General features: G+C 43.0%; 1 protein-coding gene across 6 annotated transcripts; it reads left to right on the top strand.

Moving 5' to 3' along the window:
• Positions 1-16,081: 16,081 nt before the first annotated feature.
• On the top strand, positions 16,082-54,930 carry LOC147609911 (Methyltransferase MT-A70 family protein). Of its 6 annotated transcripts, none has more exons than XM_086786832.1 (9): positions 16,082-16,462; positions 45,401-45,653; positions 46,949-47,088; positions 47,326-47,359; positions 52,829-52,907; positions 53,026-53,203; positions 53,458-53,568; positions 54,135-54,219; positions 54,337-54,930. In XM_086786832.1, the coding sequence occupies exons 1-9, from the start codon at positions 16,163-16,165 to the stop codon at positions 54,474-54,476; spliced, it is 1,320 nt and encodes a 439-aa protein (XP_086642958.1). In that variant the 5' UTR covers positions 16,082-16,162; the 3' UTR covers positions 54,477-54,930. The 6 variants fall into 6 exon arrangements, with proteins under 6 accessions (XP_086642958.1, XP_086642959.1, XP_086642963.1 ...); XM_086786833.1 differs by having other exon boundaries at positions 54,138-54,219; XM_086786837.1 differs by having other exon boundaries at positions 45,596-45,653.
• The last annotated feature ends 6,018 nt before the right edge of the window (positions 54,931-60,948 follow it).

Genomic DNA, 60,948 nt, shown 5'->3' on the forward strand with positions numbered 1-60,948 from the left:
CTAGCCGTAGGTTAAAGTAACATTTTAATGATATCTTCACTAACAAGCTGTTTATATTATTCGTACTTCATGAGGATTTAGAAAACAACATTATTCACAAGAATTTGACTAAAGTCTAAAAATTTCTCTTGAGGTAAATTCTAAAAATCTGTAGAAGAAATCCAAACTAACTATATGTGCATGGGATCCTTTTCCATAAAATATGATGGGAATAGTCAAAAAAAATATTTTCTTTTGTAAAACATTTTACTGATCTCATTTGTAAAGCTTTAAGCTTATTTGAAAGCTTATTTGAAAGCTTTTAAAGCTTAGTCAAAAGCGTAAATATATATATATTAAATCTATAAAGCTTTTATGCTGATTAATAAGCTTAATAAAGCTTTTAGCTAATATAAGTTTTGTAATAACAAAGCTTTTAAGCCTCAATAAGCGCAATTAAAAAAATCGGGTTTGAAAGTTCCTCCCCCCTCTGAATTCGCAGCGCTTGGCGTCGCCGGCCGGATGGAGACAGGAGCGCGCTGCCGCCCGGGTATGGAGAGAGAGAGAGAGAGAGAGAGAGAGAGAGAGAGAGAGAGAGAGAGAATAATTGGAAATTATATATATATATATATATATATATATATATATATATATATATATATATGGCTTTTACTCATTTCTCACAGACTGTGCTTTTACTAATTGAGAGAAATTAAGAAACATCCATCACCTCCCACCCTTGATTATAGAATTCAGACAGCCTTATTGGTTTAGCAATCATGCTATGACCCTCCATGCTTCTCTCCTTGCTCTTTCAATCTGTACGGACAGATTAAGAAGATGATTAGTGAAGAGGAAGGTGGTTTTATGGTTTTGGGAAACCCACTAATGGTTTTCCACCTAGTTTTACCCTTTGGGCAATAGATTGATGGAGATTGATTACCCAATGGTTAAAAACAAGCTTTATTTCATCCATACATAAACAAAAATCCCTAAACGTCTTCTTCTTTAATTTAAATTCAAGAAAATTACCAAAATCACCTCTGTTTTTGTCTCTTTCACCTCTTTTGACCTCCTTCAAGAAAATTAAATTACACCAAAGCTCTGATACCACTATCACGGGACCCTTTAATCTTCTTGAAGAGAATAATCAAAAACTCATAAATTATATCAAATATTAAAATAACTACTTGAATTAAATTGAAAATTAAAGCATAAAACAAAACATAAGGCAAGAGAAAGAAAAACATCACCATCAACACAATCAACACAGGGCTGGGTGCAATCTTCCCCCCCTTGTGCGCGTGGCCTTCCCCCACACAAGAGTATTTTTATTAGCTTTCTCTCAAAAATAGACCATAGCCCCCAAAAATATACAAAGTGTGCTTTTAGAGAGCACGACACTCTTCCACAATAAAAATAGAGTGTCCCAAAAATTGGGGCTAGGGTAAAGCCTTTAGGCTTTAATAAATTCAACATTATAAATGTATTTTTTCCAATGTATCAAAATGGAAAAATCAACTACTAAGGTTACAAGCTACGCTTGTAAAAATAAATATGATGCGCATAAGAAACATTCTCCTCAACATTATTTATCAATCCTCGTAATCTTCTTGACCTGAAAATATAAGCCCAATTAATAATTAAATTAATCCCACAAATATTAAACAGGCACAAACCATAACCAACTCATGACTACCAAGCGTAAGTATCCCAGGAATCACCCTGCCATACAAACCTAACTGAAATAATCATAGACGGCCCCAAGCATACGTCATATACCGCACGTATTAATATTTATAGTGGTGTCACCCATGATATTAACCTAGCCGGCATGACGCAAGAGTAACCTAGGCATCCCCAAATTACTCAAAAGGGGAAAATAATATTCTTAAAGAGGACTTAAAATATATTCTCATGACAGCCCAACACATAAGCGTTGCTACTCAAGCGTACAATGACAGCTGCAGTGTGCTCAAAACATCACAAGTATTACTACGGTGGTGCTATTGCGGCCACACATAAGCACTGTTACACTCGCATATGCCCAGCACGCAAGATCTACCGTCATGTACCTGCTCGTTATCTAGCCAACCTCCTATGACTGGTGGCTGCGAGCTGGGCTGCCTGGCTGAGTTGGTGTGAATACAACAGGGTTGCCAAGCCTTGCCTATGTCTCCATGAGCTAATCGTTCTACAGCTCCCCACCGCCTGCAAGCTTCAAAAATTAGTGTTTTTAAACACTAATAGTGTTCTTAAACACTAATGGTGTATTTAATCACCAATGCAAGTGTCACTTGACACTTTTTTTTTAGGTGCTCTTAAGCACTAATAGTGTTTCTTAAACACTAATGGTGAGATCATAATCACCAAAGAAAGTGTTCTTTGACACTAATGAAGCACTAATTCATAAATTTTGAGGATGGGCACACACCATAAGGGCCACACCATAAGCTTCACCAACATAATCACTTTCTATGCAACATCCTTGGCTTGATTAAGAGTTGTTACACTCTTATAAGCCATTCTCTTTCTACTTAAGCCAAAACATCACAAATTTTCTAGTTTTCTTCTTCATAAATCAACCCATTAACACTCTTGTAATCTCCCTTCAATACCCAATGTCAAAGGAAAACACCCAAATTAAGAAGTTCTCATCAGGAGAGGGCTTCCACACTTGTTGGGAAATTCTTGTCAAGTATAAGATGATGTCCAAAGGTTTTTGGCCATTCATTTCCGGCACTAAGGTTATTGATCGAACTAAGGCTGAAGATATTGAAGATGATGAGAGGGAACAAGCCATCATCATGCTCCATCTTGATAAGGCATTCATCATGTGGACCAGCTTTTGAGTGTAAAGGAGAAATGGGATGAGCTTGACAAGCTCTATGGAGCTCGTGGTAAGAGTTCCAAGATCTCACTTAAAATTGAATTTTTCAGCTTGGAGCTCAAAGAGGGAGAGGGCATTAGAGCCTTTATCTCTCATTTGAAGGGCCTTATGGCTCAACTTGCATCAGTGAATGCGAGAATGGATGAAGATGATGCAGTGGGGCTGTTTTGTTAAAAGCAGTCAAGAAGGTGTACCCCACCTTAGTCACCACCCTGAAGAACATACCTAGGAGTCATTCAATCTTGTCTTGAAGAAAAGAGGCCAAAGGGAGAATCTAAATCTTCAAGTGCAACGGGAGGAGCTGAATCTTCAAGTGCAACCACTTCATTGAATATCGAACAAGCTTTGTCACATCAAGTGATCAAAGTAAGGTGTGTCCATTACAAAAAGGTGGGTCATTTGGCAAATAATTGTTGGATCAAGTATCCCAACAAGATGAAATGTAACAAGTGTAAACAAACGGGACATATCACTTCTAAATGTCCTAACAAAGAGTCAGAGGCTAACTTTTCATCAGCCTCTAACTCCACTGAGCACTTGTTTTAAATCTCAATGTAGCAACACCTATATTCCTAACCTTGTACGCCTAATGTTATAAAGGCAACCTATGTCCAATACCACCTATTCTAATTTTTTCATAGTTGGTATTGAGGGGGGTATTAAAAGACTAAGGTCATGTAAAAGGGTAGAAGAAGGCTGTGTGTGTGTGAATGGACTTATGGTCCACTAGCTCACCTATTTAAAGGCAAAGCTAGAAGGCATTTGTAGTGGTGTAAAGGCCAAGTTGTATGCATAAGCAACTTAATAAGCAAGATATCCTTTCTTGTATACGTGAGCTTGTCTCCTAGTGCCTTTTTTGTGTGGTTATGAGCTTTCATCTCCCTATCTTCTTTTACACCACTCGACCTTTCAATAGGGTGTAAGGGGTGTCATTAAAAGGTTGACTTTTTTTATTCCCACTTACTTTTTTGGAAAATGCCCATACCCTTTTCATTTTAAATTCAAAAATATTCTCCCAAAAAAATCGTATTTCCCACTAGACTCCAAAAAAAAAACAAAAATCCAGCGTGTGAAAGCTAGAGCGTGAAAGTTCAGGCCATGAAAAGGTCCGTCTCATGAAAGTTCAGACGTGAAAAAAAAACAAATTTAATATTTCGTGGAGTCCAGTTCACGGCGTAAAAACCTAAGGTTTCACACGAAAAAAAAAACAAATTTAATATTTCGTGGAGTCCGATTCACGGCATGAAAAGGTATCGTTTTCACGACGTGAAAACTTAAGGTTTCACGTAGAAAAAAAATGAAATTTAATATTTTGTGGAGTCTGATTCATGGTGTGAAAAGGTAACACTTTCACGGCATAAAAACCTAAGATTTCATGCAAAAAAAATTAATTTAATATTTCGTGGAGTCCGGTTCATGGCATGAAAAGGTAACGTTTTCACGGCATGAAAACCTAAGATTTCACGTGAAAAAAAATCAAATTTAATATTTCGTGGAGTCCGGTTCTCGGTGTGAAAACTTAAGGTTTCACGTGAAAAAAAAATCCATGGAGTCCGGTTCACAGCGTGAAAGACTCTAGAAAACACCCCTATTTGGAGGCCCGTATCTCCTAAACCGTATATCCGATGAGGGCACTCTAGGGCTCATCAAAAAGCTAACATCGAGCTCTTCGACTTTTGAATTGGTCATCCAAAGTCAAAATCGACCATTTTGGCCTTCGACCAGCAGCCTCAAAATTCGACCCGAGTCAAGGCAAAAAACAGCCCAAAAACCACGAAAAATCACAAAAAACAATGCGAAAACGACAACGAGCCATATTCGGGCTACTTTTTTAGGGTCTAAACGACATAATCACGGATGACTCAAGAAAACAAAGTTGTGGTACTCCAAAAATACTACAACTCCCTCATACACAGTTTTTCAAAATTCCTTTTGGGAGACACCCTTAAAAACATGCTGCGAAACAGGGGAAAAAATTCTCAGAAAATTTTTTCGTCTTGAGACAATGATGGAAAATAGGTTTTAGGACCTCCTCTTCCATTTCAGAAGCTCCTAGCATACGCTTTTTCCAGAAAAATATCTCTAAGGTAGTTCACGTGTGCGTATAGTGCCTAAGCTAATTAGGGCAAACGAACAGCCGTTTGATCCAACGAAGAGTACGCCAAACCTCTTGAGGCTGTAAAACGGGCTGTGGGAAAGTATAAAAAAGAAAAAAAAACTATGATTGCTCATTAAGGAGCAATTAGGCACTCTCACATGGCCACGATAAAAGGATTGCCAGGGATCACACACAAGGACTAAACCTAATGGCTGACATCTTCGAGCCATTGAGATCTATGCTGCAAATTCACCTCCCAATACCATTGGCCATGCCTATAACAAGCGTGTCATCGGGTTTTACACCCCCTATCGCTTCGATTCCAACGGGCTTTGGCCTTTTGCCTAGCATTCCCACAAATCTTATAAGTACCAACCCTTTCCTGGATGCCCACACCTTGGACATACTCACTAGTCTAGGAAGGGGGGTGGCCCAAAGACACTGAGTCTCTTCCAATAAGAGCACTCACATACGGCCTCAGTGTTTCATACCAAAAAACAGTCGCACAAATTTCTAAAATTATGGGCAAATATGACGGAACAACAGACCCTGTTCAATTCATTCAAATATTTGACCAGAGATATGAAGCCTTTGGAAATCCCAACTGCCCCACTAAGATACATGCGTTGAACTTATGCTTAGAGGGAAAAGCTAGTCGATGGTTCATCGCTTGATGTCGGCGATCAAGACCAACTTCAAAACCTTGAAATCAGCCTTTATACATGGCTTTTCTAGACAAGGTGATCGATGAAGTGCAGTAACAGAACTCTATTCAATTGAGCGTCAACCAAATGAATCCATTAGAGATTTTATCCTTAGAATAAAACTTTTGGACTCATGTTGTGAGTCATGGGAAAAATTAAACGATGTTCAATTAACGAGATGTTTCATGATGGGCTTGAAGAATAACAGCTTACACAACTTGATCATTGTATCCAATCCAGAAACATTTGATCAATGTTGCAAAGAAGCAATACGTTTGGATGACAACATGCTAGAAGATGATCATGCTACGAGGTGTTCCTCATCTAAACCAAGTGAAGCAATGGCAAAAGAAAGATCAATCTTGGAATTGACATTCCTCGAATTTTATGCAGCCTTGCTTAAAACATTACAGTCAATATCTCTAAGAGAGGATGAAAACCTTCAAAACCAGACATCCTTAATGCCTCTAAAAGTGAGAAACGAAATGCCTTGTGTTAAGCGCAATCACTTCTACGACCATCCCAATCCTCATTGTGCATTCAAGGCACCTGTTCTTCTATACTGCATATATTGTAAAACCTTTGACCATGATACTAAAAAGTGTCTCGCTTCATCCACAATGGACTCAAAACCTTCATCTCCCGTGCACCAAACAGAAACAGTCCAAAGGGTAAAAATTGCTCAAAAAGCAGTTAATTGGACACTTCAGTGTTTCTATTATCGTGGACCTCACAAGGTGGAAGACTGCACAGTTTGTCAACACTGACACCTTGCGACCCATGTGTGAACGATGTGGCATTGATCACATGTTCCAAGATTGCCCAAGACGAGTTGCTTCAATGCAACGTGTCTCACAAAATACAACTCTTAACATCTTAAGTGTACAAAATGGGCAACTGGCCACGGTGCCCTTGAATGTGCTTACACGCTTACAAGCCAAGGCACGAGCAACAGTCAAAAGGAATATAAAAGATAATACCTCAATATAGGTAGAATAACATGCTTTAAAACAGAACCCAAAAGAAGGACCAAAACCTTCTAAAACCAATAAAAATAAAGGACAACAAACTGTCGAAACCAAGGTCGAATTAAAAGAACAAGCTACTACCAACATCGACTTAGAGAAGGGTTTCCTCATAAAACAGAAGGGCATGAATAAAGGGAAAACTATTGAGTGTATCCTATAAGAAGCTAGGGCACACAGAAAGAAAGTTGCTTCAAAAAAATGGCAAATAAACAAGAGAAGAATCATGCCAACGTGGCAGCTAAAAATGAAGATGAAGATTTTGATGATACTCCAAAGAAGCCAGAAACATCTACTTCAGATCTTGAAAAATGCTTCATTGCCACATTCTATAATCTATCTCTTTCAGAGACTAATTGGGCTTTTAGTGAAGCATTTTTTAGGTCTTGAAAAATGCTTCACTGCCACATTCTGTGATCTATAGATATTGATTTGGGCTTTTTAAATGCTAAAGAGTGTCAATAAGACCTCTCTACTTGGGATGTCCCCCAAAACATGATTAAAGAGTGTCAATAAGACCTCTCTGCTTGGGATGTCCCTCAAAACATGCTTATATGTGTTTATAATTTCCTTGTATTATAAAAGGCTCCAGTACTTCAATTTATCCATGTTTTAAGTCGTGGGGGTAGGATGGCTAACAGATATCATGTGTGGTCAAGCTCCTTATCACGCTTGGCATGAGAGTTGAGGTGTTGCCTATTATCTAAGATATGAGAAAACTAAATAAAGTAAGTAAATATATATACACAAACACACACACACACACACACACACACACACACACACATATGTATATATTAAGAGCATCATGTTGGGATTCATAGTCTTGTATGTGTAGATGCGTCCTTGTGTGTGTGTACCCCTATGGGAACATCCCCTAAAAAGGCTATTGTTCTTTTATGTGTGTGTGAACCCACTCTTAGAGTGGTTAGAGTAATATCTAGACATTGACATAAGCTATGATGTCACTTAAAGGATCCTCTAAGGCTATAAACTTGTGACTATCAAGTCATCCACATAAATAATAATCACCACCATACCATTCTATGCTTCTTCACATATAAGAATATGAATTTTCCACATGGAATCCAATGCTTACAAGATACCTACTAATCTTGTCAATCCATACTCATGTTGCTTGGTTCAGCCCATATAATGCTTTCTTTAATCTACATACATGTGTGGAAAAATCTGGGTGTACATAACCATCTGGTTGTTTCATAAACATTTCTTCTTGTTGCAACTCTCCATTCAATAATGCATTCTTAACATCATTTGATGAAATTTCCAACCTTTAGACGTAGCCAATGAGATCACAGACCTTATTGTAGCCATTTTATCCACTGAGCTAAATGTCTCATCTCATAATGAAGCTCATGTGTTTTGTGTATAACCTTTAGCAACCAGCCTTGTCCTTATACCTTTCCACGAATCCATCGGACTTGCATTTTGACTTTCTAAACCCATTTATATCCAATCACATTCTTTCCTTTTGGTAACTCAACCAAATCCCATGTATCATTATGTGCCAAAGCATCCATCTCTTCATCCATAGCTTTGTCCCATGCTTCTTTTGCTAATAGCCTTATTAAAATATGAAGGCTCCACATGCTTAACCATAGATGTCATATATGCATAATGCATAGCATGCCCACTATAAACGAATCTCTATATTGGATATCTCACTCTTTGTGACCTCCTCAATGGCTGTGGGTCACTCCTTGAGCTCTAGCATGCGGTGGTACATACCTGTCATTTCTTACAGCTAGAGTTCTTACCGTTGGAATTCCCAACTCATCACCAAGACTCTTTGAACTAGATGAGTCATGACTTGCATTCCCAATGCTAATGCCTTCAACCTTCTTTTTTCTTGTGTCCAATGCACTACTCTTAATGCTTACCCCATGTCTCAATCTCCCTAACCATGGACTCACATTGTTACTACTAGATGTCTCATGTGGGCCAGACATACTAGTAGACTCCTCCAATGGTAAGTGTGCATCCTCATTGGCATCAATGTCATCAATCATGACACTCTCACTTTGCATATACCAACTAGCCATTTCATCGAATATCACATCTCTACTTATGAGAACCTACTTTGTCACTGGGTTGTAACATTTGTATGCTTTCCTATCTTGTGCATATCCAATGAACACACACTTTTCAACTTTTGGATCCAACTGCGTCCTCTTCTCATCTGGAACATGTACATAAGCATTACATTTAAAAGCTATGAAATGTCCAATGTCGGGCCTAAAATTGACATCCTCATCTCAAGAGTACTCTCATGTATGGCCATAGGTGTCTTATTTAAGATCTACACCACTGTAGCACATGCTTCTACCCAATAATACAATGGCATACTCTTCTCATTTATCAATGCTCTTGCCACTTCACCTATCACTCTATTATTTCTCTTAGCAATGCCATTTTGCTGAGGGGTATACTTGCATATAAGCTGCCATCTAATACCATGTTCTCTCAAGAACCCATCAAATGCATGTGAGGTATACTCACCACCACCATCTATTCTCAAATATTTAATCTAGTGACCATAGTGCTTTTCCACACAAGTGCTTTGAACTCTTTAAACTTGCCAAATGCTTCACTCTTCTCTTTCAAGAAGTAAATCCATGTCATCTTGCTGAAATCATCAATAAATATAATGTATTACCTACTCCCATTTATTGATTGTTTGAGTAGGATCCCAAATATATGCATAATCTCAAGTGGTCTCCTACTCATTTAACCTTCTTTGGGAAATGATAACCTTGCTTGTTTCCCAAATTGACATGCATCACATACATGTGTGCTCCCATTATACTTAAATCTTGGCAGATCACCAACAATACCCTTTGTCTGCATATATTTCAGCTTTTATAAGTTCACATGTCCAATCCTCTTGTGCCAAATATTAATGTCTGGAACTATCCCATGACAGTGAGAAAACATGGTTGATTTCAGCTTTGGTATGCTTACATCTAGCTTAAACATGTTGGATATGATAACTAAGCTATAAAGATTGATCAAAACATACTTAAGGTGGATCAAAAATTATACAAGACATCATAAATATGAGGGACAAAAATCGGGTATATGCAGAAAATTGATATGAGATTAACACAAGAAGACTCTAATTGTAATTAGACATGAACCAAACTTACATAATCACTTGATCACGACTTGTACCTTATTTAGAGACTCCTCTACCCTATTTTTAGTTGCATGAGTTGCATGAACAAACATGCACCAACCATTTGTAGGCTTTACACCCCAACCACTGATCACTAGCCTATCAACCACATATTAAATTGGACTAAGGAGTTGGGATTACATTTATCCAACAATCCCCCCTTAAGACCAACTTCTTACAAAACATGAATCAAGTCTAACAAACCTCCTTAACACAATGAGTAAGAGTCCCCCCTTAATAACAACATAGGGTAGTGTACTCTCCTCTACAACTTGTCAAGTTGGAACAACATAAGTCTTGACTCAACCACATACATGACATAATCTAAAAAGCATACTCCTCATCTACATCTTTTATACTAAGACTAGAACAAAGATTTGTTTCTTCCTGTTGGTTGACTTCTTCAACCACATGTGCCTTTGCTTGCTTTTGATCTTTTTGGTAGCACTTTGACGATGGATGATTCGTCTTTCCACAATACTCACAAGGATGTTTGGAGAAACAATCCTTAGTAAGATGATTTGTACGACCACAAATAGTACACTTCTTCTTTGCCAATGTCGTAGTAACAGTATATGCATAAGGATCTATCACATCCTTTGTAATCTTCTTGTCTTCTTCCTGCAAAGAATTTATGATACTTTCCAAAGAAGGGGCTGGCTCCTTCTCTTTAAGTACCGTCACAATTTGTCTAAAGCTTGAAGGTAAGCTTTTAAGCAGGATAGCAATAGCATCTTCTTTAGGAACAGGAGATTTAACATAAACCAACTGTGTCATTAAGCTCTTCAACCTGTTAATCAAAGCTGCTAAATTTTCATTACTCTCCATGGTTAGATCAAAGAGTTGCATCTTCAAACTGATCTTGGAATGCTTTGCCTTTGCACCAAAAGTACGTTCTAATAATTCCCAAGCTTCCATAGTAGCTGACTTAACATCATCAATATAATGAATAAAATCATCTTCTAGAGCAGTAATGATAATACCAAGTGCTTGTTCATCTTTTGCTTGAAGTGAAGCCATTGTAGCTCTTGTAACTGCAGCAGGAATACCTGCTTCATCTTCAGTAAGTGGCTTGACCATACTCCACAGAATTTTTCTTCATGAGGTAGCCCTTCACCTTGATTTGCCAGGTATGGAACCCAGTTCCGTTGAATTTGTCGGGAAATTTGGAACTCATGATGATGAAATATGATGGTTAATGTTGAATACTTGCTCACATAGATGATTTAAGCCCAAATAGTAAAAATATCATCAATATAAATCAAAATTGGTATCACCATGTTGGAGGAGCAAAAATTGTAGAAAAGGGGCGACTAGAAATTAGCTTCGTACAGTAGCTACAGTGCACCAAATATCACAAGATTTGATATGCTCAATCTTCACTTGATAGGCTTGCAACACCTCAAAGGAATTGGCGCAATTCGTACGGACGGCGACGAATGGCTGCGGTGAACAGAAATTGGCCTGCGCTGGTAGCGATTACAAATTCGTCTAGCTCCGTCAAAATTAGGCCATGATCTTGGAGTTGTAGTATGCATGGGAGCTAAGCTAAGAGCCTATATCAAAATCTTGGGGTATGATCAACTCAGGTGCCCACATAGAATCAAACTACAGCATGTGGTTAAAACTGAGAAAAACTGGCTATGGTGATTAAGAAATTGATTAGGGTTTTTGCTAATAAACTAAACCTAATTGAGTCAAGCTCTGATACCAAATGTTGGATATGATAACTAAGCTATGAAGATTGATCAAAACATACTTAAGGTGGATAAAAAATTGTACAAGACATCATAAATATGAGGGACAAAAATCTGGTATATGCAGAAAATTGATATGAGATTAACACAAGAAGACTCTAATTGTAATTAGACATGAACCAAACTTACATAATCACTTGATCACAACTTGTACCTAATTTAGAGACTTCTCTACCCTATTTTTAGTTGCATGAGCTGCATGAACAACATGCACCAACCATTTGTAGGCTTTACACACCAACCACTGACCACTAGCCTATCAACCACATATTAAATTGGACTAAGGAGTTGGGATTACATTTATCCAACAAAACAATCTCCCTTCTTTTTGACCTTTGGCAATTTATAGCCATGCTTAACGTCCTCAACAAAGCATCCTTGCTCATTGAATCTCACCTGTAATCCTTGTTCTACCATTTTTCCAATAGATGCCAAACTCTTTATGATAGATGGCACATACAATAGAGTTGCAAGATGTATGAAAGAAATGCAGAGTAAAGTGAGTAGAAATTTTACTCATAATATGTAGAGATCGATGTAATTGAAGTGTAGCTCGTAGACAAGATCTGGTGTAGTGTGTGTCTAATGATGCTTTCTCATATATCTGCACACCCATCTGTAGTAGATATGACAATACTACTCTAGAATTCAATGAAGAATAGTGCAAATGTGGTCCCTGAAGGTGTATGTAGAAAATCGAAAACCGCACGAACGACCCCAAAAACCTGTCTGAAAACAAAAATTTGATTTCAAAACCGTAGTACAAAGTATTGACACTTCCAGGTCATCTTTCTTCTCCCATAAGGGCTCCTTGATCCAATTCAAGAAGACAACAGTGCAACTTGGGATGAAGGGTAGGCAAAAAAACAAGGGCGAGGAGCGTATGCTTTGATATCAAATGTTGAAAACAGGGTTGCAGGAATACACGCGCGTGCACGCACGCACACACACACGCACACAAAGTGGAGAAGCTCAAGGGCGAGGAGCGTATGCTTTGATATCAAATGTTGAAAACAGGGTTGCAGGAATACACGCGCACACACACGCGCACACACACACACACACACACAAAGTGGAGAAGCTCAAAGGACCACACAATGAGATGATAGATAGATAGATAATGAATGTATGTTGTTCAAAAATGATAAGTATAACCCAAGATGGGTGTATACTAGCACGGGGGAAAAAAGCTCCTAAAGAAGGAAAAAGTGCCCCGACTAGTCCTAGTGTGGTAACACACATCACTACCAAATATGGCTACATTCTCCTATTCTCCTCTTCCTTTCCCATGTAACAAAATGCATAGTATACTTTTAAGTTTTTTGTTTGAGTATACTTAATATATTAATTACTACTTTGATTTATTTTGGTTTGATTTTGTAGGCTCTTCTTCTACATCTTCAAGTCAATGCTCACAAGTCTCTTGAGGTAGAAACTCATGCCTTTCTCTTATGCTTTCAGGGTTTTGGTATACCTTTGATTTTTGTATATTTTTCATGCAAAGAGCTTCAATGCATGAAGCTCTTTTTTCATAATAGATTTATGCATACAGCTTCTATGCATGAAAGCTCTTTGATTTTTGTATATTTTTCATGCAAAGAGCTTCAATGCATGGAGCTCTTTTTTCATAATAGATTTATGCATAAAGCTTCTATGCATGAAGCTCTAATATAGAGCTTGGATGGAAAGCTCTCTATTAGGGTTTCTATTAGAGGGACTTCTCCTCTTAATGTTGTACATACTCACTTTTTTTCATCTTGGTTTCAGTTTTCAGGGTTTCCTTTTACATCTTCAAGTGAAGACTTACAAGTCTCATAAGATAAGAGATCTCTCTCGTTTATCTTATGTTTTTTTTTTGTTTTTTGCTTTTAAGCTTTTTATACATTTTAGGATTTTTAGGGCTTATACATGAGGCTCATGTACTAACCTAATGCAAGCTTATGTGGCTTAGACTTACACATTATGCATTAGGCATGAGAGTCATGCATGCATGAGGCTAATGCTTGCATAAGACTCATGCATAAGTCTAATGCATGAGGCTTCTACATGATGCTTATGCATTATATGCCTCATGTATTATGCATATGGCCTCATGCATTATACATGAGCCTAATGCATGAGGCTACTACATAAGCCTCATGCATAAGCCTTATGCTTAGGCTAACACATGTATATGAGGCTTATGCATTAGGCTGTAGTGAGTTCTTACTTTACTCTCAAGTGACGATGTTTTGGCTAGTCAACTGACTTTGTAGAGATTGATCACTTTATGTCAAGGATGTATTGTAAGGTTGATATGCACTGTGATCCTTTTTAGGAGTAATATGTCCTCTATCTCTTTCTTACATGGGCTGTAATGCATGTCTACTTGCTAATCCTTATCATTTTGGCTATATAAACAAAATATCTCAGCTTGTTGAAACCCCTACGTATAAGCTAAGAAGGTAAGGCCACAATGCATATGAGTTAAGAACAACAAGTATGTTTATTAAAAAAAAATATGTTTTGTAGGTTAAGTTTCCTAAGTGGTCTTCTCAACACACTAGCCTAGAGGAGCCCTGTTCTTAGTCCACATACAGGTTGATGCTTCTTTCCCTTTTCCTTTAACTTTTATTCTTCTATTTATACAGTGCCCTTGAGTGTCTTGGTATATATAGCACCATAAAGTGCTTGGGAGTTTGTCTTGCGACGGTATAAGGAGCCATAGGGCTTAATACTTAAGCATATGGTATAGGCCAACAAAGGTTCTCCTTCAATGTGTCGATAGCCCGGAGGTTCTGCTTATATGTAGGTTCTATTTTTTATTTTTTCATTTGTGGGTATGCATGCAAGCTCTTTATTCATAACTTCTCATGCATAAGAGCTTAAGTAAGCTCTTATGCTTAATATCTTTATGCATAAGCTCTCCTGCAAGAGAGCTTAAAGATGTGATGCTTTATGCATAAAAGCTCGAAGCTCTTGAGTACTCTCTTTATTAAAAAAAAAGCTAGGACAAGCTAGGAAAGTTGGGGTAGACTGGGGAGTTCTGTGAAAACTCCCTAGTTTGACCTAGTTTTGTTTTTTTAGGTTTCTTGTTGTTGCTCACATCACTGTTTCTAGTAGCGAAATATCCCTATCTGACAATGAAATGTTGCTGTCTGGTGATATTTCTCTGCTGCTAGAAATGTTACTATAGAGTAGTGCTCCTGTTGTGCAGCGAAGGTAGTAGCATTGCTAGCAGCGAAATGATCTTGACATTTACCAAGGCTTGTAGCTATAAAAACGATGCTATACTGTCTCAAATGTGCCTCCTCGCTCGCCAGCCTCCAATACCCTCGCAGTATCTGGCAAATAGTGACGAATGACATGCCGCGAGAACTGCACCCCATGATCACGTCGTAATGTGGCACTCTCCTGAAGATGTAAAGAGGCCATGTAGCGTCGTAGCATGTACAAGTAGAAGGCATCCATCTGTCGCACAATAATGACAAAAAATAGAGACATGTCACAAACTAATCAAGAACAACAAAGCACCAAAAAAACTAAGTGTATAATAACCATGTCAAATACCTCTACGGCAATACCCTCAATCGTAACCTCATCCATGAAGGCTAAGTCCTTAACTATGAATCTACGCACAATCTCCAGCTCACACTGCGGGGCATATTTCTCCACCCATGAGGGAGAGTCCCATGACAGAAAGAAATACATTTTAAACATTGACAATTACCTAACAATCTTATTCACAAGTACCTAACAATCCTATTTACATATTTCTGACTCAAAGAATCACCTAAAATGGAGGCAAGACAAACAACCCATCCTGAGTCCGCCAAACAAGCTGCTGCCACTCCAAGTCCATGCCGAATATGATCCTTCGACACCTTGTTCCACAATGGAACACCATCTCGTCCATGCGTAGAGTCCATGGGAAGATCCAAGAGCACAAAGTCAGCAGCCCATGCCACCGTCTTTTTCTTTTTCTTATACTCCACCCCCAATTTATTGTTTTCAGAAAAAAATGTATGGATCTTTGCATAATCTGCATTGTCTTTAGAGAGAGAGAGAGAGAGAGAGAGAGAGAGAGAGAGAGAGAGAGAAGCTTTTACAAAGGAAGGCGAGCTCTCTACCCACACAATACCTTCATTAGGGTAGAATCGAGCCCGTTATATAGAGAGGCACATGCGCTACCATCCACTAGGGTAGAATCGAGCCCGTTATATAGAGAGGCACATGCGCTACCATCCACTAGGGTAGAATCGAGCCCAATAATACCTCCTTATAGAGAGGCACATGCGCTACCATCCATCTCAAGATCCATAAGAGACATCAATGGGATTCAACGGTGTGAGATTCATGGAGCTTGCTTGGTATCTTGTAATGTCTTTTTAGAGAGAGAAAGAGAGAGTGTTAGAAAGCAACCTTGACCTAGGCGAGCTCTCTATACACACAATATAGAGTGTTAGAAAGCCCTTTTATGAAGGCAGGCGAGCTCTCTATAGACTATAGAGAGTGTTAGAGAAAGAAGGTGGCTATGTCTGGGACTTGCTTGTGGAATGACATTGCTCCCGATGGTATCTTCCCAATTCCTGGTGGTAACGCCGTTTTTCTGGAACCATGCCGCCTGATCAGCTCCTCTTACGCCCACAACTTCCTTCTTCCATCTCTCTATTATTGCCGCTCTTACTTCCTCTCCTCTCCCGACGGCCGCATATGCTCAGAGCAAACCGACGCCGGCGCAGATGCCCACGAGAAGAAGAAGAAGAGGAAGAGGAGGAAGCGAAACACTCACTCCTTGAACCCCAAGGAGCAGCTTGCCCAACAGCGCCATCAGGTAATCTCAACGACATGCTTTTTATCGTTTTTAGGGCTAGTTGAGACCCTCTCACACTCTCTCTTTTGCATGCTCATTTGGGCACCATCCATTTTGGGGCTAGTTGGATTACACTCTCCTTTATGCATTTCCCCTCTCTCTATCCCCATACCTCTTTGGTTGGTCATACCATTGTATCTGTTTGCATTTCGCCTCTCTTGAACCTTCTTGGGCTGGCCATACTATTGCCATCTATTTTCAGTTCCACAGATGAGTTGTTACACACTTCTTTATGTACTATGGATACCGGCTTCTCCTTCTAACAGAGGAATGTGGTGTTGACGCGTGAGCATCCTAGGTAGTGTAACTCAGGACCATCAAGCTGAGGTAGGCTGTCATCGAGAAAGGGTTCAAAGGTGGATTCAGATCAAAGGATGGAGTTTGAGGAGAGACTCCGACATCAAAAGCTTGCCATTGCAAGTTCTCAATCCCATTTGTTGGACGAGGAGCTGTTGCTAACCTCATTGAGAATGTTTGCAATCCAACCTTTTGTAACCCATTGACAAGTTTGAAAAACTTTGGTTGGCAAGTTTGGAAAGCCCCCATTGATTAGATTGCCGCATTACATTAAGCTTTTTCTAAAGAAAATAATGCCCAACCCTGAGTCAAGGAAGAGATCCGGAGCATTGCCTTTACACACAGCTGTGCCATTGCCATTGTGGTGTGCCTTCAACTAACTTCTCCTTATGCTATGCCTTGTGTATTTATCAACTTGATCCTGTGCATGAATGTCACGTGCATCCCGCACTTGGATGCCACGTAGACATGTGTGTACAGAAGGCGCAAGACCTGGGGTGGAAAACTGGTCCCATGTGAGCCCAGTTTGGGATGAGTCGGCCAGACTCCAGTCGTCCGAGTTCAAGTGTGCATTGCCCTACACATGCGTCCAAGGTCAGGTGTGCATTGTCCTGCACATGAAACAGTGCTAGTCTGCGCTGTGAGTCTCCCTCTGGAATGATGTCAGTGGTTCTATGTATCAGGTATGACACATAATAAACAGACAGGTGGGGTTTGCATATAGAAATGGGGCCAGCCCATAGGGGCGCCCCAAGAATAGTTATGTGGGGGGGAGGTGTAGAACCACCCCCAAAGGGGCCAGGAGGACCTTGGCTGTGCCCACCAGCCATGGGATGGGCTGGAAGGGCTGTAGGCCAGCCCTAGGGCCTCTGGACAGGCAGCCGACAAGCCGACAGGGCATCCAGCCCTTAGAGGCCCGTCGGCCAGGTGTGGGGCAGCCCACACAGGCTGCCCAGCAGCCAAAGGCCATGCGCATAGGTGGCTAGCCCTCTATTGGTGTGAAGCGTAGGATTTAATAGCATTAAATGCTATTTTTAATGCAGTCGTGAGGCTTTTAAATCAGCCACCTGGATTTATACCAGCTGACCAGCACACACTGAAGGGGTATAAATACCCATAGCATAAATTCAGTTCATTTATCTCATAATTCACAAAGTGCTGGAGCTAACTCAAGGGCCAGTACAGCCAAGGAGAAGCTAACGCAAAGGGTGAAGGGTTGAAGGTCAAGGGCAGAGGGTTCTCCTCAGCCAAGAAGGTTCAGGTTCAGTCGTTTATTTTCAGATTTGCATCATTCTAATAAAAGCAAATACACCATCCGTGATGGGTCCTCCAGAGGGTATTCGGGACCCAATACTGTGTCCTCTTCTCCCTCTCTCTCTCTCTCTCTCTCTCTCTTATTTGCACATCTATATTCAGTTTTGTGCATTATTTTTCGTCGTGAAAAGTGTGCTGATTTTTGAGCATTGAAGTTACTGATCTCCCCTGAAGCTTCTGCATGTTTCAATGAAAGGCAACTAACTCAACAAGCGTTCATGGCATGATGACATGGGTTTTTGAAACATTTTGGGAGTTGCTGATCTCATTCCGTTAGGATGTTTTGACAACCATGCCTTGCATTTTTTCCAATATGCAACCCACTTTAAACAATGCTTTTCCTTCTCCTATAAGGGAAGTGGTGTCTTCAAGATTTTGTAACTTCCATGTTGAAGGCTGGGGCTCTAATTGCCTGCTCACATACTAGATTCACTCAGCCGCGATCAACTCGTAACTCTCTTCTCTAGTACTCATAGACATCAGTTGCTTACTTTTTCATACTTAATAGGTATCCATTTTCTTGGGAAGAAACAACCCTTATGTATATGAAAATTTATTGAAGCATGAAATATCATACATGATATTTGGCGTTGTAGAATACATTGCTACATATTAGTAATCACAACCAGGAGCTGTCTCCACACTCGATAGATACTTGCCTTTGAATTGCAGCCTTGAAGATGCTGAAAGCATTGCAACCAATCTGTTAGAGGGAGAGAACTTGCGAGAGAGGTTTGGGTTTACATGTTTCAATTTGTGAACAGTTGTACAACAAATTGTACTTTTTTTAAATAGAGTACTTATGTCTAGGAGTTAGGTATTTGCTGTGTACCGAGTAAGTTTGTGGAAACCTTCCACTACTGTCCTCAAAACAAAAATGCAAATAGACTCCCTTTCTAGGATTCTCGTACCCCATCTTTTTCTTGGTAAGTCGAATTGACTGGGGAGTCCTAAAATCTGTCAACACACCACATACTTCCTTGTGGCAAATCAGCCCCAAAATCACTTCCATGGACTATATTAGCTGTTGGTATCGACACAACAATAGTTTGTATCGCTACATTCATTGTCCTTACGGTGGTCATGTACCACCTATACAAACGCAGTGCTCCCAGATTGTATAATTCTTACAACCCCATAGAATCTCCTAAACACGAAACACGAGTGATTAGTTCAAACTCCATAAGAGAGGTGCAGGCTAGCTCACCTCCCAACCGTAGGTTCTAAGCTTCAAACTACCCCTGAACCAAAGGCTAAGGTCTAACTCTCACAGATCCATGCCAATCCTTTGGCATGCCGATCTATGCTCTGCCACACACGTAGCCGGAGTCTTTGTCGAACTTTGACCAATTATGACAACAATAACCCATGTTTCACTTATTATAGTGTTCACTGCTGTTATAAATAACCAAACTTTTGTAAATAGCCAATACACATGGATTTATTAATAATAACCTTAGCCGCCCTTATTAGCTTGCTTTCTCCTAATCCTAGGGCTCCCCTAACCTCGATAGATTAGGCCACTAATTGTGAGGATTAGCACTACGTACGGAACAACTATGCTGAAATTGGATTAATGCATGCTACTGACTTGGCCATACAGTTGTTAGCTGTTGTGGCACTGTCAATACAGTTCCGTACACATGCAACGAAGAGGTCTGTATGTATAGTCACACTAATGTGCAGCCAGCTGTTCGTATAGATGCACTACCTGGTTTAGGTTGTACACTAGATGCCATACAATAGTACAGGTGTGTGTTGATGTCTGGGGCGATCTCATTGATGCTGTTACTTGCAGGGAGTGTGTGTGAATTATGGGGACTTGGTGTCTTTTCTTTTAAATGTGAAAAATGGATGAAAAGTGTGAAAAGGAGAAAGGTTTTAATTATAAATTTTACTGACTTTATCTTGCAAAAAATATTAGTTTTCACACATTATTTTTTATAAATGCGAGCCACCTAGGATGACCAATCCTAGGTAGCCACCTTTGCAAAAAATATTAGTTATGAAACACATTATTATTTATAAATGCCGACTACCTAGGATGACCAGTCCCTTTCTCCCGTTTTCATAAATAATGCATAGGCAATTAAATCCACACAATGTTTACGTATAGGCAATTAAATCCATGCAATGTGCGCCAATGAGGTGATAGCTCAAGTGGTGAAGGTGTTTGACTAGGACCAAGAGGTCTTGGGTTCAAAACCCCCCTTGGTGCTTCCTCGGCGGCATTGCCTATGGGCGGATAATCAAGCGCCTATGGGCGGGCACCTACGGGCGGTGAATAATCGGTAACTACTGAGAGGATATATTTTTTTTCCCCTACTGGCCTTTTGCCCAAGATTCTCCCGTAGTTACTGTTAAAAGATCGGTAGAGGGGGAGGAGACACACACACAGGAGCAAACCCTAATGTATATTGCAAACCCTAACCATAGAGGGAAGCCATGTCCACTCTCACACAAAGCATAATGCACTAATCCATAATCCACACAACACACAATGAGTTGTGTCCACACTCTACTAACCCTAGCTAATGTCCACACACTATGACCAGCTGGACACGCGGTCATTTATGTCTCACACATGTTCCTACCTAATCTGCCAGCACATAGCATAGCTGGCTCACACTGACATCGAGCTTGAATATCTCAACAGCCCCTCTCAAGCTCATGATGTACTGCCGATGAAGATGTAGATGAGCTTGGGATATCAAGACTCTCAACACTCCCCCTCAAGCTCATCCCATGTACTCCCAACATAGTCCGGAAGTACTCAAACTTCTCCCTGCTAAGTGGCTTCGTAAAGATATCAGCCACCTGCTCATCAGTCTTCACATACTGAAGATCAACTGAACCATCCAGCACCTTCTCTCTGACAAAGTGATAATGGACCTCTATGTGTTTGGTCCTCGCATGAAATACTGGATTCTTTGCCAACTGCATACTGCTCATGTTGTCACAATGAATGACAACTTTCCCATCAAGAGGCTCACATAAATCTGCCAAGAGACTCTTTAACCATATAGCCTCGCAAGTAGCAATGGCTGCTCCTCTGTACTCAGCCTCTGTACTGGATAAAGCAACTGTAGGTTACTTTTTGCTACTCCAACTCACCACAGCACTGCCAAGTGTAAAAGCATATCCACTAGTAGACCTCCTGTCATATGCGCTACCTGCCCAATCAGCATCTGTGTAGCCATGTATGTCCAAGCTTTTACCACTCTCATAGAATAAACCATAATGTGCTGTGGTTTTCACATATCTCATGATGCGTCTCACTGCATCCAAATGTGGTTTCCTGGGGCTCTGCATAAACTGGCTAACTAGCCCCACTGCATAACTCAAATCCGGGCGTGTGATAGTCATATATATGAGACTACCAACCATCTTCCTGTACATAGAAGGATCATCCAATTCCTCGCCATAATCAGCCCGCAACTTCACATTTTGCTCCAATGGTGTACTCATAGGCTTACACCTTGTCATGCCATACTTTGCCAACATATCCAATGCATATTGGCGCTGTACTAACTAAGTACCTGCATGATCTTTCACCACTTCAATTCCAAGGAAGTATCTCAACTCACCAAGATCTTTCATGTCAAATTGCCCACTCAAAGCTTTCTTGACATGCATCACATCTGCACTATGATCACCTGTAATAATCAAGTCATCCACATAGATGACTAGTAAAACAATCCCATGCTGTGTCTTTGAAACCGGCCTCTGATAGGAAACCAGAGTGCGGTAGGAGCAATCACCCGTCCACTTGTAGTCTAGATGATAAACAAAACACAGATTGGGGCTAGAGTGCCCAAATCTGAAAACACAACGACACCTGTTGGCCCCAAAGCTTGGCGCCCCTTGCGGTATTTCTTTATTCAATTAAAATAATATGTATGGCTGAGTACAACACAAAGACCAGCCAAGAGTTTACACCTGTAAGTCCAATCTGACTGCCCACAAATCCTTCTCAGCACAGAGGATCTATGCACACAGATCTGTGTCCTCAAGCAACACACTGTGCCTCCCTCTGATCAGCCAAGTTCACAAAGCAGGCCAGCCATGGGCATACATCTGGCATAACTCAAGAGCATGATACATCTTCTCAGCTCAAACATACATATGCTGTTCAATCCCTGTCTTAATCCCTTGTCAATCTGCCATACTCCTCCTCTCACAAGGAGCCAGATAGTACATACCTGTAGCAGACATCAAGCAATAGAAAGAGAGATAGATGAACAGAGTCAAGGCTTACCAAGTTCAGCTCGTGAAACAACACTGGAGGAAGCAACAGCACCAATCTGTGCCTGCAGGCACTTGAATCCACAACCCTGCTTCACACGTGTGCTTGCACTTGCCTGTATCTTCCTCCTGATGCTCACTCCTATGCTGTCCTTGTAAAGTACAGATCTGAAAATCAGCACAGTACCCGTCTGTACCGCCTCGAGATACGTGCCAGGCGTTGTACTTGCATAAACAACCTGCTGTCCACTTCTGTACTAGCCTGAATCAGCATACACAGGTCTGCACAGGTCTGTCCAGCACCCAGAAAAGCGCCGCCTGCACCTGTACTTGCTGTACCTGACTGCCCGTACACTGTACGGCAGTCGTACAATAGGGTTTGGGCTGGAAAACAGGCTGTACAGCCTGTACAGAGCTTCTGCGCAGAGTTTCCAGCAGCAGCTCTGTGCGCCGCCAGCAACAGAGGAGAAAGAGAGAGAAAGAGAGTGTCCAGTACTGGCCGTACAGTGCTGTACGGCTGGTTCCACTCAGAAAAACAGCAGCCAAGCTGGTCTTCAGCAGTCGCCTCCTCTTCCTGTGCTTTTCCACGCTAGTTCTTCATGCGCATGAGGGGAGTTCTCCTTTTGCTACACGATTCCCCAAAAAGGGAAGAGAGAGAGAGAAGAGAGAGAAAACCCCTTCCCAATTTAATCCCTAGGGTCCCAACTTAATAAGTTCCTAGGGCCACTAAGGCCTAGGGGCAAACTTCAATAAACATTCAAACTTAATGTTTTAATGTTCCCCCTTCACACCTAGGGATGTCCACACATCTTAAACACTGTCCAGGCACCCCCCATGTGAATCATAAAATATTCTGACTCTGCCACCACCATGCCCACACTTGTCCTGCTCCATTTTCACAGGGTCATGACATACCCCCCTCTTGAAAGATGGCAAGCGTCCTCGATTGCATTCTGGTGATGCATCAAAATATCCAAAGTGAAATACAATATGGCAAGATCAGCGTCCCAATCTCTCTGAGCCATACACATGTATCAACATTCACTGCAAACCAATGGCATAGTAATAGTCCAAGTTGTATACCACTGTGAACCATACATATGCACAAAAATCTCCATGTGACTAGTACACATATATCATAGAAGTCCCATAAACAGATGTACTGTCAGCCTCAGTACCTTCGGATGAGATAAAATCTGCACCAAGCGACCTCTAGATGTCATCTGAGCCTGTCTGTATCAAGGGAGTGGAGGTGCTACCCCCCTCTTGAGCATCAGGTAATGCTCCAGACCCATGCTCTGCTGAACCTGAATGAGCCACAATAAGAGTCGGCTCTAACTCAAAGGCATCGAGATAAAGCTGCAAAACCTGAGGTGAATCTGTTAAGTCACCTTCCTCCATCCACTTCGCATCCATCGGTGAATAGTTCTTGAACTTCACAAGATAGCGACGGGAAACTTTACCTCGTACCTTCCTTTCTTTATGTGCCAGTATCTGCTCTGGAATCAGAACCTCATCAAGTTCCTCAACTTCCGGCTGAGCCTCATCTGATACATCCTCAGGCACATCCCCACGGAAAGGTCTAAGAAGACTCACGTGAAAAGCATTGTGAATCCTCCAGTGATCTGGTAACTTCAAACGATAGGTTACCTCACCAATCTTTTCCAAAACCTGAAAAGGCCCATAATATCGCATACTCAACTTAGGGAATAAGCGCTCTTTACCCTTCATCTTCTTGAGTCTAGCCTTTTCAAAACGCAAAAGAACCCAATCACCCAATGCAAACTGTAAATCACGTCTGTGACGGTCTGCGGCTTTCTTTTGCTTCTGCTGAGTTTTCTGGAGGGCTAACTTAACTCTCCGATAAGCTTCATCCAAGCTCTCCACATACTGATCAGCCTCAAAGATCTTATCCTTTGTATGCAAAATGGGTGGTACCTTCTTCCCTCCTTCTACAATCTCAAAAGGCGCCTTGCCTGTCGAGCTATGTACAGTGTTGTTATATGCAAACTCCACTAAAGGAAGATACTTTTCCCATTGTTGCTTATGCTCTGACACATAACACTTGAGAAGATCCAACACTGTAGAGTTAGCCTCTTCTGACTGACCATCTGTCTGTGGATGAAATGACGATGAAAACTTGAGAGTTGTACCCATGTTGTCAAACAACCCTCTCCAAAACAAACTCGTCATCCGTGGATCACGGTCACTAATGATAGACGTAGGCAAGCCATGATACTTGAAGATGTTCGCCATGAACAACTTCACCATATGATCCACTTTAATGTCTTCCTCACGGGAATGAAATGAGCCTGCTTACTGAACCTGCATATGATAGTCCAGATGCCATCATTTCCCGTTTGTGGCCGTGGAAGATCAAATACAAAATCCATGGCAATGCTCTCCCAAGGTCTATCCGGAATAGGTAAAGGCTGTAATAACCCTGGTGTCTTCTGACGGTCAAACTTTACCTTCTGACATACGATGCATTGCCTCACAAAGGCATCAACATCTCTTCTCAAGGTTGGCCAATAAAAGAAAGTCTCCACTGCTTTGACCGTGGCGTCAATACCTCTATGACCTGCATACGGTGGAGCATGACTTTCAATCATAACCTTGAGTCGCAATGGCCTGGTAACACACAGTCTGCCATGCATCAATAAAAACCCATCTCTGAGAGTGTAATGCTCATGCCGCTGACCCTCAAACATCTGATCATACAACCTTTCAAAATCCTCATCATGGGCTGTCACGTGCATCCCGCACTTGGATGCCACGTAGACATTCTGTACAGAAGGTGCAGGACCTGGGATGGTGAACTGGTCCCATGTGAGCCCAGTCCGGGACGAGTCAGCCAGGGATCCATCTCAGTCGTCCGAGGTCAGGTGTGCATTGTCCTGCACATGAGTCCAAGGTCAGGTGTGCATCGTCCTGCACATGAAGCAGTGCCAGTCCGCGCTGTGAGTCTCCCTCTGGAATGATGTCAGATGTGCTGTGTATCTGGTTTGCAACTGGATGCCAGGCCTCTGTAGGCATGTAGGTTGCATGTAGAGATGGGGCCAGCCCATAGGGCTACCCCAGTGTAGGTGTTTGCATTGGCATAATTAGTATGGGCATGGGGGAGGCATAGAACCACCCCCAAGGGGCCAGGAGGGCCCAAGACTATGCCCACCAGCCAAGGCAAGGGCTGGAGGGGCAGTCGGCCAGCTCCAGACCCTCTGGACAGGCAGCCGACAGAGGGTATAAGCCCTGGACAGAAGGCGGCCAGGTGTGGGGGGCAGTCCCACACCTATGCGTTGAATGCCCAGCAGCCAGGAGGCTGTCCAGGGGTCATGCGCAGGCTGGACAGGCTCCAAACAGGTGTGAAAAACACTTTATTAAAGTGTGAACACATTTAATTGCAAGACTCAGTCGTGGGTCTTCAGTAAACCAGCCGACTGCATGTTTTGGGAAGTATAAAAGCCCAGCCCATAGTTTCATTAGAAGCATCTCATAATTCACCAAGAGCCTCAAGCATACAAGGGCCAGGACAGCCAAGGGTTTGCTAAAGCTAAGGGGTGAAGGACTGAAGGTCAAGGGCAGGTTTTCCAGCCAAGAAAAGGTCAAGTACTTTGTATTTGTTTTCAGATTTACATCATTCTAATAAAGCAAATACACCATCCGTGGTGGGGGCCCTACAGAGGGTAATTGGGACCCAATACTGTGTCCTTCTCCATCTCCCCCCTTCTCTCTATTTTTCTGCACATAGTCTTTCAGTTTGTGCGTTAATTCCGTCGCGAAAAGAGTGCTGATTTCTGAGTTTTGAAGTACCGATCCTTCTCCGAAGCTTCCGCATATTACAGTGGTATCAGAGCCTACTTCAAGGACGAAGATTCAGCAAAGAAAACCAGAAAATTTTTCGCTCGTGTGGTTGGTTTTTAGACGCCGGTGGACTACCCCTTTCGGAGTGACTCCTGTCCCTCGAAGGACGGTTGGTTTTTAGCCTCCGGAAGCCTCCGGAAGTCTCCCACACAGACAGTGGATGGTCAGATTGCGTTCCGGAAAGGAATTGCAGATTCCCGCTATGGCGAGCTTTGGCGACGAGAGAGAACCAGAACCATGGGACCAGAGTGCACCAGGCAGCCCAGCTAGGGCACCCGGCTTGAGTGTACAAGACATGTTCCAGCAGATGATGCGAGCAATCGCAGACCAGACAACCAAGTTGGACGAGCAGAAGGCGCGGATTTTGGCTCTGGAGGAGCGTTCTCGCTCTCCAGTGTCGCGTTTTCCATCTCCTCCTCCCTCTCCTTCCGTACCCCAGATACCAGATCCTCGTCACAGGGACCCTCTCGAGGGGTCACAGCCGCAGTCAAGCTCCTTGCTTGAGAGGCAGATACGGGCATTGGAGATTCGACAACGAGAAGACGAAGCCATGCGACGAGTGGAACACGAGCGTTACCTCCAAGCTTTGGACGCCAGATTGACACCGGCGGCGCCCTCGAATCATTTTCCCGAGAAAATGAACTTCAGTAAGTATAATGGTAAACTCGATCCCACTACTCTGTATTCATGGTTACATCAATTTGAAGCTTACTTTGCCGCAGTTAGGAAATCAGATATTGACAAAGTGATCTTAGCCAGTTGGTATTTGGAAGGTGAGGCCATTCCTTGGTGGACTCAGTGGGCTCATGCCCACACCAGATCAGGTATGGCAGCTTATGGGTGGGACGAGTTCGTCCGTGACCTTAAGCAGCGGTTTTTACCGCCCCACTACCTTGAGCGACTCGAAGACGAGTTCAGGGGAGCGCGTCAGAACGCGCAACCAGTCCTTCAGTTTGCCAATAGAATTTCGACCTTGTGTCTACAATTAGGCTTATCTGATGCGGACAAGAAAGGGCAGTTTTTGTATGGCCTGGACACGCAAATCCAATGGGAGGTGCGTATGTTTAGACCAGCCACCTTTGAGGACGCACTCTCGCTTGCGCAGAGTGCAGAAATGAAACACAATGGTGGCAAGCCCAAGACTTCCCAGCCGGCTTCTCCCAAGGCTAACGCCTCGGGGGGCAAAAGCCAGAACCAGACGGGGTCTTCCCCAGGACAGAGCCCGGGAGCCTCTGGCTCCAAGAACTCGAACAATGCGTCTAAGCTTACTCCAGACCAGAAAGCGGAGGCAGGCAAGACAGGTGGCAAGTTGAGTGCTGAGGAGCTTGCTCAGTACAGGAAGGAGGGTAGATGTTACTTTTGTCACACAAAAGGACATACTTCTCGGGATTGTCCGAAGAAGCCTCCAAAGCCCGCCGCCGCCTCCACAGCTTCCGTGGTGAGCACAGCTCCCACACAGACCCCAGCGGCGACCCCTAGTTCTTCAAACCCCGGTGCTTCAGTAGGAGCAATTATTAGCCGGGAGCTCGAAGATAAGCAGAAGGGCGCCCATGACCAGGAGTATGAGCGCAACGAATTGCTCAAGTCCTTTGGCTACATAGGTGGCCAGAGAGTCGTTGTCTTGTTTGACAGCGGCAGCACGGAGGATGTGATCACGGAAGAGGCCGCTAGGCGTGCCCGCTTCGAGCTCACTCCGGTGGACAAACAAGTTGAGGGTTTTAGCACAGGTATGACTACGAGCGTCAAGTATGAAGCTCTAGGTGCTAAATTAGTCATTCAGGGCATAGAGTTTGTGCGTGACTTTATGGTTGCCCCTCTTGTAGGAGCAGACATAATTTTGGGTATCCAGTGGTTTCACAAGTTCCTTCCTGATGTCAAGTGGGACAAGCACACGTTCCAGATTGATCGGAATGTGTCAAACACCCCTGTGACCATTAAGTGTGAGCCAGGTATTCCAAACTTTCCGCTCATAAGCCACTTGCAGGCTAAGCGAGCAGTCAGGAAAGGCGCACAGTGTGCGATGATTTACATCCAGACCGCCCAGACGGTGGCCAGTGCTTCCGAGAAGTACTCGGCTCTCCACGAAAAGTTCCAGAAGATTTTTCTTCGGGACAGTCTCCCTCCCCAGCTTCCCCCGTCCAGACCGGAGGATCACAAGATTGACCTCCTCCCAGGCTCGGAACCCCCGAGCAAGTTTCCGTATCGCCTTTCTAAGGCAATGGAATCGGAGTTGGACCGCCAACTCCAAGAATTGTTGCAAGCTGGCTTCATCCGCCCCAGCGTGTCGCCGTTTGCAGCACCGATCTTATTTGTCAAGAAGAAAGATGGGTCTTCTCGGTTGTGTGTCGATTATCGTGCACTCAACAAGCTGACTATCAAGAGCAGATTCCCGATGCCTCGAATTGACTATATTCTGGAGAGGCTGAATGGAGCTAAGGTGTTCTCTAAATTGGATTTAAAGAGTGGGTACCACCAGGTTCGGATTGTTGAGGGGGACATCCCCAAGACAGCTTTCCGTACAGAACGGGCCCACTATGAATTTGTGGTTATGCCATTTGGATTGACGAACGCCCCAGCTACATTTAACCGCATGATGATGCGTATTTTCCGGGAGTTGATTGGAGTGTGTGTGTTCATCTTTTTGGACGACATACTCATATTTTCAGCTACAGTTGAGCAGCATGACATTGATGTGGAGAAAGTCCTTAAGTTGCTGGAAAGCAACGAGCTCTATATCAATGAAAAGAAGTCAGAATTTTATCTGTTCCAGGTACATTACTTGGGATATATAATCAGTGCCGAAGGCATTCGACTTGATCCGGCTAAAGTGGCCGAGATTGTGAACTGGGAAGTACCTCAGACTGCTTATGACATTAGATCATTTGTGGGTATATGCCAGGCATATTCCACCCACATTGATAAGTTTTCTGATCTCTCGGCAGACCTCACCGATCTGCTAAAGGGAGTGAAAACAAGGAGGCAAAAGATTCGAATGACTCCACGAGCGTTGGAGGCATTCCAGAACCTCAAGGTGGCTTTGTCAGAAGCGCCTTGTTTAGCCCTTGCCTCGTGGGACGAACCATTTCAGGTGATCACCGATGCGAGTAACATCGCAATTGGCGGTGTATTGCAACAGAATGGTCATCCAGTAGCTTACATGTCTCGTAAGTTACTGCCCGCCGAAAAGAATTACTCAGTCTACGATCGTGAACTCCTAGCAGTCATTCAGGCCTTGAAACATTGGAAACATTTCTTGTATGGCCGTGACTTCGAGGTTCGCACTGACCATCAGGCATTGCGCTGGATTCAGACGATGCCCAGTGCACAGTGGAGTGATCGACAGCACCGCTGGAGTCGGATATTCCAGCAGTTTGGTGGCATGATTGAGTACCTTCCAGGAAAGGCCAATCCAGTGGCCGATGCTTTGAGCAGGAAGGGACAAGTATCTGCGATTCAGACCACTAGACTGGACCTTGTTGGTACAGGACTAGAAGACATGAAGCACACGTACGCGGATTCCGAGGAATTCGGTACACAGTGGGAACAGGCATTGGATGCCACAGGACCATGCCATTTTCTGATACGCGATGGTTGGCTTTACTACAAAGGCCGACTGTGCGTCATGAAATCATTCCGGGCAGCTCTTCTCCATGATGCCCATGACGCCATTACAGGTGGTCATAGGGGCATGAATTCGACTCTGGAGAAGTTAGAACGGCAATACTATTGGCCAAAGATGAGGCGTGATGTGTTTACTTATGTACAACGCTGTGACATTTGTCAAAAGGTGAAAGCTCCTCGTGGAAAGAAGATAGGGTTGTTACAGCCTTTGCCAATTCCTGAGGGTCCTTTCCAAGACATTTCGATGGACTTTGTCACAAATCTGCCTCCCAGTCCGAGTAAGCGTAATACACAGTGTTTGACTATTGTTGACAGGTTCAGCAAATTTGTGATGCTTATTCCTTGCAGGGCCAATGTGACCGCCGAAGATGTTGCCCAGCTTTTTATTCGGCATTGGTACCCGATTGGTGGGATTCCTAGGACCATAGTGTCAGACCGAGATGCCAAGTTTACCAGTCATTTTTGGAGGGCATTGTTTGATAATTTTGGTACTAAGTTGAATTTTTCCAGTGCATTCCACCCACAGACAGATGGCCAGACAGAGATATACAACCAGTTGGCCTTTGATGTGCTGAAGTGTTATGTCCACGATCAGCAAGGTAAGTGGGAATCGTTTTTGCCTTTAGTTCAAGCTGTTCTGAATGACTCTTTTTCTTCAGCTATTGGCAGGACTCCATATGAGGCAGCGTTTGGAAGGCCTTTCCAGTCGTTGTTAACCAGGACCTCGTCTTCAGTACCGGAGGCGAACAGAGTGACGGAGTCTTACCAGGAGATACTAGAGTCCGTTAAAGACAGATTGGCTAAAGCGCAAGAGGCCTACACTCGACAGGCCAATAAAGACCGAAGGGACATGAAGTTTTCGGAAGGAGATTGGGTATATCTTCGGATTATGAAGCAAAGATTAAAGCAGGTGGGCAAGCGATGCCCAAAGTTGTCTTTCAGGAGCTTCGGACCATTCCCCATCCGGAAAAAGATTAATGAGGTGTCTATGCAGTTAAAGCTACCTCCGAGTTGGACTATGCACGATGTATTTCATGTCAGTTGGTTAAAGCCATATGCAGGTCCACCCCCTTCAGAGGTCAAAGACGAAGCGGAACCAGACATCATTGATGAAGCCGAAGTAATGGTTCCAGAACAGATCCTTCTGCACCGTTTCAAGCATGGCTCAGGCCGAAGACTACGACAGTTCCTCACGAAGTTTCAGGACCGAGGAACTCATGAAGCGGTATGGCTCGACAAAGAATTCTTCGAGGACTATCCGGCTTTATTGACGGATTATTTGGAGGCTATGCAGCTTCCGTCAAGTTAAGCAGAAGGGGATGTCACGTGCATCCCGCACTTGGATGCCACGTAGACATTCTGTACAGAAGGTGCAGGACCTGGGATGGTGAACTGGTCCCATGTGAGCCCAGTCCGGGACGAGTCAGCCAGGGATCCATCTCAGTCGTCCGAGGTCAGGTGTGCATTGTCCTGCACATGAGTCCAAGGTCAGGTGTGCATCGTCCTGCACATGAAGCAGTGCCAGTCCGCGCTGTGAGTCTCCCTCTGGAATGATGTCAGATGTGCTGTGTATCTGGTTTGCAACTGGATGCCAGGCCTCTGTAGGCATGTAGGTTGCATGTAGAGATGGGGCCAGCCCATAGGGCTACCCCAGTGTAGGTGTTTGCATTGGCATAATTAGTATGGGCATGGGGGAGGCATAGAACCACCCCCAAGGGGCCAGGAGGGCCCAAGACTATGCCCACCAGCCAAGGCAAGGGCTGGAGGGGCAGTCGGCCAGCTCCAGACCCTCTGGACAGGCAGCCGACAGAGGGTATAAGCCCTGGACAGAAGGCGGCCAGGTGTGGGGGGCAGTCCCACACCTATGCGTTGAATGCCCAGCAGCCAGGAGGCTGTCCAGGGGTCATGCGCAGGCTGGACAGGCTCCAAACAGGTGTGAAAAACACTTTATTAAAGTGTGAACACATTTAATTGCAAGACTCAGTCGTGGGTCTTCAGTAAACCAGCCGACTGCATGTTTTGGGAAGTATAAAAGCCCAGCCCATAGTTTCATTAGAAGCATCTCATAATTCACCAAGAGCCTCAAGCATACAAGGGCCAGGACAGCCAAGGGTTTGCTAAAGCTAAGGGGTGAAGGACTGAAGGTCAAGGGCAGGTTTTCCAGCCAAGAAAAGGTCAAGTACTTTGTATTTGTTTTCAGATTTACATCATTCTAATAAAGCAAATACACCATCCGTGGTGGGGGCCCTACAGAGGGTAATTGGGACCCAATACTGTGTCCTTCTCCATCTCCCCCCTTCTCTCTATTTTTCTGCACATAGTCTTTCAGTTTGTGCGTTAATTCCGTCGCGAAAAGAGTGCTGATTTCTGAGTTTTGAAGTACCGATCCTTCTCCGAAGCTTCCGCATATTACAGTGGTATCAGAGCCTGATGCTCTGATACCAATGTAACGCGCGGAAGCTCTGGGTAGTCATCTTTCAGCCCTAAACACTCTTGAAGACCTTCTGATGCAAAAACGCACCATGATGCAAAAACGCAGGTAGAGAGAGAGTAGAGAGAGAGAGTGAGAAGTGCTGGAATTTCAGTATATACTATGTACAAAAAAGGTACAATTCTGTACAGCACTTGGCTGCCCTCTTAAAAAGGTGATAAACCCTAATTCTGGCCCCTATGGGACCCTCCTACTGACTCACACCCCTAGTGGGTGGAATGAGTAAACAAGGAGCAAAGGGGGCTATTTATAGCCCCTTGGAGTACAAGGGAAACTGGCCGACTGCTGGTCGGCCAGTTCATGATTCATTAATTCCAATAAATGCAGCCGACTGTGGTATCTTGGATGCGCCTGCTGCCAGCCCCTTCTGTCCTGCAGCCGACAGCCCCTTGGGTACTGCTGATGTCATCCTCCATGCAGCCGACAGCCTTCTGATCCCTGCTTGGCTCCAAGTTCTGCTCCATGTCCATCTTCTGCTGGTTCATAGTCTTTTTCTGCTTGCCTCTTCTGGATCTAGCCCTAGAAATGTCCATGGCATCTGTGATGCACATGACATCCCCCTCTGCTAAACTTGATGACGGGAATCCAACCTGCTCTTGGATGACTGTCATCATCCCAATCCTTTTCCCGAAGTCCCTCTGTCATCATCCATCCCTGGCAAACCTTTTTCTCTGAAAATCCGGTCTGTTCTCCTAACCACTCTGTCTCTGATGAAGATCTATGCATCTGGTCTTCCTCTAGTCCACAATCCATTCCTGCCCTGATTCTGAACACCGTCTTGGTCTTCGTTCCTGGAACTGAGTCTGGCACTCTCACATCACCCTTGGAGGATCAACCTCCCTTGGGACCGTTCCCTTAGAACCCATCTGGCTCACGGAACTGACATCCCCATCTGGCACTGTGGAACACCACCAACAAACCTCCTGGGAGTTCTTCCCGATCTGTGTTCTTGTCTTGGGCTTCGAATCCGTGTACTTTCCTGTACCTTGGACCTGTACACCATCATCTGGGACTGAATCAGTGTTTAGCTTTGCTGAGCCTGATGCTCTGATACCAATGTAACGCGCGGAAGCTCTGGGTAGTCATCTTTCAGCCCTAAACACTCTTGAAGACCTTCTGATGCAAAAACGCACCATGATGCAAAAACGCAGGTAGAGAGAGAGTAGAGAGAGAGAGTGAGAAGTGCTGGAATTTCAGTATATACTATGTACAAAAAAGGTACAATTCTGTACAGCACTTGGCTGCCCTCTTAAAAAGGTGATAAACCCTAATTCTGGCCCCTATGGGACCCTCCTACTGACTCACACCCCTAGTGGGTGGAATGAGTAAACAAGGAGCAAAGGGGGCTATTTATAGCCCCTTGGAGTACAAGGGAAACTGGCCGACTGCTGGTCGGCCAGTTCATGATTCATTAATTCCAATAAATGCAGCCGACTGTGGTATCTTGGATGCGCCTGCTGCCAGCCCCTTCTGTCCTGCAGCCGACAGCCCCTTGGGTACTGCTGATGTCATCCTCCATGCAGCCGACAGCCTTCTGATCCCTGCTTGGCTCCAAGTTCTGCTCCATGTCCATCTTCTGCTGGTTCATAGTCTTTTTCTGCTTGCCTCTTCTGGATCTAGCCCTAGAAATGTCCATGGCATCTGTGATGCACATGACATGGGCATACTGCTCTTTCATTTCATCAAGCTCATGATGATAAGCAAGTGAAACTGCAGAGACCTGTGGCTTGCGTGACAAAGCATCTGCCACTACATTCTTTTTGCCTTCCACATGCACAATCTGGAAGTGAAACATTGACAAAAAGTTTGCCCAACGCATATGCTTCTCTGAAAGCTTAGTCTGCGTGAGGAAATATCGCAAGGTCTGATGATATGTCTGCACAGTGAAATCAGCCCCAAGCAAGTAGTGTTTCCATGTAGAAAGAGCGTGAATTACAGCCAACATCTCTTTCTCATACACCTGTAAATGCTTCTCGGCATCTTGCAAAACTCTACTCTCATAGGCTATAACATGTCCCTCTTGCATGAGAACTGCACCAATGCTACTTCCACATGCATCACACTGGACAACAAAAGCCTTTCGGAGGTCCGGTAACACCAATACTGGGTCCGAAGTAAGCTTTTCTTTGAGCTTTTTGAATGCTGTAATTTCCCGATCAGCCCATCTAAACGGAGTTGCTTTCTTCGTCAAAGCATGAAGAGGCGAAGCAATTTCAGCAAAGTGCCGTATGTAACGCCTGTAATAGGAACACAATCCTAAAAAGCTGCGTACATCATGCACGGTCCTCAAAGCTGGCCAATTAAGTATTGCTTCCACCTTTGCTGGATCCATACGGACTCCATGACCAGACACAATATGCCCCAAGAAATGTATCTCCTGCAAGAAAAACTCACTCTTCTTGCCATTAACCACCAACCTATGGTTTCTGAGTTCTGCAAACATGATGGCCAAATGCCTTCTATGCTCTTCCTCATTTTGTGAATGCACAATCATATCATCAAAGAATGTGCCCACAAACTCTCTATGAGGCCTGAAAATCCTGTCCATCATTCTGTTAAATGTGGCAGGCGCATTCGTCAAACCAAAGGGCATAACCAAGAACTCATACAACCCAAATGTGGTTCGGAATGCTGTCTTATGCACATCCTCGGGTCTAATGCGTATCTGATGATACCCACTTTTCAAGTCAATACGACTAAAAACTGTGGAGCCCTGTAAGCGGTCCAAGATGTCATCGATCCTCGGTATGGGGAATCGATTCTTGATGGTGTTCTTATTCAGCGCCCTGTAATCTATACACATGCGCCAAGAACCATCCTTCTTCTGCACTAAGAGCACAGGTGAGCAAAAGGGTGATGAGCTAGGCTGAATCAACCCCTTATTCAATAGCTCCTGCACCTGACTCATAATCTCTTCCTGTTGGGCTGCACTAACACGATACGGCGGTCTATTCGGTGGAGTACTACCAGGAATCAGATCTATGGCATGATCTTCTGGCCTCTCAGGAGGTAATTCTCCTGGCAATGACTTGGAAAAACAGTCTTGAAACCCACTTAAGAAATCAGTCCTGTCCTTATCTAACATTGACAAATTAGACTTAGACTCATCATCCTGTGCATCCTTTACATAAATCAAGTACGCGGAAAGATGCTTTTTCATTACTGATGAAATCCTGTGGCACCATGGCATCCCCAACAAAACATCACAGCCATCCAAAGGCATGATGAAGAACTCCTCGCTGTCCACATAACCCTGCAAATGAAGCCGAAGCTTCCCAATGATAGGAGTAACGGGTTCTGCATACCCTGGACAAGCCATATTTGCCTCATGTAACGGCCCCATCTCCTCTGCGCGAATCCCCAATCGGCCAGCCAAATCTGGTGAAATAAAGTTGGCTCTAGCACCTGTGTCAAAGAAGATCAAAGCATTCTGATCTCTCACTTTGCCCCATGCCCTGCACAACTCTGTAGCTTCACCACTTAGCTGCTCCCCCACAAGATCAGGAACTAAGCCTGCAGAAGGCTTTGGTTTCTTTGGCTTGGGCTCTCCTTTATTGTCAGGGTCCTTCTTGGACGTTCTCTTGGGACAATTGAATGACATATGCCCCTCTTCAGTACAGTAAAAACACTTTTGAGCATCTCTCAAAGCCCGTCTTTCCTCAGAAGTCCTTTTGGGCATTGGCAACTTCTTATACTTTGTCTCTGTAGACCCTTTAGCATCACGAGAAGCATGCCCAAATTTTTCAGCTTTCTTGCTCAATTTCTTACTGCCTTTAAATCCAGATGAACCACCTGTGAGTAACGCATTAGCTGTCATAGCATTTTCAATCATCTGTGACATGTTCGTTACTCTTGTCTTTATACAATAATCTCGTACCTCCTTGGGCAGCCCACAACAATACTTCTCAACCTGCTCAGATAATGGCACGGCACGATAAGAAGTCACTGGGAGTAGAGCTTCCCAAAACTTCTTGTTATAATCCTCCAAACTATCACACTTTGAAGCATTCAGCTTGTGCCATGCTGTCATAACATCCACCTCAAATGTAGATGTGAGCCATACAGAAGAGAAGACCTGTTTGAATTGGACCCATGTGGTGGGTGCTATGCCCTGCAAAAGAAGAGTAGACCACCACTGCAAAGCATTGCCCTTGAGAAAAGTGGCAGCTTTCCTCACCTTCGAGGACTCTGTGTAATTCCCACCAGAAAAAGCAGCATCAAACTGCTGTAAAAAGGTAAGTGCCTTCAATTTATCCTTGGCCCCACTAAAAGTGTCAAACTTCACTGCAGCTCCCCCTTCCTTGTAATCCTTCGCCTTGCCCATAGGCGTTAGATTATCATATGGAAGTGGTTTTGTGAGATTGCTGCCCCCAACATTCATACCCATCATTGGGTCAACATTTCCCATTCCAACACCAGGCATACCATACATCCCAGCCATGTTTCCATACATTCCATGCTGCATACCTGGCTGCATGCCACCAAACATATTGCCTTGCATCCCAGGTTGCATGCTTCCAAACACATTTCCTTGCATACCGGACTGCATACCACCATACATATTCCCTTGCATGCCAGGCTGAAAATTGGCTCCAAAAGGCCCATACATACCCATGCCTCCCTGAGGATAACCCCCAGTCATGGATTGAAACACCGAGCCACCACCAAAGTACCCTGGATGCATGTTCTGCTGAGGAATAGGTGGCTGTCCATAGAAGGAACTTTGTGGGTTAGCACCAAAAGCATGCTGCATGTTCGGAAACTGGGCAGGAGATGGATCCTGTGGAGTGGTACCACTATGACCCTGAGAAAGATTCTTTGAACGAACCTTCTTCTTTTTTTGGGGCTCTGTGCGGGGCTCTGAGCGAGATCTCAAAAATTCAGCAAATCTCTCACTCTGAGTGAGCTGCATAAAAGTATCCATAACACTAGCCAAGCGATCTTTGAACCGAGCATCATCATCCTCTTTACCATGCACATCTTCTGGCTGTGTTACATCCTCATAAGGCTCAACATCTGCAGCCTGTTCTCCTGCAAAAATATCCTCAGATACATCTCTTTCAGGAGAAGTCTCTTGCTCTTCTTCTTCTTGATAGAAGTACTCTTCCTCTGTATCAGACATGATTGCTGAATTTTCAGCGATGGCTTTCTCCAAAACAACCACGAGCTCACCCCCTTCAGAAAGTTGATGATTGGTCCCGGGGACGGAACCTTGAAACCGGCCTCTGATAGGAAACCAGAGTGCGGTAGGAGCAATCACCCGTCCACTTGTAGTCTAGATGATAAACAAAACACAGATTGGGGCTAGAGTGCCCAAATCTGAAAACACAACGACACCTGTTGGCCCCAAAGCTTGGCGCCCCTTGCGATATTTCTTTATTCAATTAAAATAATATGTATGGCTGAGTACAACACAAAGACCAGCCAAGAGTTTACACCTGTAAGTCCAATCTGACTGCCCACAAATCCTTCTCAGCACAGAGGATCTATGCACACAGATCTGTGTCCTCAAGCAACACACTGTGCCTCCCTCTGATCAGCCAAGTTCACAAAGCAGGCCAGCCATGGGCATACATCTGGCATAACTCAAGAGCATGATACATCTTCTCAGCTCAAACATACATATGCTGTTCAATCCCTGTCTTAATCCCTTGTCAATCTGCCATACTCCTCCTCTCACAAGGAGCCAGATAGTACATACCTGTAGCAGACATCAAGCAATAGAAAGAGAGATAGATGAACAGAGTCAAGGCTTACCAAGTTCAGCTCGTGAAACAACACTGGAGGAAGCAACAGCACCAATCTGTGCCTGCAGGCACTTGAATCCACAACCCTGCTTCACACGTGTGCTTGCACTTGCCTGTATCTTCCTCCTGATGCTCACTCCTATGCTGTCCTTGTAAAGTACAGATCTGAAAATCAGCACAGTACCCGTCTGTACCGCCTCGGGATACGTGCCAGGCGTTGTACTTGCATAAACAACCTGCTGTCCACTTCTGTACCAGCCGGAATCAGCATACACAGGTCTGCACAGGTCTGTCCAGCACCCAGAAAAGCGCCGCCTGCACCTGTACTTGCTGTACCTGACTGCCCGTACACTGTACGGCAGTCGTACAGTAGGGTTTGGGCTGGAAAACAGGCTGTACAGCCTGTACAGAGCTTCTGCGCAGAGTTTCTAGCAGCACCTCTGTGCGCCGCCAGCAACAGAGGAGAAAGAGAGAGAAAGAGAGTGTCCAGTACTGGCCGTACAGTGCTGTACGGCTGGTTCCACTCAGAAAAACAGCAGCCAAGCTGGTCTTCAGCAGTCGCCTCCTCTTCCTGTGCTTTTCCACGCTAGTTCTTCATGCGCATGAGGGGAGTTCTCCTTTTGCTACACGATTCCCCAAAAAGGGAAGAGAGAGAGAGAAGAGAGAGAAAACCCCTTCCCAATTTAATCCCTAGGGTCCCAACTTAATAAGTTCCTAGGGCCACTAAGGCCTAGGGGCAAACTTCAATAAACATTCAAACTTAATGTTTTAATGTTCCCCCTTCACACCTAGGGATGTCCACACATCTTAAACACTGTCCGGGCACCCCCCATGTGAATCATAAAATATTCTGACTCTGCCACCACCATGCCCACACTTGTCCTGCTCCATTTTCACAGGGTTATGACAGTCTTCTTCACATACAGTGAAGAATATGCTGTAGAAATCTGAAAACCAAGTGAGATAAGATATCTGCTCATCTTATCACTCCAAGCACGTGGTGCTTGCTTCAGACCATACAATGCCTTTTTCAACCTGCATACGTGAGTGGGATATCTAGGGTGTACATACCCTTCTGGCTGTGCCATGTATACTTCCTCTTGTAGATCTCCATTCAGAAATGCATTCTTAACATCCATCTGATGCATTTCCCAGCCATTAGCTGCAGCCATAGCAATGACTGCTCTCACTGTGCCCATCTTAGCCACTGGGCTAAACGTCTCATCATAATCCAATCCTTGGGTCTGTGCATAACCCTTTGTTACCAATCTTGCTTTGTGTCTCTCAATAGAACCATCAGATTTGCACTTCACTTTGTAAACCCATTTATATCCAATAACATTCTTATCCTTTGGTAGTGCAACCAAGTCCCATGTATCATTATGAACCAATGCGTCCATCTCCACATCCATTGCTTTTTCCCATACATGCTCTCCAATAGCCTCTGTATAGCATGTAGGTTCCACATGCTTCACCATAGATGTCATGTATGCATAGTGCATAGCAAAATCTCTATATGTCAATCTGTCAACAGGATATCTGACTCTCTGGGATCTCCGCAATGCCTGCGGGTCACTCTGTACACCTGTAACTCTAGCATGTGGTGGCACATATCTATCCTGTCTAGCACCAGGTGTGCGTAAAACAGGTATGCCAAGTTCCTCATCCAAACTCTCGGAACTAGAGGACTCATATCCTGTGATTCCAATTCCTTCGACTTTCTTTTTGCCTTTATCCATAGCACTACTCCCAGTGCTTACACTATCATGCCTCAAACGTCCTGACCATGGACGTACACTGCTACTCTCAGCTTCTGCTGCTGCTGGCCCAGACATAGTAGTAGAACTAGAACTTGCTTGTGGTGGCAAGTTCACATGTACATCAGTCTCAAGTGACTCAATAACACCCTCATCTTTTGCTTTATACCAACTAGCAAGCTCATCAAACACCACATCACGTGAGATGACCACTTGTCTAGTTTGTGGATTATAACACTTGTAGGCCTTTCGATCCTGTGCATATCCAACAAATATACATTTCTCTGCCTTAGGATCCAACTTCCTTCTTCTTTCATCAGGCACATGCACATAAGCTATGCATCCAAAAACTTTAAGATGTCCAATGTCTGGCCTGTAACCTGTGAGCCGCATCTCTGGCGTGCTTCCATGAATGGCTGCTGTAGGTGTTTTGTTCAATATATAAACTGCAGTAGTACATGCTTCTGCCCAATAGTAATCTGGCATGCTCTTTTCATTAAGCATTGCCCTTGCCACTTCACATATAACTCTATTCTTTCTCTCAGCCACACTTTTCTGCTAAGGTGTATACCTGCAAGTCAGCTGTCTCCTTATTCCATGCTTCCTCAAGAAATGCTCAAAAGCTTTTGAGGTGTATTCACCACCTCCATCTGTCCTCAGACATTTAATCCAACAGCCATACTGCTTTTCTGCAAAAGCTTTGAAATCCATGAATTTTTCCAACACTTCACTCTTCTCTTTCAGAAAGTATATCCATGTCATCCTGCTAAAGTCATCAATGAATGTAACATAGTATAAACTGCCTTTGATAGATGGGTTTTGTGCAGGACCCCATACATCACTGTGTACGATCTCAAGTGGCCTGTTACTCATATTTCCTTCTCTAGGAAACCTCAACCTTGCCTGCTTTCCAAACTGACAGGCTTCACAAACATGCATATGTCCATCATATTTGAACCTAGGCAATCCATTGACAATGCCTCTTGTTTGCATGTTCTTTAATCTCTGTATATTGACATGTCCAATCCTCTTGTGCCACATATCAATATCCTGTACCACATTTCTGCTCTTTGAGAACATGGCTGATTTTAGCTCAGGAATTCCAGCATCCAGCTTAAACAGTCTTCCTTCTTTCTTGCCTTTAGCAATCACTCTACATCCATGTTTGAAGTCTTCAACGAAGCATCCATGCTCATTGAAGCGAACCTGTAATCCCTGTTCCACCATTTGACCAACTGAGGCCAAGCTTTTAGTGATTGAAGGCACATACAGCACATCTGACATAGACTTTGTCTGACCATTATGCATGACCAATGGTACACTTCCAACATGTGTAATGACATGCTGGGTATCATCACCTGTTTCCACATAGCCTTTTACATCCATAGGCTTCATGTGCTCAAACCATTCACCATGACATGTCATATGGTTTGATGCTCCTGAGTCCATATACCATGTATCATCATTCTCAGCATTTGTTGTCATAGAACCCACAACATGCTTCATGGCAAACAAATGATTTGCAGTTCCATCATTGCTACTTGATGCATAGTTGCCACCATGTTGTGCATAGTTTCCACCATAATGACCACCACGTTGTGCTCTTCCCCCTCTCAAATCATTCTGTTTGCGAAAGCAATCTCTCGCCATATGACCATATTTGCCACAATAATGGCATTCAACATCTTGCATAGAATTTTGTTGGCCTTGCCAACGTCCTCTACCACGGGGGGTACCTCTGCCTCTTTGTGGTGCATATCCACGACCACCTCGAGCACCATATGAAGGCTGAAAATTCTGTTGTGGAGGTCTATCCTGCCATCCACGACCATTACCACCACGTCCACGTGATGCGAATCTCCCCCTGCCTCTAAAGCCTCTCTGCGAGTAGAAAGCCTGATTTCTGCCATCATCATGGCTAGAAGATGCATCCAAAAATGAATCACTGAGCTTGATTTCCTCAACCAATAGGAGTGAAACCAACTCATCGAAGTCGGGTAAACCTGTACTCCTCACGGAGATAGATGTATCAAAGGATTTGTATTCCTTGCCAAGACCACGCAAGGTAATATCCACCAAATCATCATCAGGCATGGGGGCATTTATTGTGGCCAATGCATCTGCAAACTTCTTGATTTCTTGCACATAATCATGTATGCTCCTTTTATTCCTTTTCACATTGTGTATCTGCTGTCGCAATTGAGACTTGCGAGCACTCGTATCTGTATCAAACATCTTGACCAAAGTATCCCATGCATCTTTGGGATTCTCAGCATCCTGAATGTGTATGAGCATAGCATCAGAAATGCATATAGACAAATAATGCAGCACTTTGAATGCTCTCTCTGACCATTGCTTATGAGCAATAAGTTGCTGCTGTGTAGGTTGCCGAGGTAGCTCAGGCTCAGGCTCAGCACCTGTAATGAGATTCCAAAATCCTTTCCCTTTCAAGAAACTCTTTATCCTGTACTTCCATGCCTGGAAGTTCTTCCTATCCAGCTTTTCACCAACTATCTGAACTGGATTATCCGACATGTTGCTCAATGCGTACACCTTCCGCACACTTCAAATCTGTAAATGAGCCTTCCTCAGCTCAACCACACTCCAATGAATGTTCCAGATACTCCAAGATAGCCAACAAACTCCAAATTTGATGTAGAAAATCAACCTGTAATCATCCGAGATGAACTGACTCACGCAGTGCGGAATACCCTGAATTGACACGCCTTCCAAGGCTCCAAATCGCAATGTAATGGTGCAATCAAGTCTAGGCAACTTGCATTGACACCTAATGAGCCTCAATGTTGAGTATCAACTCCATCTGACATGTATAATTATCAATTTTTGAAAACCCCTTTTTCTGTTTTTGGAAAAACCAGAAAAACCAGAAAAACCAGTAATGATTTGGCTCTAATTCCTTCAATATTTCACCAAATTGAGCAACCAGGCATTCATTGGCTTAGCAATAGTGTCCATCAACTCCATGTAAGAGGAATTTGTCCAATTGTAAAACACCAAAGATTAATTGCTCGATTAAAATGCTCTGTTTCTCTGCAACCAGTGGACAGCCTGTTTTAATCAGCTCATTCCCAGCTCAATTAAGCATCATTGACCAAACAAATCACATAGCCCTCTTCTCCAAGATGTAAAGCATCCAATTGCTAAGGAAGTTGTGGAAGGGAACAAGCATCCAATGAGAAATTGACCTCCTCGTAGGCAAAAAACCAGAAATCTGCCCTGTTTTCACTCTCTGAGCTGCGTCGCCTGCAATTAGGGGATTTGGGAGGCTTTGTGATGCTAATTGAAGATGTTTTTAAGTCCCCAAGACACCTAGGCATGTGTGTGATCCACCAATGGTTCAATTTTTGCCAAAATCTCACTCCAAATGCATCAATTTTGGGCTTCCTCTTCTCTGTTTTGTGAGAGCTCAAAAAACCAGTAATTTCACTCAATCAAATGCATGTAAATTGCTCCAAAAATTGTTCAAGGCTTGCACATGGGTTGCTAATACATCCCTCTTTGTCAAATACATATGTCTTTTGCCAGAATCACTTGTATTTCCACCATACATTAATGTTCCCAAGCTTTAATGGAAACCTTCAAAAACCAGAATTTTGCTTTGCTTTGATTTGCTTTGCTTTGCTTTGTTTTTGCCTGTATTACCTGCAATCCGCTCAAGGATGTTTAGAAGACCTTACCCGGTAGGCCAAGCTCTCAGATCTGATAGTATTTGGTGTGCTCCAAGCTTCACAGCTCCAATGGCAGCTTCACAGCTTCTTTTCACAGCTTCTTCTTCTCCCTCTTCACTCACTCACTCATAAACCCTAATAAACAGCACAAGGCTCTGATACCATGTTAAAAGATCGGTAGAGGGGGAGGAGACACACACACAGGAGCAAACCCTAACCATAGAGGGAAGCCATGTCCACTCTCACACAAAGCATAATGCACTAATCCATAATCCACACAACACACAATGAGTTGTGTCCACACTCTACTAACCCTAGCTAATGTCCACACACTATGACTAGCTGGACACGCGGTCATTTATGTCTCACACATGTTCCTACCTAATCTGCCAGCACATAGCATAGCTGGCTCACACTGACATCGAGCTTGAATACCTCAACAGTTACTGATTTTTCACCACCCGTAGGCGCTTAATTATCTGCCCGTAGGCGATGCCACTGAGGAAGCACTAAGGGGGATTTTGAACCCAAGAGCTCTTGGTCATAGGCAAACACCTTCACCACTTGAGCTATCACCTCATTGGTGACTACCGGGAGGATCTTGGGCCTAAGGCCAATTGAGAAAAAATAATAATAAAGTCCACTCAATGTGCATATAGATCTATGCATGTGTTCACACATGACCTATTATCATGTATGCCTCGTCACTCAACCATAGTGAAGAGCTCTTGGCACATGCACAAACACAAATCTCTCATCTTACAAGGAATTGTGTTCATGCGCCCATTCTAGCCATTTGTATCTAGCCTTGCCAAAGTAGAGACATGAAATCCAATGTTAACTCGCCGTATTAGAGATCCATCACAGCAGTATCTTCTTCTCATAAAATCAGACGGGAAGCAATGCCCTACTTGTGAGACTGGCATGCAATTGGGCAATTTGTATGTTGAGAAATAATAGGACTGGTGCATGAGCATGAGAGCAAAACCTGGGGGGAGGGTTTGATTATGCAAGAAGAGGACTACCGTTGCATATACTAACGATCTGTAGTCTAAAAAAAATTGGGAAAAATCCCCGCGGTGTTGATATCATCATTAATATAAACTTCGGTATGGAATTGTTGGTATGAGCATCGGGCACTGACAAAAATGTCGGTATATGCGTTGGTATACATATACCGCCGCACGTATTGACGTATATACCGAAGCTTGGGAAAAAAATATATAAAAGCCTTGGTATGTGCATCGGTATCTGTATACCAACGAACATATTGATGGATATACAACTCTGTAATCATTGGTATGTGTATATTGACGCATACACTGACTCTGTAAAAATAAAATAAAATTTGGGCAGTGCTGTGGGAGAGTGGAGGGTGGAGGTTAGGTTTGGGTTGGAGCAAGGTTAGGTTTGGGTTGGAGCAGGGCTTGCGTCAGCTCTTGCATTTTGTACTATTGCTGTGCATGTATTCTTTTGGAGTTATTCAACCACTTTGACTCAACTAACTTATAATAGACGGGCTCATGTATTGAGTGAATGTAGACCCTGATGATGGGACCACTTTTGGACTTTGGAGCTGTTTCCTTTAGGTGTGTGCTTGTTAATCAGACCCGCATTGACTTGCTGGGTTAACTCCTAGGCGTGCATGTACTATCATACTACTGATTTACATAACCCTCAAATTTTTTTTCATAAGGTTCACTTCTGAATTGCTGCTGCAGGAGATTCGTGAGTTTATTCTTGATGCTCAAAGAGCATTTCTGGTGCTGCATTGACTTGCTGGGTTAACTCCTAGGCGTGCATGTACTATCATACTACTGATTTACATAACCCTCAATTTTTTTTTCATAAGGTTCACTTCTGAATTGCTGCTGCAGGAGATTCGTGAGTTTATTCTTGATGCTCACAGAGCATTTCTGGTGCTGCCTGAAGTTTCTTCTCTCCTTAGAAGCATTGAAGCTCTTGTTTTCGAATGTAAAATAGATGGTGTCATTCAGGATCTAAATCAGGAGGTGGAGGAGAAATGCAAGATTGAAATGATAGACTTTGTGAAGCTAGGTTCTGTGTGGCAGGCTCCTCTTTATGACATAACATTTTCAAGTATCGACAGATGCAATAATGCTTTAGAAGGTGGACTCGTTTTCCAATTCTTTTTCTTTCCTCACTTTCTGAGCTGTATGCTGTTAGTCTTATGATTTTTTATGTAAGATATGTGCAGTGGCAGTAAGAAGGCATGATGCATGATAGGTAATGATTCAGAGTTGTAATGGATTGACTCTTCTCCACATTTGAGCAGAATAAGATAAAAAAATGTATCCCTAGTAATTGTGCATGACAAATTCTGGAAACTGATAATTATTGAGTGGAATCATCACATGATCTTGCCAGCTCAGCACGTTGGGATTTCTTCGATGACCAGCTGAATTGTCATTTCTTTCATGACCAGCATGTCTGACAAGCTGACTTGTGAGTTTGCGACTTGTTAACTTGCTTCCCCTCCTGGATCCCATGGTGGCAGCCTGGAAAGGCTGGGAGTGGGCTTTCCCATGGAAAATGGTTCACGGCTTCTGTTGAACTCCTGTGGGACAGGTTGTCTCATGCAAATATTATTGCTGGAAACATTGATAGTACCAGGTTTACAAGAAACTTGTGTTTTTTTGAGGGTTTCCTCTATGTATATTTCTTGATCCTACACTCTGTGTATACCTCAAATGATGCGGTAGTATTAGGCCGCTCGATCATTCATGCTTAAGCCTCTGCTATTTGGCATTTTTTGTGCCAATAGCATATCCGTTTTTGGTGGAAAAATATTGAAAGGAATTGAGGGAGAGAAGCTATCTCAAAGAGGGGCGCCTATCTACTTATGATAGAGCAGAACGCTGCCAGTTGTTCAGGTTGCACTAGGATGTATGTTAATTGCTTGGTTGGATTGATGCTCACGATCAGGATGTAAGCTGTTCAATGAAAAACGGCAATGTAATGTAGCTTTCAGATTCATATTTGGCATTTTTTTGTGCCAATAGCAGATCCGTTTTTTTTGGGAAAGAATATTGAAAGGAATGGAGGGAGAGAAGCTATCCCAAAAAGTGGCTGCGGTCGATCAGTCATGCTTAAGCCTCTGCTATTATCTCAAAAAGTGGCACCTATCTCGCTGCCATTTGTTCAGGATGCACTAGGATGTATCCTTAATTGCTTGGTTGGATCGATGTTCATGATCAGGACGTAAGCTGTTCAATGAGCAATGGCAATGGAATGTAGCTTTGAGATTCATGTTTTGGCCAGTGTGGCTCGTGGGGATGCAACACATTTTTCATATTTGACTTACTCTGTAATATGCTCTCAGTTTCTTGTAAAAATTGGTTTTGCTTGACTAGGCTGTTTTTCCTTCTGAAACTTATGGGCCTAGGGTTTTGTGTTTTTGCCAGGACCAACACACCAGGAATGGGACCATGTCTCAACTTTTCCTTTATTTAAGCACATGGTTCAAAATCATGATGATGAAGAACTGGTGGGAACCTGTGTTGGTACCACAATTATCTTGCCTAAGAGAAGCCAGTTTTTAATTGTGAGCACCTCTTTCTTAACACTATTGCTGCTAATATAACTATAAATACAAGAATTACTCCCCCCAAAAAATACTGTTGCTGCTTTTATGTTAGCACATATAAACTTATGAAGACATTATTGTACAAGGTTGCATGTGGAGAGCATGGTACTAGGATTTGGATTAAACTTTTCCTTTTATCTTCTATAACCATTCCAGAACATTACATTAATTCAATATGTTTCTTTGATTGAACAGTCCGATTTTGTGGACATTTGGCAACTAGTCCCTTGTATGTGCCAAATCTCTCTCTCTCTCTCTCTCTCTCTCTCTCTCCCTCCCTTCCAGTTCCAGTTTCATTTTCTAGGTGCCAGTAGTATCATCTTTATTTTTCATTTTCTGGTTTTTTATCTAGACATTGTATCAGATCCACCATGATGTAACTTTTTGGTCTCATAGGTCATTATGGCCTTTTGAAGACGTTAATATAACATTTCATTTCATTTCATTTCTCTCTTTCTCTCTCTCTCTCTCTCTCTCTCTCTCTCACACACACACACACACACACACACACACACACACACATTCATTGTTCATCTTTCATTTTCTTGTTAGAATCGCTTTCAAAGTATATACATTGTTCTATTGGGTCTCATAGGCCATCTGGGCCTTATGTAAAGGTTTGTACATTATTCTTTTGTGTGCATGCGTGTTTGAGAAAGAACGAAAGAAAGATTGTATTAACGTCTACGAAGGACCTGAAGGGTCTATGAGACCAAAACGTTGTTACATGTGATCCATGAGTAAACTAGATGTCAAGACAATATGCAAAATGAACTAAGTAAAAGACTAGCTGCAGAAAGGATAGGCAGCAAAAGAACCTCATGTGTCCGGACTCATAATGTGTCCTCCTCATGAACCGTGTACTTGGGGAGAGAAAGAAAGAAAGACATATTAACGTCTTCAAAAGACCCAGAGGGTCTATGAGACCAGAAAGGTAGTACAATGTATCCATGATGAATCTGAACCACGGAAAAGAAAAAAAAATGTATGAAACTGCTACATACGCTAAAGTATCCATGTGATGCTACATGGTGACAATGTGTGGTCACACAGTGATATCCTCGTCTAGAATGGAAGGCAAAGGCGTTTGGCTCTCAGGATCATGCACACTCACTAGTGACACCTTGTGTATGTGGGGTTAGAGGATCACTCGTCCATGTAGGCTGTTGTGTACCCGGCGGGTCATGCTGCTGCTCTTGTTGGGCCACTATAGTTGGCGGGTGTGACCCAAAGAAATCTGTTATGGAGGTCTGGGAGTTCCCTCGCTGGCTCTGTCTCTTGGAGTGCTGCCTAAGCATAACCTCTCTCAGTGAGGGTCCAGCTCTAATAAATACATCTCTGGTCCGCATTCTGCACAGATCCGTGAGGGGGGTTGAATTTGTTTTGGAAGAAAAGGAATATCCCTAGGATCTCATCTCATAGTAGGGTGGGCATATGAATAAACTCATTCTCCACCTTACTCTACATATATGTGCAATACCCTGGCCCCTCAATCAACCCATCCTCAGAAAGAGAAAAAAGGATGTTTGTAACGTCTATGAAAGAATGAAGGACCTGAAGGGTCTATGAGAGGCTTCATACGATCCATGAGTAAACTTTATGGTTGCCTCTCTTGTAGGAGCAGACATAATTTTGGGCATTCAGTGGTTTCACAAGTTCCTTCCTGATGTCAAGTGGGGCAAGCACACATTCCAGATCAATCGGAATGTATCGAACGCCCCAGTGACCATTAAGTGTGAGCCAGGAATTCCAAACTTTCCACTCATAAGCCACTTGCAGGCTAAGCGAGCAGTCTGGAAAGGCGCACATTGTGTGATGATATACATCCAGACAGCCTAGACGGTGGCGAGTGCTTCCGAGAAGTACTCGGCTCTCCATGAAAAGTTTCAGAAAATTTTTCTTCGGGATAGTCTCCCTTCCCAGCTTCCCCCGTCCAGACCGGAGGACCACAAGATTGCCTTCCTCCCAGGCTTGGAACCCCCGAGCAAGTTTCCGTATCACCTTTCCAAGGCAATGGAATCGGAGATGGATCGCCAACTCCAAGAATTGTTGCAATCTGGCTTCATCCGTCCCAGCGTGTCGCCATTTGCAGCCCCGATCTTATTTGTCAAGAAGAAAGATGGGTCTTCTCGATTGTGTGTCGATTATCGTGCACTCAATAAGCTGACTATCAAGAGTAGATTCCCGATGCCTGGAATAGATTATATTCTCGAGAGGCTGAATGGAGCAAAGGTGTTCTCGAAACTTGATTTAAAGAGTGGGTACCACCAGGTGCGGATTGTGGAGGGGGACATCCCCAAGACAGCCTTCCGTACGGAACGAGCCCACTATGAATTTGTGGTCATGCCATTTGGATTGACGAACGTCCCAGCTACATTTAACCGCATGATGATGTGTGTTTTTCGAGATTTGATTGGAAAGTGTGTGTTCATATTTCTGGACGACATACTGGTATTTTCAAGAACCTCAAGGTGGCTTTGTTAGAAGCGCCTTGTTTAGCACTTGCCTCGTGGGACGAGCCATTTCAGGTGATCATCGATGCGAGTAACATCGCGATTGGAGGTGTGTTACAACAGAATGGTCATCCAGTAGCTTACATGTCTCGTAAATTACTGCCCGCAGAGAAAAATTACTCAGTCTACGATCGTGAACTCCTAGCAGTTATACAGGCCTTGAAACATTGGAAACATTTTCTTTATGGCCGTGACTTTGAGGTTCGCATTGACCATCAGGCATTACGCTAGATTCAAATATTCCAGCAACTCGGTGGAGTGATCGACAACACTGCTGGAGTCAGACATTCCAGTAATTCGGTGGTATGATTGAGTACCTTCCAGGAAAGGCCAATCCAGTGGTCGATGCTTTGAGCAGGAAGGGACAAGTGACTTCGATTCAGACCACTAGACTCGATCTTGTTGGTACAGGACTAGATGACATGAAGCAGACGTATGCGGATTCCGAGGAATTCGGTACACAGTGGAAACAGGCATTGGATGCTACAGGACCATGCCACTTTTTGATACACGATGCTTGGCTTTTCTACAAAGGCCGACTATGTGTCATGAAGTCGTTTTCTTCTCCATGATGTCCATGATGCCATTACTGGTGGTCATAGGGGCATGAATTCGACTCTGGAGAAATTAGAACGGCAATATTATTGGCCAAAGATGAGGCGAGATGTGTTTACATATGTACAACACTGTGATATTTGTCAAAAGATGAAAGCTCCTCGTGGAAAGAAGATAGGGTTGTTACAGTCCTTGCCAATTCGTGAGGGTCCTTTCTAAGATATTTCAATGGACTTTGTCACGAATCTGCCTCCCAGTCCGAGTAAGCATAATACGCAGTGCTTAACTATTGTTGATAGATTTAGCAAATTTGTTATGCTTATTCCTTGCAGGACCAATGTGACCGCCGAGGATGTTGCCCAGTTGTTCATTCGGCATTGGTACCCAATTGGCGGGATTCCTAGGACCATAGGGTCAGACCGAGATGCCAAGTTTACCAGTCATTTTTGGAGGGCATTGTTTGATAACTTTGGTACTAAATTGAACTTTTCCAGTGCATTCCACCCACAGACGGACGGCCAGACAGAGATATACAACCAGTTGGCCTTTGATGTGCTGAAGTGTTATGTCCACGATCAGCAAGGTAAGTGGGAATCTTATTTGCCTTTAGTTCAAGCTGTTTTGAATGATTCTTTTTCCTCAGCTATTGGCAGGACTCCATATGAGGCAACGTTTGGAAGACCTTTCCAGTCGTTGTGGACCAGGACCTCGTCTTCAGTACCTGAAGTGAACAGAGTGACGGAGTCTTACCAGGGGGAGATTTTAGAGCCAGTAAAAGACAGATTGGCTAAAGTGCAAGAGTCCTACACTCGACAGGCCAATAAAGACCGAAGGGGTATGAAGTTTTCGGAAGGGGATTGGGTTTATCTTCGGATTATGAAGCAAAGGTTGAAGCAGGTGGGCAGCGATGCCCAAAGTTGTCTTTCTGGAGCTTCGGACTTTTTCCCATCCAGAAGAAGATTAATGAGGTGCTTATGCACTTAAAGCTACCTCCGAGTTGGACTATGCACGATGTATTTCACGTCAGTTGGTTAAAGCCATATGTAGGTCCAATCCCTTAAGAAGTTAAAGACGAGGCGAAACGAGATATTGTTGATGAAGCAGAAGTTATGGGTCAGCAGAATCCTTGGACAGGCACTTAGTTCCCAGGGGCAGTAGTCGACAGACGCTCTCTATCCCTTGTGCACACAGGTGGGCTGCAGCTACTTGTGCACTGGCCGTACAGCTCTGGACTGGCCATCAGCAGAATTCGCCTTGCTTTTTGCTAGCCGACTGCAGCTGGTCGTCTCTCTTTTCTCCTCCTGCTGGTCGACACAAATAGCTGTACAACAGCAACCATTTTCAGTACTGGCCATACAGCTGCTGGCTTTTCTTTCTTTCTCACTTTTCTGGCCACCTTCAGGGTGGTGGTTGCAGCCCTTAAGTGCCTACTGCTGGTCGCCTACAGGGATTGGTTCGAAGACAGTTTTGAGGGCAGATATTGGGACTGTTTTGAAGGCAGTGTTTGGGGCTGATTCTGGGACTGTTTTGGGACAGAACATTCCTAAAAGGTGAATTTGGGCATGTTCCTGGATTCATCTAGGTATATAATTCAGCCGTATTAGCAGACATGCAGATTTCACATTGTGAAGTTTTCGTCTGAGTTGCGGCCAGTTGATATTGTGCTAATTCTTTCTATCTTTAGCGGTGCATTTGCCCTATCAACTACTTATTTGCTGTACTAATTCTTTCCATTTGCTACTTCCCTTAGTGCTAGGCTTCATTATGACTGAGTCTGCCCTGCATCTCTGGAGATTTGACAGAAACTCAGTACAAAGGGCTTTGTGTGAATATATGCTCGTATGTGTGTGTGTGTGTGTGTGGAGTGCGCGTGTGAGAACATATCTTAATACAGAGTTCTACACCCACTATTGGGCACTGATGACGTTAGTGGGGATGTTGTAGTATCTAGTCCATACTGTGCATAATGGAGTTGATAGTTATATAGTCTTGTGGGTTGACTACCATGAGTATATAACATGCACGTTCCTAAAAGGTGAATTTGGGCATGTTCTTGGATTCATTTAGGTATATATATATATCCCCACCAAGCTCCCCATGTCCTTGCGCTAGTGTGCACCTGTCTTGAACGTAACAAAAACCATGTTCTATGGAGGTAGAGTTGCCTAAGTCCATCTATGGCAACTTTGTTTTTCTCTTGTTTGGTTAATATGCCTTTCTCTAGTCTCGTATATTGGAGAGAGTAATGCATGCGTAGGAAGTCCACGAGAGGTCATGTAACGTGTGTTGATGCATACCATCCTTGAACAGCTAGGAAGTTGAGCTAGCTATGGTAGTTTTTGTCTGCCCTCAGCTATCTCGCCCATGTGATGGATCCTCTGAGTGCATGGAATCGATTAAAATGATGCATCTACATGCATGAGGCAACCTGAAAACTCGTTTAAGATAGTGTGATGTGTCATGCTCAAATTGTTGTTAACCTAAGCGCACTCTTTCTTCAGACCAAGAGATCATCTTTGGCTAACAATTCAAGACACTTCAGAGGATTCTTTAAGTAGTCAATAATTTCTGTGGATGTTGTTCTTTAGTTTGAAGTGAGCATTCATCTGCTGATTCGAAATATCTGATAGGTCACAAAGGAGATGTTGGCTACAATCTCTTATTGATTGATCCCCCATGGGAGAACAAGAGTGTGCATCGACACGACATGTGAGTGCTAAATGTAGACCATTACATTTCCTGCTTCTTTGTACCTTTAGATGTGGCTTGACCTATTCGCAAATATTTATTTAACCTAGTTTGCCAAAACATTCAAATTCTGTGTCAGATACCCAACGCTTCCAAACAAATATCTCCTTTCTCTTCCTTTGAAAGAGTTGGCTCATCCCAATGGAGCACTTGTAGGGTTGTGGGTAACGAATCGTGAGAAACTGCGTGCTTTTGTCGAGGATGAGCTTTTCCCAGCATGGGGGATCATCAGCTCTGCAACCTGGTACTGGCTGAAGGTATGGGTGGTTAGAATTCTTTTAATGTATGTTTTGAAATGCTAAGCACAGCTGAAAAAAAAATCCTTTCAGAAGAGGGGACATCTTTGTCATCTGTAGATATCAAGCATAACAAGGGAAAAGGAATGTGTTATGCTGTTCATTAGGCTCTCTCTTCTGGAGATGCCTATATTGCTTGCTTTATGTCTCTCATATATGATCCACGAGCTTACGTCTAACACTTGATCTAACACCTTATGCTGGTGTTTTTCCAGATCAAATCAAATGGAGAAATGGTCAATGAGCTAGATTTGCTACACCACAAACCGTATGAGTGCCTTTTTCTTGGATTTGTGCCTCCTCATGCAGCCTGTACTGATTCACAGGTTTGGATGCTTTAAATCTACAAAAGATAGTTAATTTTGAAGTGTTTCAACTTCTTAGTTTGGGTGCAGCCGTTGTGATACAACCTTTTTAATATGGGAGGCGATTTATGTTAGGTTAAAGGGAAGACCCTTCTTCTCAATTTTAGTAAAATCAATGGAAGGTCGGTCTTGGCTTTGACTACGTAGTGCCAACAACAAGAAGCATCTTACTATAGGGGGCAGAGTAATTACTTCATAACGCTGACCTCTTGGGAGGGTTTAATCCTTCATCAAGACTACAATGCTGACAAGAGAACTTAATGGCTGGAGGATCAAATTCCAGCTTATCCAGCCAACCTCAATCTTGGTACTGTTTGGTTCGTCTTCACATCGGTGGTCATTCTGTCAAAAAATCTTAGGGAGTTTAGAGAATACTTTCTCACCGGTGAAAGGATAGATCATGGGGGCTGGTTGTACATGGATGTGCCATGGGGGGATCTCTGTTTTCATCGGATAGGCAGGGGATGATGTGTATACCCATGCACTATTTTGCCATTCTAATTATTTGGTTTTATCTATATTTCTAGCAGATTCCTGCTCCTAAAGCTCCTCCTGACAAACGAGTTTTGATCAGCATTCCGGGTGATCATTCTCGAAAGCCGCCACTTGCATGTATATATCCTCATTTACTTTTCCACATTCATACTAGAGTGTTCTTAGAAGGGAGTTTTTGTTTATGTTCATGGATATCTTTTTTAGGCTCACCCAGTGTTCCTTCACCTTTTGCAGTGTTGCTTTCTGCATATGTACCCGGTCAAGCACCTGTGCAAGGCTTGGAACTGTTTGCCAGGGATCTGAATCCAGGGTGGACATCATGGGGAAATGAGCCACTTCGTTTTCAGCAAGTACAATATTTTGGAAAGAAGTAATGGGGGCAATGCCAACATTAATTATTTCTTGAAAAAGCCTCTAAAAGAGCCTTATGGGAAGCCCCCCTCTCAGAAGGATCTGGCATACGGCTGGATGCTTATGCTTGGCTTGACATATGAGAGGCCTTGGGAGCAGGCACCCTTTCAGAAAGATCTTGCATATGGCTGGATGCTTCACTTCTTTGTCAGTCCCTATCGTCATGCCATTCTTAAAGTAAGCTTTCAAAGTTGCATCACTAAGAAAAAGATTTCCAGATGATAGAAAGAAATAGGTTGGGCCAGGAGATCTGATCCTAGCATAGGGCATGCTCTGAAATTTCATACATTATATTATGAAGTCTAATGCAATACATTAGAAGCTTACACAAACATTGGGTGTGGTGGACCCATGCCATAACTCACACATCCCAATTTGTTTTTCAACTTTTCTTATTTAGTGTGTTTTAAAAAGAGCTTACATTTCCTCTCTTTTTTTCCATTAGATCATTGAAATTACTATCCTTTGTGTGAAGGCTTGACAATAGAGTATAGCTAGATAGGAGGTGTGTGAGCACTGTGAAGTGTCATTGTTTTATTGAGATCATTGAAACTTTCTATCCTTTGTGTGAAGGCTTGACAAGAGATTATAGCTAGATAGGAGGTGTGTGCGCACACTGACATGTCATTGACTAGGTGAGGTTTCTCTTTTCTATTTTTCTAGAACAAATGCCATTTTTTACACAAGTAACCAAATCAAAACTCCAATAAATGGAAAATTTAAAGGTTGTGTGTCTCAAGTAGCATAACCTTTTGCATTTGAAAGTTGTCACATGATTGTCTACAGAGGCTAGCCACCTCATGCAATGGCACTTGGCGCTCAGCTCTTGGCTACACATGGGTACCCTAGAGGCTTATCACATTTTTCTTTAGTTGTCATTCATTCACATGAGAGCCCACCACCAACTCCACTGTTTTGGTCCTTCGTCCTAGAAGGGTCCTCATTCATAAAGTTCAATCTATTTTGTGGGCCAAGCATCCCCGACCCAAAGCATCATGGCGATCCATGTACATCCAAGAGGTTCATCAATGACGTGACAATGTTTCCATCACAGAGGCCAAACATTATCACGGCCATTAGATCTGTATTGGTTGAGAAGGGCATCATTATTAGTTGATCATGGTTAGTTTTTCTCGATAGGGTCACTAGTTGGATATCATGTGTGTATTGTGATGAGCATTTTTCCTTTTCTCTCAATTACTTTTTTCATGGTGCAATGTATATCCATTGTATCACTTATGATCTCATAGACCCTTGGGGGTTTTGGTAGACATTAATATTACTCTCTCTCTCTCTCTCTCTCTCTCTCTCTCTCTCCATGCTACATGCCATGTGAATGGTGATAAGATAGATCAGAGATGTGACGCATTAGTCCGTTGTTTCAGGGCCTTTGAGGGGAGACTGGAGCCACCAGCAGAGACTGTTCGGAGTATCTGGCAGGAGTTGATTCACACCCTGCGAGGACAGTATGACCGCATCCGGGGCGACTCCGATCGAGCGATCTTGCGGCACCAGGCCTTTCACACCACTTGGCGCAGCGGCCCCTTCTATACTCTACACGCGGGTACCCCCGATGGCACTGCAGGTCACTTGTTTGGATTTTTCCCTCTCCTATTGTATGATATAGCCTCTCAGTTATTTGTACTTGTATTTGCACTTTTTTGCACCTAGGGAGAGTCTCCCTAGCTGCCTTGATTGTATCTCTGCTTTGCCTTCTTATGAGCAAGAGGGGGGTTTTGTAGCCCAGTGGGCGTTTTTTTTAATAACTAATGAAAGGATCTTCTCGGAAAAAAAAAAGATATGACTTGGTATCACATTGTCCAAGAATAGAGAACAGAGGGCATTGTGAGGGAGGACAAGCTCTATAAACTGCTCTCTAGAGATCGAGTTGGGGGGTGCACTTTCTTTTTGGATGTCCAATAATACACGGGAGGTTCCACTATCTCTTTAGTGATGAAATTGGTCTATTGTCCTTGGTCATTGGCTTTAATGTTGTTTGTGACTATTATTTAATGGATTTGTGCCTAGTAGTTGTTGCTAGATGTCAAGACTTGGACCCACTCAATGGAACTCTTCTCTCATGTCTCAGGGAGCCTAAACTCCAACCCGAACCCAATATGCCATGGGAAACATGCAATGTATTAGTGAGACAACTCTTACTTACCTCTATCTCATTTTCTTAAATCGGGGACTCCTTGTGGTAGCTACGTCAATGGAAGCACGCCGAAGTAGCTCAACAAAGCTGCCATGCCTCAAGTGTAGCCACTGCTCTTTCTCACACACACTCACACAAGCATTATAGGCAAGTGATAGACAAAGTAGAGACTCACAAATATACTCACACAAGCAATGAAGCAACAGATAGGCAAGGTTTGAGAGAACAATACAGCACTATCTTCACTTGAGAGCGTACAAGAGTGCATACAAGAATGAGGATTCAGAGTTATAATTCGACCTTTATACTTGGCTCATAGTGTTCACACTTGGTTGGCCAATATTAAAAATGAGGTTCTAGTGCATTCAAGATTGCCTACACTAGTGCAAACACTTTGTCCTCGCTAGTAACTCTAACCTTATTATCTCATGGCGTGTCTTTCATATACTAGTAGCAATTACACATGTAAAATAATCTATTACAAGAGAAATATGAATTCTCTAGTGCCTAAGCTAATGAATGTGAAAAATATATGGTGGCCGATCGCAGTGCCATAGAAGTCTTCGACAGCACTTAACATGCTCCCCTTTCTGATGCAAATTCCATCCTTGAAAGATGTCGTTGAAGAAGATTTGAGGTCATAGGATGAAGATAATGCAAGACTTGGGATGATCTGCATGGCAACAATAATAAGTAATTTGTTATTAGAGTAACAAGTAGAAGCTAATGAGAAAATAGCATAATAAGCAGTCATGAAATCAAGGATAAGATTAGTTAAGCTTCCCAAAGATGCTACAAAGATAAAGATTAATGCGGATCTAACTTAGAAATAGGTACAAATATATAACTCATGAACTGAGTTCAAAAAATATGCCTATGATTATGATCACAGTCTCAAAAACAATGACACACATACAAACCATCTAAAGCTATATGTAAGCTCTAGAAGTAAAACTGCATGTGATTCAACGATTACTTACATAACAAAAGTATGTATTTTGTGCTTTTTTGTTTAAGTTCTTTTTTTGCTTCTTTTGTCAAATGAAAAGTAATAAGCTACCACCCCGTGGAGACCAAAGCAATGGCTCAGTGACTCCCACCAAGGATATCTAGAATTGCAAAGAGCCTTCGACGATGATGGTTTATAGTGAAGCAAAGACACAAGGTTCCACCCTATGAGAAATCTAGGCATCGGTCTTATGGTACCATTGCTAGTTCTCCAAAGACATACCACGATTCCACATGGCGATAGCTATCTTCTTGGTCATGTTTTTGTTTGTTTTAATTTAAATAAATTATTATTATTTTTTACTTTTTTTAAATAATGTAACAGTTATCTTTTTTACTCACACACTACCTAGAGAGCTAGAATATAGCTAAAGATGGTTTAATAAATATAAAATGGAGTAACTTGGCATACTCCTTTGGCATACTTTATCTTTAGATACAAAATTGTAAGACTAGGACGATTTAAAAGAAAATATACTAGCATTAATATTCATCTTGGAAGCTACTAATAAGAGAAAAGCAAACCAGTTAAGTGCAATGCAAATATGCTATCCAAGGGAACAATTAAAGTATAGAATTACAAAAGAGAAATGTATGAAGAGCCAGTTTTGAATACACCTGTTTAATTTGAAGCTGTGGTGAAGTCATTGTTTATCCTTTTGCTCTTGATCTTGGTGAAATACTTTATAGCTACTAGTCAAGAATAAAGATTTTTATGTAGGTGCCTGTTGTTGTAGAAGACTTTGTTGTTGCATCATGATATACCCATAAAAATCCTCAAGAAAAGCTTTGCACAAGTTGATTAGCCAAGACTATGAAGTATATGCCTGCTTGTCACTTGATTAGTGCTCTCTTCTCTTACTTTTTTTTATGTTTTTTTTGTGATTATGAAAGAAATAAATAATGTTTAAGCTGTGCACAAAGTATGAATGTTATACTTGTTGGGTCAATACCAATTTTTATGGTATTAAATTTTCTAACAAGCTTCCTCTCGATGTGAACATGGTGAAATGTCTAGGAGTAAGGTGTCTTAGAGGGTTTTAAGGAAGATGAGACTATCTCCTTCTTGGGCCACTACCTCAAGTTTTTCCTTACTCACTTTAGTGTAAGCTTGAATGAAACCATCCTTTCCAAGTGCTATCTTGAGAAGGCCTAGGTGATGGTACACATGTGAGTGCTTGAGAAGTGCTTACATCCAACTGAAGAGGTGGCAATGTGCTTACATAAGAGTGAATTTGGTTTAGGCACTCTTCATGATGTATTGGTATGTCTATTTCCTCTTGAGGGGGTATTACATTGAAAAGGTGGAGTTCAGTAGCACGAGTTGATGCTTTGATGGATAAAGAAGGTCTATTTATTGTTGATGTTGAAGCATGGTATGACTCCCCCCTTCTTGAGCTATGTTGTGCCCTCAATATATTTTTAGGTAGCAAAGTTTGGAGAGGTGGGGATGTTATAGATACATCCATAAGTGCCTTGCCCTTGTCTTCTCTCAGTGAAGCAATTTTTACTGGTGGTGGAGTTGTCACAATCTCTGTTCGGATAGGTCTCCTCTTTCAAGTGTGATTTGAACATTAGGGCACATTGGTTATGGTCTTTTGATGAAGAAACTCTGATGTACTTGGGCTGGGGTAAGATGGTAGTTTGCTTTTGCTTAGGAACACAAATCCAAGAATTTCCTTTATAAAAGCCTTTTGCTTGTAAAAGCTTCTTTTGGATCCACTGAGGAGTAGTTTGTAGCCTTGACCTCCATTTGCTGCTATTGTTTCTCTTACTTCTTGTAAGCTTTGATTTTGGTGGAGAGGAGACAATGGTTGGATAAACTATTGGAACTTGTTGGGAAGTCTTCTCCCTAGTAGATTCATATGTGGACTCTATATCACGTTTTGGTTTTAGTTAAGTTCTTTGATTCTTCTTTTTTGGAGTAGTCGATGGAGAAGTTAAGGTTCAAGAATATTCCATCGACAATGGTGTAGAGGGGTTTAAGCAACTAGCTTCAAATCCATTTGATGGCAAAGCTCTCTCCTTTGAGATCATCCTTGAGAGCAAGCAACTTCACTAACGTTGCATAAAGACCAAAGTTTTGCAGTTACGATATTCTACCATATGTTCAATCTCTTTTGGAGAGTCACTTTTACCTTTTTCACTTGTCAACCAATTGTAACCAAGGGTGATTGGCCCTTTGAAGTTACCTTTAGGTAAGACTAGGAAGTCACCAACAAAGTTCTCGTTATCACAATAGGCATCAATTTTTAACAAACCAAGCACTTTTCTTTTTCTTCTTGCAACCCCTCACTCTAGCTACACTTGGTTCAAGCTCGGGTTTTCCTATTTGGCACCAAGTAGTAAAAGAGATTAAGTTGTGCATGGCTTCCCTATCAATCAAAGCACTAAATAGCACTTTCCCATAGGATCTAGCCAATTTAATGCATTTTCTTTTTGGTTCCAAAGCTACTGTAGCTGAGACCACATGCGCTTCAACACATGAAGTAGCAGCTTTTGGAATAATCTCACCCGTGTGATTAAAGTGCCTAGTTGTGGCAACATTGCAGGTAGTTTTCCAAAAATGTGGTCATGGTGGCCATGGTTTCATTAGCTAGAGGAACATATGGATCACTAAATAGGATTTCATATGGAGCTCTATTCGTGCTTGTGTTAGATGGTTCATGGACCTTTTCTTGCTTTTGTGGAGCAGTTGATGGTTTTGTAAAAAATCCTTGGGATGTCATTGTAGATGCAATTCGTGAATTGTCTAATGGCTTGTACCCTTGCTTATAGGTTTGAGAAACCATATGTGCATGTGCCTTTGATAGCTCCTTGAGATTTCTTACCATGAGTAACAATGTTTTTCTCTTTTCTCATTTCTTCCACGAAGTGATCCAGCCCTAACATCATCAAATGAAGACTCGGTTTGATTCCAAGGTCTTCGATGGCTACTTGCACAAGTGCTTGCCAAACCAAAGGATAACATTTCTCAGTGGCAAGATCCATAAGCATGTTTGTTGCTATGTTATACTCCCAATCTTGTCCCTTTAGAATTCCTTCCGTCCATGTGTTCAAGGGTCTTAGAGAAGTTTGCTCAGGGTTCATTTTTATGTTACCAATGGTCTCACTTATCCACATCCATTCTTCACATACACATTCACATCCATTCTTCACATACACATCCACATCCATTCTTTCACATACACATTCACATCCACATATCAATTCGAAGGGTCTCAACTTAGTTTCAGATTTGGCGGAGTTTTGAGTGTATTTTCCTAAACTGG

This window comes from Cibotium barometz, chromosome 50 (genome assembly GCF_041138505.1).
Source record: "Cibotium barometz isolate CiBa-2024 chromosome 50, ASM4113850v1, whole genome shotgun sequence".
In the NCBI taxonomy this organism is placed as follows: Eukaryota; Viridiplantae; Streptophyta; class Polypodiopsida; order Cyatheales; family Cibotiaceae; genus Cibotium; species Cibotium barometz.

Excerpts from the sequence above, each read along its gene's own strand:
- LOC147609911 (XM_086786832.1), top strand. The coding sequence starts at position 16,163 with ATGTCTGGGACTTGCTTGTGGAATGACATTGCTCCCGATGGTATCTTC. Across the intron at positions 16,463-45,400 it reads TTGCCCAACAGCGCCATCAG|GAGATTCGTGAGTTTATTCT; the intron begins GTAATCTCAACG and ends TTGCTGCTGCAG. Across the intron at positions 47,360-52,828 it reads CATTTGGCAACTAGTCCCTT|GTCACAAAGGAGATGTTGGC; the intron begins GTATGTGCCAAA and ends AATATCTGATAG.